This window comes from Furipterus horrens, unplaced genomic scaffold, assembly GCF_987537825.1.
Source record: "Furipterus horrens unplaced genomic scaffold, mFurHor1.1.pri manual_scaffold_2, whole genome shotgun sequence".
Lineage (NCBI taxonomy): Eukaryota > Metazoa > Chordata > Mammalia > Chiroptera > Furipteridae > Furipterus > Furipterus horrens.
The window spans coordinates 7,411,851-7,481,696 of record NW_028327172.1 but is presented as its reverse complement, the minus strand read 5'-3'; the positions used below and the strand labels follow the sequence as shown (position 1 = coordinate 7,481,696).

Genomic DNA, 69,846 nt, shown 5'->3' with positions numbered 1-69,846 from the left:
TTCACATAACTTTCAATTTTTTGCTCTTCCTCTTCTCCTCCTGGCACCCTTATAATTCAGATGCTGGCATGTTTTAAGTTGTCCCAGAGGTTCCTAAGCCTCTCCTCATTTTTTTCAATTCTTGTTTCCTCATTCTGCACTGGTTGACTGTTTTTTTCTTCCTTATGTTCCAAATCATTGATTTGAACCCCAGTTTCCTTCCCTTCACCATTGGTTTTGTGTGGATTTTCCTTTGTTTCATTTAGCATAGCCTTCACTTCTTCCTTTCTGCATTTGCCATACTTCAGAGTATCTGTCAAGTGTTGGAGTGTCTTCATCACCAGTGTTTTGAACTCTATGTCTGTTAGGATGACTATCTCCTTGTCTGTTAGGTTGGCTATCTGCTTGTCACTTAGTTCTCCCACTGGAATCTTGATCCGTTCCCTCTTTTGGGCTATACTTCTCTGTCTCCTCATCTTGACAGTCTCCTGTGTTTGTTTGCCTCTGTGTCTTAGGTAGAGCTGTCGCACCTGTTACATTGTAAGGGGCAGAGCCTTAGGTATTCATCAGTACAGGGCGACCTGTTTCACCATGTTGTGGTGCTGTGTGTGGGGGAGGGGTCTGAGAGGGAACAATGCCACTTGCTCAGCACTTGCCCCTTTTCCAGACACTTCTCCCACTTTTCATATGGGACTGGCGCTCCTCTTAGGTGTTGCCCTGGTCGTCGTTCCCAGAGTGGGTGGGTCTGCGGACATTCTAGGACCTCGGAGGCCCTTTAAACACGCGGACTCTGCTGAGAGACTGGCAGTTTCTTCCTCTGCCCCAACCCTCACTGGTTTTCACAGTCAGAAGCAATGAGGCTTGATTTTCCCCAGCGCTGGAACCATGAGCTGTGCGGTCTGTTCTGGTGCTGGGAATGCTCCCCAGGTGTCCCTCCCTATTTTTTAAATAGTGTGACTGCAGTTTCCGCTGGCCTGCTGCTGCCGCCGCTGCTGCTGCAGCCACACTGCTTCCTCTCCACCCTGGTTCCGCCCCTCCTACCTGTCTGGATGAGTGTTTCTTCTTTATATCTTTGTTTGTTGAACTTCCATGCAGCTCAGTTTTCTGGAACTTCTGGTTGTCTCTAGTTTGGGGTAGTTGTATTCCTTCTAGTTGTGGAGGGAGACACAGCATGTCTATCTAGGCCTCCATCTTGGCCAGAAGCCCAGTTCTCTTTTAGTTTACACATAAATATGTGTTGTAGTAAATTATTCTAGGGACTAATATTTCAGAAAACCAAAATTTAGCATCTGTTAGCCAACATATGCGAGATGATAAAAGACTGTGGTTCTCTGGATCACCTGGAAGTCTGATAAGATAGCTTGTTGGACCCACCCCTGGATTTTCTCATCTGTAGATTAAGTTGAGGTCCAAGAAGTTGCCTTTCAGACCAGTTCCCAGGTGGTGGTGCTGCTGCTGGGGGACTTACTCTGAGAAAAAGGCAACCTGCAGGTCTCCCTAAGAGGTGCCCTGGGAGTCCCAGGATTTGGCCCTATGCCCAAGGCTGGGACTTAGGCTGGGACTTGGGGGATGTGGATGGATTAAAGAAACTGTTCCTCCTTATCACTGTTTTTGAAGCTCAGCAGAGCATTGATCAACATTCCCTTCCCTTCTGAGTGTGTTTTCCTGGCTCAGAAGGAGACCATTTCAGCCAAGACCTGTCATCCTTCCCTTCCAAACAAATGGCTTCCTGTTCATTCCAATTTCATTGATTTTACTAAAATGTATCTGATGTTCACAAGTTCACCTCTTTTCATTTACTTTATCTCTTCTCCATCTGTGTATTGTAAGAACAGCAAGCTTGATATTTTTACCCCTTCCCCTGTTGCCCTGTGCAAACACAGTGCATGTGCTCATGCAGGTGAATGAATAGAATCAGATTGCAGGCTCATTAATTCTGCTGGGAGAGATGGAGAAGAAACAGTTTGTAACTGAAATGGTTCATCTCTCTCTTTCTCTCTCTCTTTCACTTACTATTCAATTTTTTCCCTAGAGAGTAAGAAAAACTGGGGCTCTGATCTCTGCACCTCTTTTCCAGGGAAGGGACAAAAAGAGGAAAAGAATAGGGAATTCGTAAAGACAATTTGTGGTCCCTCTGTAGAGGATTCCCGCAGGTGGGTTCACAGAACCCAGGCCTTGGGCTGCAAGGAGCTGGTCCTGAGAACCCGCAAATAGCAACAGTCAATGTGACATTTGCTTCCTCTGGAGCAGTGGTCACTGAGCTCGGTTGGTGTCTAGAGAAACCTAACACACCTTCTAATGCCCTTGGAAGGCTCTATAAACAGGGATGTCATCTTGAAGGAGTAGATGAGTTTGCATGAATGTCCCCACATCCTTGGTCCTGATGGGATAGGAGATACGGCCACGTGAGCATCCTGCGTTGCTTTCTCTAGATATGATCTAGCAAAACATCAGACGACACTGCTAAAGCACCAGCAGGGTCTGGTCTTGAGGATGCCAGGGCTTCGGGACGTGCTCGTCCTACTTCTAATGCCCAAGCCCACGCTAGACTGAGTGTGAATCATGTCCTCCCTGCTCTGTTTCATGGCCAGAAGCTTGACACTGTTGTTGGGGGTCCAGAACCTTCCAAGAACCATCCCACTGTGGGGAGCTGTCTCTAGCGTTGAAATCAGACACGCCTGGGTCAGAATCCTGATTGTGCCCCTGCCTTGCTCTATGATGCTGGACGAGTCATATAACCACAATGACACGCATTGACCCTTATTTGTTGTGAGGGTCAGTGGAAAAAATAGATCAGAAAACTCACAACACAGTTCATGGACGGGTGACTTGGGAGTTTCTTGGCTTTTTCTCCGCATGTAGACAGCACAGAATGAAGACCATATTAGGCGGTGGTTTTTCTTATATAACAGCAAGCCTTGATTTGTACATCTCTGACCTAGCAAGTATCTTCAGATTGCCCAGGCAAGCCCACTTTCAGATATAGGTGGATTCACTAACAACCTTGCAGTGACATTATGGTATTCACCTACAAGTGGGGTGAGGCTTTAGCCTGAGACCTGATGTTCAGGTGGTGCATGATAATTAACAAGGAGACAATAAAAATCGTCCTGCCCTTTAGGAAAGCACCTGTCTTCCTTACTATAAGGAATGAAGTCCTATCTGAGTTTTCATGCAGTTATTCCTGGGTTCCGGGTGTTGTTATTGCTGGTCTCTCTCCTTACCTCAAAGCCACAACCATCCATGGGTCTCAGCAGAGAGCTGGGGGTATCAGAAGCTCTCCTCTTTTAAGGAAACTGAAGTCAGGCATTTATCCACCAACACTATGAGAAACCAAGGGATCCCTTAGGTTTTTCACTCTTTAGCTGATGATTTTCCTTTTTGTTTTTGTTTTTAATGTCAGTTTTTATTTGGAGCAGCCAATGAGGTTTCAGTGTGCCTCACAAAGAAACCTGATGATAGAGACATGGCACAGAGGTGAGATACAAAACCAGCAAATGTGTGAGAACAGGACAGCCGCAACCTGGTAAAAAATATATACACTTCAATGCACTAAACAGCTGACCTTTCGCATCTTTTTATGTGAGTGGTACAGAGCCTTCTATTAAAATCCAACCATGCAAGTTCCTTAAAGTTACCTTTACCATGTTGGGCAGGCATTTGTGGGGCCGACAGGGTCTCTGGAGAGACCTGTTATTTTTAATATTAGTTACAGTCAACATTTTCTCTTTGTACCTGCCATGCATACTTCCTGATGCAAACGTCTTGGCCATTGGACTACTCAATGGGTAGGTGGCTTACCTCAAGAAATGAGAAAAATGGAGAAACAGCGCATTGGCAAACCAGTCCCCCAAAAGATCAACAGACCAACTTAACTTTTTTACAAACAGTTTTATTGATTGATTGATTTTGAGAGCACAAGAGGAAAAGAGAGACAAAGAGAGAGAGAGGGGGAAACGTTGGTTTCTTGTTGCACTTATCTATGCATTCATTGGTTGATTCTTGTATGTGCCTTGACCGGGTATCAAACCCTCAACCTGAGCTACCCAACCAGGGGCCAACCCAACTTTTAATGAGCGTGGGTGACCAACAGTATATGGGATTGAACAAATTTGGCTACATCCTGCTGCAGAGGAAGCAGGTCTTCTAAGACCCGGTCAAGAGCACACGCAAAAAGGGTGTAGAATCAATGAATCTCTAAGCAGAAAGAAGCCCACACGATTTTACTCATAACGTGTCAGGAAAGGTCTCCCTCCACTTTTAAGCTCTTCACACACATTTGATTCTGCACATCCATCCAGTGGAAATCGCCATCGTTGCCTTTGTCTTCAAAGTGGCTTTCCTCACCTCGTGGGCGTGGCTTCTCAACATCCCTTGTCCCCATCTTCCTGGGACCCCGCAACTGCTCGAGGGGAAACGTGGTGCAGAGTGGTGCATGCACTTCTCTGTAGCTGCCCTCTTCTCTAGGATCTTGGCCCCTCGTGTTGCTCACCAACACTTCAGACACCTGACTTCTGTATTTCACCCAGATTTCCCACTTGTCCTTGGAGGAAGTGGTGGTCTCACACAGGCCCTACGGTCACAGGCAGACGTGGAGGTTTGTAGGGCTTCTTCACCGGGCACTGGAGGTCTCTCATCATTTCGCAATTTTCTCATGGGCCATCACTTCAGATATTTATCACCCCGTTAGTTTCACTTCCTTTGTGGGTCCTCATTACTCCTGCGTTGGACCGCCTAAATTGATGGTGGAGCGAGGAGTGGCACAGGCAGGTCACCCGCGGGGCTGGCCCACAGAAGGGAGGGCCCAGGGAGAGGTTCTGAGACTGAACACAACCGCGAGGCCCGAGCCTGCAGAGGGCACCCTTTCCCCGAGAGTCGGGGGTCTCCCTGGGCACTGGCCGTCCGCCGTCAGCCACCAGGGGGAGCCCTTGGTTTCCGGACGCCACGGCCAACACAGACCGCCCACGGGTTTGTTCTCTGCCCGTCCTGCTCTGAAAGCCACCTCCCACCGAAAACCGCAGATGGACGTTAACTCAAGAAAGAACAGAGCAGTGAGCTCAGCTCTGTGGCGGGAAAGAAGGCGACAACATGTGATTAGCAGTGTTTTTCATGCAGATGAAATCTACTGAGACGTAAATCTGGAGGAAGAGAAGCCCGAGCACGTGCTGGAGAAAACTCCTTCAGAAAGCGCAGGTTTTTGTGCAAAGAAGGAGGGGAGGGTTGGGCAGGGCTGGAGCGATTATTAAAGCTGCGAAGAGGAAAGGATGAGAGTAGGAGCGCGTGAGCGCAGCGGGCGCTTCCTCAGGCCCGTCCCCTGGGCTTGCTCAGGACGCAGTGTTTCACCCTAGAAGACAGAAGTCACAGGTTGTACAACTGACTTCCTTTAGGTGCATGAAGTTGCAGGTCAGCTGATGACGGAAATGACAAAATGACACCGCATCATAAAATATTATATAGAATCAATTACCAAATGAGCCACGGATTAGCGCAGTTCCTGAAGTACTGGTAATGGTGCTGAAGACATGCTTTTGAAGACGTCAAGAGCATTTTCTCAGAGACTGTAAAACACTGGGGCCTCACTGCGTGTGGACACTAATTTCTAACCGGCAGTCACTGTGACCCACAGCCCTGTCCAGGACGGGGCTTCTCTCTTCCCTTGTGGTTCTACAAGTTACACACTTGCATGCATACAATCGTGTTAGCTGTAAGTAGTCTGCCCGGTGTTTATCAGTTTGTGTCCAATGAAGAAAATGAAAAACATTGTCGGTCCATCGAACAGGGAGAATTTCACTCAGGGATTGGTAATAAAAGTGTTTGCAGGGCTGGAGAAGCGAAAAAGAGACCACACAGGATGCCTGTTGACTGCAGGTTGCAGGAAGACAGTTCCCAGAAGCAGAAAAGAGAAGGACAAACGGTGTTGCCCTGACCGTATGGCGGCAGGGGACGCAGAGGCCGCTGTTATTGGGGCTGAGCTGATGGAGCAAGGACCCAGGAGCCCGTCCGTGGAGCGCCCGCTGCGGATTCCGCCTCCCTGCGCCATTGTGGGTGCTACATACACACCGCTCCTGCAGCCCCCGCAGGAGGTGACATCAAAGCTGAGAACCGTCGCACGTGCCTGCCCTCTTCCCAGCTTCTAACTCCCGTCAGTGCCTTCCACGCAGACGCGGACAAGGGGGCAGCTGGAAGGGATCTGGGTCACAGAACTCCCAGGTCCTCAGCTGTAGCAACAGAGAGGGGAGCAGGACAAACAACTCTGGGATGAAGACAGTGAAGACCCCGTGTGGCCCCGTGATTGTGAGCCACAGAGTCTCTTCCTCCTCCTTCTTCTTCTCCTTCTCCCTCTCCTCCTTCTCCTTCTTCCTTTTTCTACTTCTTCTTTTTCCAAACTTTTTATGACTTTGTTTGACTCAAACCTACAATGTATGCAGGCAGGCAATATCACAAAAGCTTCCTCTACAGACTAGTCTTATTTTCAGCCAGTTGAAGACCATTTATCTGATCCTAATAAGAGTTATAGCTGGTAGTTTGTTGCCCAGAACATGATAAACAAACTTAATTAAAAAATAGTATTGAAGATCAGACGCTACATTACTAGTTCAGCAATGTCCCTGTCCCTTAAGAGTTTTCATTTCTCTGGTTTGTGTTTACCAGTTTGAAGACTAACGCCCTAGGGAATTCCTGGGGTGTCATCCTGAGCCGTGAGGAACAGGTGTTCCTGCGCATCCTGCTGAGGACAGGAGCCCAGCACCCCTGAGGGCCTTGGGGTGAGTAACCCCCACCCCCCACATGCCACCCTCTTCTGCCCTTAGTTCCAATATCCAGTATTAGGATTTTAACATCACAATAACTGTGACTTGGATGTGATCACAAAGCTGTAAATGAAGTGATTGAAAAGTAATGATCTTATCTTAACTGATAGAAATCTCGATAGAACCAGAGCCAAATCCAGAAGCACACTCTGCTAGCACTTAGGATAAACAAACATTCCTTGTTGGCAGAGTCAATTGGACTCAATCTGATATTTGACTTTGGGGGTGAGGTGATTTATTCTGTTTGACTTAGCATTTACATTTGTTCCTTTTTTTTTTTTTTTCTAATGTAAGTGTAATAGCTGACCTTTACCCCCAGACACCATACGGCTTTTATCCTATATTAATCCATTTATGCTAACACAAGTCCTTTGAGGTAGGCACTGTGATATCACCCTTATTTTACAGATGAGGAAACCGAGGCTGAGAGGGCCAGCACCTTGTTGAATCCCCCAAGTAGGAAGTTCCAGAGTTGACCTTGAATCCACTAGTCTGGGCCCAAAGTCAGGGTTCTCCCCGCTAATCAAGAAATGCAAATACTCTAATTTTGAGTCATTCAGACAGTACTTTAGAATTCAAAACAGAGTACAAACTATCCTGTTAGGATTCTTGAGGGGGGAGCATTGAATCGGCAGAATTATTTGAAATCATTCACACCCGTAAAATTTTAAATATTTCCCTGCAGAGCAAGGTGTGTGCCTCTGTGAGTCACGTTTCCCTGCTTTCCCTGAAAACGCGGCACATTTCTGCAGGTGGGTTTCTGTGTCATGCTGCTGGTCCTGGTCCTGATGCCACCACCTCGTTGTTCCCATGACGTCACGCGATGGGAGCCGCTGGGTTACAGGAACGGAGCCGACTGAGTGTGTGTTTACCTAACGCTATGAATTCTTACCGGTTCCAGTAGTGTTTTCAGGAGATTATCTTAAATGTTTATTCATCAATTCATTTTTAAATCTAATCTGTTTTGTATTTTTTCCCATTACCATTTAGTCCCTTTTTACCGCCCTCGCCCGAGCAATCACCACACTGTTGCTCATGTCCCTGAGTCCTCACCTGTTTGTTTTTGAAAACTCCTCACTCGAGGACCTGCTTATTGATTTTAGAGAGAGGGGAAGGGAGGGAGAGAGAAAGGGAGAGGGACACTGATGTGAGAGAGTAACATGATATGTGCCCCGAGTGGGGATTGAACCCCCAACCTAGGCATGTGCCCTGACTGGGAATCAAACCTACGACCTTTGGGTTTGTGGGATGACCCTCCAGCCAACTGAGCCACACTGGCTGAGGCTCAAATCATTTTTATATAGAATTTTTTCCTTGTTTGAAGAGAATATCTTCTTTATTTTCCTCCTTTCTTGTTCTCAGAGTGGTTTAAGTTCACAGAGAAATTGAAGGGAAAGTGCAGCGTTCCCACCTCCGTTCGACTCACAAACATGCACAACCTCCCCCAATATCTGCTCCCGCCCCGGAGTGGGACATGTGTGACAACTGACGAACCTGTACTGACACAGCCTTATCATCCCAGGCCCACGGTTAACATTAGGGCTCACACGTGCGTTGTACGTTCTGTGTGTTTTGTGAGGTGTTTGATGATGGGCACCCGGCACTAGAGTGCAGAGCCTTCCTGCCCTGTGTCCTCTGTGCTCCACCTGTCTTCCCGTCCTCTCCCTATCCCGGGACACCACTGACTGATCTGTCAGCGCCTCCACGGCTTTGACTCGTCCCCGATGTCTGCCATTGCACCAGGGATGCTGTGAGCCCTAAGGGCCTGCGAGATGCTGCAGCCACTCAGTGGAAGAGGCCTGGGTCCCCAAGTCACCTCTGAGGTCAGGCTGTGTCATGGACAGGCATCCGGGGACAGGAGGCTCCAGGTCCAGGGACAATTATTTATTTATACTTATGGTTTTTATTTTTTATTGTTGTTCTATTAGAGTTCTCCCGACGGCTCTCCACTCCCCGCCCGACCCTCCCCCGCCCACCTCCCACAGTCACTCCCCACCCCGTTGTCCACGCACTGGTCATTTATACATGTTGCCTCACTAGACCCTTCCCCTTTTCTCCTCCCTTTGCCCCCTCCCCCCTCCGCTCTGGTGACTGTGAGTCTGTTCCTTGTTTCCATGCCTCTGGCTCTATATTGCTTGTTTGTTTGTTTTGTTCATTAGGTTCCTGTTATAGGTGAGATCATATGGTATTTTTCTTGCACTACCTGGTTTATCCAGTTCCATCCATGCCGTCATGAAAAGCAGGAGTTCCTCCTTGCTTTCTGCTGTGTACTATTCCATTGTGTTAAGTGTTTTGATCCACTCGCTTACTGATGGGCACGTAGGCTCTTTCCAGCCCTTGGCCATTGTGAATAGTCCTGCTATGAACATAGGGGTGCAAGGCAACAGTTATTTCACGTGTCCACCCCAGAGGAGTATGTTGTCAGTGATACTGTTTAGAAGCTGGATCATGGTGATAATCAAAAGCACAGGACTGATTCCCATTTTATTATCACATCTCAGTTCTCCACAGGCAGTGCTCCCTTCATCACCCACACCCCCAGGGGCACCACCACTGCCCCCACCCTCGGACCTCAGTGCCTCATGAAGCCTGCCCCCTGCACTGGCCTCTGCTCTGCACCGAGAGGTCACAGTGATGAGCCACTATTTTTTAATCCCCTGGAAGTAAAAAGGTAGAGAGATGAGGACATAACTGTGTTTTGAAGATAAAGGAAGATCGGAGACAGAAAACCTTGCACAACAAAGCCACCACCGCCCCCGCCACACCACGTGGTCTCCGCCCCGGCTCCGCCCCTCCTGCCTGTCTGGATGAGTATTACTGCTTTATAGCTTTGTTGGATTTCCCTGTAGTTCTTTTTCCTGGTAATTCTGGTTGTTTTTAGTTGTGTGGTAGTTGTATTTCTTCTTATGGTTGTGGAGGATGGAGAAGCGTGTCTACCTACATTTCCATCGTGGTTGGAAGGCCAGCAGTTTGTACGTTTTCATCACCTTCTTTCAATTGCCCCTCTCGCACGCATCACCGCTGATACCCACAAGTATATTCCCGTTTTCTGAGTTTTTTTTTAAGATTCTTTCTCTGACTTCTTTCACTCAGCAAAAGGCCTTCAAGACCACGCATTTGACACAAATGGTAAGAGTCCTTCATTTTTAATGGTTACTATATATATATTCTTACGATTTCTTTATCCATCCACCCGGCGACTGACCTTAAGGGCCCCAAGCAGTGGGGGCAGCCGCCTGGGGCAGCCTTGGGTGCTGTCCATGGTGCTGAACTCACTGAGATGCTCATTTAATCTTGGTCTGTGTCTTCTCCTGTTTCTCTGTCTTCAACAAGGGCTTTTCTCAGGCGCCTTCATCTACCATGACCAGCAAGGAGGTGTAAGAAAGCCACACCCTGAGATGTCTGGTATTTGGTGGGGGCCACATTGGGTGCCCTCACCGTCTGCACCACGGCGTTCATCAAGGTCTCGACAGTCTGCATCAGGGACATGGCGCTAAACACCCCAGAGATGATGAGCCCCCACCAAGGTTCTGCACCTCGGTCTTGACTTTGCTGCAGATGTTTAGCTGGTGACGGCAGGGACTAATACACTTCAGGGAGGCCAGCAGGTAGGGCTTCAGGCCGAGCCTAGACCGTGGTCTGCATTAGCACGGCCAAGTTTACCCATCCTGAATTCTGCCTTGGCAATTTTCTTGGCAGCACTAATCACATCCGATGTATTTTTCTGTGGTCCTTTACTGCAGACCAAGTCTGTCATGTTCACCATGGTCATGCTCATCTGCTTGGGCAGCACAAAGGTGCCATTAGGAACTGGAAAAAAATATTTAAAAATTTATATGAAACAATATATGCCTGAAAATGGGCAAGAAGATTAAGAAAGACACTGAGTGGTTATTTGCTGTATCAAATGTTGAAACTTAATTTAAAAAATAACTCTTCTTGCTCCATATTAGTGTTGAATTAGAAATAGGCAACTATAGTGTGGAACATAATAGGGAACTCAGAATGGATCCACACAAACAGGAAACTTAATATATAGTATAAGTGATGTTAGGGCTCAGTAGCTAAAAGATGATTTTCTGGTTAGACATTTATATAACCACCAGGAAGAAAGAAAACAAGACTTCTACCTCTTACAACATTCAAAATTTGAACTGGCTTCGAGACTGACATGTAAGAAGTCAGGAATTTCGGTAAAATGGCTGGGGGGAAGCCGCGTTGCATGCGGACGAAGGGGCATGAAAGGTGAGCAGTGGGACCAGTCGCTGGCACGTGATGCAGTAAACACTGCAGGGCCTTGTGATGTACCCAGGCCTTCTCTGGCACACACTGACTTAACCTCCAGACGCTCGGTTTTATTTTTCATCCCGATGCAGGCCACTTTTCTGACCTACAGAGAAGTGAGTAGCAGGTAAAGGATAATAGCCTACAACATGATACACATGACTTCATCAGCATAATAAACACATCAACTAACCAACACATGAGCTTCATTGATTAATACCTGGGTATCAGGCAATGTTGGGGGAGAAATATTCCTGTTTGATCTTGTGTCTTATGTCTTACACCAAAGAGCAGCAGATCTACCACGAGAGGCATTTAGAGAAGATGCTAAGGCTACGTTATATAAATATTGGATGGTGAGGGATTAATGAGGACCAACATCCACAAGGAACAGAAGACTTTTATTGTGCCCTTCACTACAAAAGTCTGTTCAAGGAGAAAGGTCTTTCTAGTGAGCAGGGTACAAGGTTAAGCAAAGTAAGTAGCCTTCAGGATGCTATAGTGAGTATCAGCTCATCAGTTCCTGGTCCATCTCACGAGCCCTGAGGCATTCTGGCCTCTTTTCCCAGGGGATTCCTCCAGAATACATGGACCAGTTCCTCCAGTCGGCCATGGCTGCCGTAGCCTAACGCCTTTCTTCTCTGGGGTCCTGACATAGAACACCTGCTTCTTTTCATCGGCCTGAGTGGCACCTGTGTGTGCAGAGGACTCAGACTCCCTGTCCGGGAGGTACCTTCGTGGGGTTGTGACTTGCTGTCCTCCAGTGTTCTGATCACAGGTGGGGCTGACTTACACTGAGGAGGATGGACCTCGAGGATGGACCAGCCACCTACCCACTGTGGGGAGCATCAAGCAGAGCTGTGTGAGGAGGTGGCCTTCGTGGCTCTGAGGCAGTTTTTCCTCGGAATGGCTTCATGTAGCATCCTTCCCCCGGTGGAACACACGGCCTGTAACAGAGCCTCTGCTTGGCCTGCTAACCTTGACTCCCACTGAAAAGGAGCTTAGGATGGAAGGAGAGTCCTCAACACTCAAGAGTCTTCTACTGGTGAGGAAGGTCCCTGGGTCCCACCTGGCAGTCTCTGGGGCCCAGGACATGTCATTTCTGCAGAGCCAAAGGGCCTTGCATGGAGCCTGCTTGGCCACTGGGCCACCGAGAGGGCTTTAAGCTACTTTGGGGTTGTTTTTGTGATTTACTCAGTCCTGACTGACAAATGATGCGCATGTCATGTGTCTCAGTACAAGGGAACAAGGATGTTTATGCCAGGGGACGTGGCACATGAGAACCAGTGTCACCAGATGATACATAAATTGTGAAGGTACACGTGGACATCATGCTCCAGAAGTGATGGTGTCTGAAATGATTCCATCCCATGTCCCTGCTCACCAGTCAGACACATGGCTCTGAAGGAGCCCTGGGGTGCCAACCACTGCCAGAGGACACCTGTCACCAGCACATCCTGCTGAGGACTGGAGTCCAGAGACTCTGTGTGTCTTGGGATGAATTGTACCTACCCCACCCACCAGCCTCCTTTACCCTTAGTTCCAAAATTCAGTATTCAGGATTATAACATAACAATAAAAGTCACTTAGATGTGATCATAAAACGAACTTAAGTGACTGAAAAGTAAGGATCTTATTTTAACGAAGAGAAATCCCACTTGAACCGGAGCCATTTCCAGAAGCACACTCAGCATTTAGGATAAATCAGCGTTCCTCCTTGGCAACGTCGCTTAGGTTCAGTCTCATGTTTGCTTTTGGGGATGAGGTGACTTTTTGTGTTGACTTATGACTTATATTTTTTCTTCTCATCACCTAATTGTAACAGCTGACATTTACTGTGCATTACTGTGCTAGGCATTTTTCCTGAATTCGTTTTTTTATCCTCACACAAACTCTTTGGTATCACCCTTATTTTACAGATGAGGACAGTGAGGCTAAGGGGTTCAGCACCTCGCTGAAGACCCCACAAGTGTGAAGTTTCAGAGCTGAGCTTGGACCCAGGCAGTCAGGCCCTAAAATCGGGCTCTTCCGCACGAATGACTAAGAGAATGCATTCTAAATTTGAAAGACCCAAAGCGCACTGCAGAAGTCAGACGATGTGCAAAGCCGCCTGATTAGGACTCCGCGCGGGCGGGATTGACGCTCTGCAGACCTGAGAGCAGCTGGCTCCCCATTTTCTATTATTTCCTCAGGAACAAGCTGTGTGCCTTGGTGTTTTCAGATTCCTTGTTATATCTGCAAGGACATTTTCAGGCTTTTATCCTTCAAGGTTTGCGTGTTGAACCGTGTGGCTTCGGTATACTTCTGTTGCCACCGGAGAACCGGTGGCCTGCGGTGCCACGGCTGCTATCCCGTCACGTGGTGGGACAGGTTGATGGGAAAGGAGTGCCGTTCACGCCACCCCGCATTCAGCTACAGCAGGGACCGTCCTCTGTTCTAATGGTTTCCTCAGTCGATTCTCTTAGATTTCTCTGAGAGTCAGACAGCCACCCATATATTATGCCCAATTCATTGATTTGTTGGGTTTTTTTTTTTAATCTGATTTTCCCCCTTGTTGGAAGAAAATGTTGTCAAGAAGACGTTGGCCTTCCCCTCGGTCAGGATGACACAGCTGGTGGCAACTTGTCCCCATGGCTGCAGTGCTGGGCTGTGGGGTCAGAGTACGTTCAGTTGACAAGAAACTGCCACCCTGTCCTCCAAAGTGGCTGTACTATCGGCAGTCCCACCAGCCATGAAGAGGTGTTGCTGTCGCTCCGCAGAGGGAAGCACTGGGGCGAGGGAGCGGCGTCAGCCTCGTCCTCCCGCTGCCACCAGAGCTGCTGGAGGGCAGTGGGCCCTCGCCTTGGTTGGGCCCAGCCTGTCTCTCCAGTCACAAAGCCGTCCCAGTTCCACTGTGCACTAGCGTTTCGGGGTGACACGTTCCTGTGTTCCCTAGAAGCCACGTGGCTCATGGTGTCTTGTCGTCCCTCGGGCTGTTCCCACGGATCCCTCCTCCTAACACCACTGGGTGTCAACATTCCGTCTCTCCTGAGTGGCTCTCAAGTTCGCTCCTCTGCACCCAGGCTGCTTCCTCTGCCTTTCCTCACAACTGCCGGTGCCCTCGGGCTTCCATAGGGCGTCTGCTCGTGGCTGGGGACAGGCAGAGGACGAGCCCTGTGGGTGCTTCAGCTGCTGGGACCCTGGAGACGCAGCACGTGGGACCCCGGTAACTGACAACGAAACTGAACTGTCAGCCAGGCCAGTTTAGCGCCTGATGTGATTGAGCTCTCGGGTGACCGTGGATGAAACGTCAGATGAGAATCGGGAGGCCGGAGCTGGGAGGGGTCTTCCTCCTGGCCCCGTGTTCCCTGGAGAAGCCAACACCACTGGTGGCTTCACAGCGGTCACCACGCCACCGGCCTTTCTCTTCAGCTGCCCAAAGTGACCCGGCCCCGCAGGCATCATTTTGCACTAAAGATGCGCCGGAACCAAATATTGCAGGAATATCGGACGATCCTCTTCTCAGGGCCTGGCGCTAGGCTGAGACAGATGAGCAAAGCCAGAACGGCCTGCAATTAAGGAGCTAAAATCTAAGGGGGCTCCCATCCACCCGGTGAGTACACGTTTGTAAAACTCCAGCCTCGCTGTTTGCTACAAGAATCACGTGTGTGGTGCCGGCAATGCCTCTCGCTGACCAAGCCCCCGGGGTTGTGGCCCTGATGGATGGCACCAGGCCTCAGGAGGGAGGGAGGGCTGGACGCCAGGCCTTGTGACCTGCCACGTCCTATGTGGGTGGGACCAGGGAGGCTCACTTGGTACAAATAGCCCCGGGCTCCCCTGGCTGCTGAGGCCAGCTGCTACCTGCTCATCGTTGGCTAAAGCTGAACTCAGAGCAAAACCGACCATGAGACTGTCCCTGCCTGTCCTGCTGGTCACTCTGGCCCTTTGCTGCTATGAGGGTGAGTAACCTTCTCAGAACTAGGTAACTTCTTTGGGGAGCGGGGGTGAAGGCATGAGAATCCAGACCTTTCCCGCTGCGTGTGCACTAGCGCCCTGAGAGCTGAGGGCTCGTTGTATCCATTCCCAATACTCTGGAATTTGACAGAAAATCCTTGCAGACGCCTTTACGAGTTTCCCATCTGCAGCCTCTCTCCCCGCCTAGGACCTGTGGGTCAGAAGCAGCACAACGTAATATATTTGGTGGTGAGTCACGGTCCTGCCTCTCAGCAGCGCTGTGACTTGAACAAAATGCTGTCTCCGCGCGTCTCCTCTGATGTTGGTTTGGCAGCTGCCAGCAGGAGCAGCGCTGACGGCGGCGGAGGGAGACAGGCGTGTCCGAGGCCAGCCCTGGTCTCATCAGATGTTGTCCCTCCCAGAGTCTTTGGTGCCAGCCATGCCCACGGCTGTTGAACTCCGACATCGGACTCACAGAATGTTCCAGCAGGAAGGGTTAGGAGCGCTCTCAGTTCAAGAAGAGCCAGTGGGGTCTGACTGTCAATGGTCAGGGGGGGCAGCAGCAGCCCACACATCCTCCCGGGCTGCTCCTTTTCAGGGAGTCCGACCAGGATCGGTGGCCCCAGTGCTATCTTAGGGCCAGACTGGCTGCATTTCTAGGTGATCTCGAGCCAGTGATCCCCAAAACCTCGGCGAGTCCTCACGCCCTGACGCTGGCCTGAGTTCTTCTGACCCTTCATCTGACTTCCTGAACCTTCTTCTCTGCCCTGTGTGCCTCTGACCTGACCCTCTCCACGTCTCTGCAGAGGTGCTGTCTGGTCAGGTCCCATCAGAGCTGGCCGGGCACATCTGAGCAGCAGGTGGTTGCAAAGACATGGGTGTGGGGGGAGGGGCAGAGAACCCAGACCAGGAAACGTGGTGACTGCAGGTCTCAGCACAATCCCAGAGGACTCATAAGCAAACCCCAGTTGCCACCTCCCACCGTCTCTAAGGAATTCCGCACATCAGCGTCCAATAAAAGAGCCCGTCATGATCTGCGATGAGCTTCGGGTGTGTGAAACCTATGCACTCCTACGTTAAGCATTTGGCCCTCTTCACCCAGTGACAAAATTCTGCTGTTTAATTCAGTCTCTCAAGAGCCTCTTCCAACATTTAATAGTTTCCCGGCTCCTCTACAGACTTATTTCCCCCCCTCCGGCCTCTGGTAAGATCTGACTCTACCATTCAGCTTGGAAGACTGATCACTAACACCTCCGCTCCCCGAGTGTGGAAGACAAAAGAAGGTGTCACTCTACTGACAGGCAAACCTGAATTTCTGAAATCTAGGGAAAGCGAGTTTCAGCAGAGCGGGAGAGTCCTGGAAAGTCGGGGCTGTACTTAAAAAGGCTAAACCCTGGACTGGGCCTCGGTCCCCCAGTTTCCCAGCCAGAGCCCTGTGGCTTGTTCTGTCCTTTGAACAAGTGACGGGTTGTGGCAGTTTGCTTTGTCATTGGCGCAATTATGGGAAGAGACCATATATCCCCAGGTGTTCCTGTGTAGTTCTAACAACAGGGCCCCTGGGGAAAAAGGGACGTTCCTCACATCACTTGTATTTCATCTCCTTCTGCTCCAGCAAATGCAAGAGTCTGTCCAGCCCTTTCTTCTGAACTCAGAAGCTTCCTTTTGGATTTGCCTTTCTTCTACAATATCAAGGTTCAGAGATTTGATGCCCCTCCTGAAGCTTTCGCAGCCAACATGCAAGTGAAGCAATGCATAGACCATATAAGCTTCAGCAACAGAGTGAAAATTTACGATTTTGTGGTAAGTTCTTTTTTCTTTCTGCATAAAGGCTTCTGCTCAGCTGCACAGGCAGGAGGGAGGTCAGGGTCTGCTCTGTGGGTACAAGGTGGGGAGGCACCTGCCCCTTCTCTCACCTCTGATACCGTGGCCCGCGGCCACAGGGTGGATGATAACATGACGCCTTCTGAGCCAGACGAAGGCTGCACAGAGCACCTAGCGTGTTCCCCCTTCTCAGGTCACCTTCCGGGGCACCAGGCTCCCATAGTGCCCCGAGGAGGACACCAGGGCCCACGTGGTGATGCTGAAGGGCCAGAGGCTGCCTCCTCCCTGCCTGGGAGCTTTCCGGGGGTCAGAGGGCAAGCTCCCTCACCCAGGGGCACAGTCCCTGGGGACTCTCATGGGCGTGAGAGTGTGGCAGGGCAGACAGCAGGCGGAGGGGTTGACTGGCTGGGGGCTCTGCCAGCTCTCCCAGAGCCGAGGCCCCTCCCTGCACCTTTGCCCCCTTCCCACTCCTCACCGACCACGGCCAGTGGGCAGAGACTTCCATTGTGTGTTTAGGAAGAAACCAGATATTTAAAGGTGTCTCCCAGCCCGACTCCCCCTGGGTTAAGTTGGGCTTTTGTGCAAATTCCCGCAGCAGCTGGCGTATCAGAGTGGGGATGTCTGTGTGCCTTCAGGTTGAGATTCCCCCCTGGTGGCCGCAGAGCTCCCGCAGGCAGAATGTCCCACGTCCCCTCCCGCCCTGTCCCGGTCTCTCAACCCTGCGTCCCCTTTGGGGTGAAAAAGTACCATCCTAAGGCCTGGGACTCAGAGAAAGGAAATCCTGGGATGTTCGGTCCAATGCTTGACCCCCCTCCTGGCCCATCAGAGGCCCGAGTCCTGCTCTTGGGTCATCCGGGGTAGTTTGTCGGGCTGTGGGCACGGCTCTTTCCTGGCTTGCACGGTTTGTCGTGTCTGGACCAGGACTATGGCTTCCCACCCACACGGCCCTCCTGCCTGGTGCCTCCACTTGCTTTTGCTGGGCCCCATTTCCTTCACATGTCTGTGTGAACAGAAGTCCGTGTAAACGTGTCATCTCCAGGAGCATCATGATGACATCCCTTTCTTACTTTTTCTATTTCAGAAAAACCTAGTGTCGCAGTGTAACCAATAGATCTTAAAACCCTTATCAGGAGTGCGTCTGTCGTTCAATGATGGCCTGATCGCCCCCAGAACACGTGAAGGTTTCAACGTCTTGCTTCAATAAATTACTTGCCCTGCACTTCTCTGCCTGTCTTGTTTTTGTCAACAGTCTGTGGCCGGGAGTTGGGATGGCTTTCGTCATGAAGTGGCCATTGGGTGATGTCGAGAGTACATTCCAGAGACGCAGCATCCATGGACCATGGTGGCCCAAGGGCAGGGAACCCAGAGCAAGGCTTGCTGAGGAGCCAACCTGCATCCCTGCACAGACGCCCTGGTCACGTGACAGGGAGAGAAAAGGAGGCTGAGGGGCTGAAGCCCCCCAAATGGCGCTGCTCCTGGGCTTGTGCTCAGAGAACCCGCAGCCCCCCTGGCCAGGCACATGCCTCCCAAGCGGCAGCACCTCTGCTGCCTCGTCCCCATCAGACGCACAGGCACACTCAGCCCGCCTGGTCCTCACCTCCCTGGGTTTCAACGATAGGAGTGTCCAGTGTCACTTGTTTTCTGTCCACTTCTGGCTTTGTAGTGAGTCTCGGGACTCAGCCTTCGGGAAACGCTTTGCTCCCTGCACACCCGCGTGGCTCACCAAAGCTCAGCCACCGCTTCCTACCTCAAACTCCCCCTAAAGCCCAGAAACAAGCACCCAGCGGCCATCGGGGCAAGTCCGTTCTCACAGCCCACACTTACTGCAGAAGGAATGGGTCAGAGAACAGGGTCTGCACCCGGCCTTCTCCTCTGCCCTGAGCGTCCCCCCAGCTGATGGGCCCACCCTCCAGTGAGGCAGCCGACTCAGAAAACGGGCACAGCCTAGACCCTGGGATTACTTCCCAGTGGGTGCTGGAACACACCACCACACACGTGATGGCTTCACGTGAGGTGTTTTCTCCAGGTGCGGAGGCCAAACTTCTAAAATCAGTAACACTCTGCCCAAATCACAGCGTTGCGAGGGCCATGCTGGCTCTGGAGGGTCGAGGGGAAAATCTCTTCCTGGCTTCTCCTCCCTCGAAGGCAGATGGCACTCCTTGTCTGGGAGCCACATCGCTCCCACCTCTGCCCTGCGGGGTGACATTGCCATCTCTTTGTTTGTGTGTTTGCAAATCTCTCTCTGCTTCTTTCATACACAATATGTAGGGTGGCATTTAGGGGATGCCAGGAAATTCAGAAATACCTTCCTGACTAAAATCTGCAGCCATGTCACACCTGCAAAACCCTTTGTGCCGTGGAGGACGAATGGTAGGCCCCAAGTTTAGGGTCTGAATTTGGGGGTCCTTTATGAGGCTACTTCAGCTCATCTGCTTCCTGACACCTGAGAGCCCTCTGAGTCCCGCCCCCTCCATGGCCCGCAGCCCTCGAACGTCTTGTCCTTTCCTTCTGCACAGCCGAGCGTCGTCACCGTCCAGCCCTATCCTTCCCGCTGCGCCCGAGTCTCCTGCACAGTCTCCTGGGGTTGGAGACACCGTCCTGCGAGGTGCCCTGCTCAGGACCCCACAGTGACCCTCCTAAATAAAATGGGATTCCCACCTTACTGCTGCCACTTTCAAATACTAGTGGTTACGTGTTTCTCAATGTTTTAAGTAAGAGAACTTATTATTAGAACTGTATCCACTCTCCCATTATAAAGGGAGTGTTTATACGAACTATGATTCAGAAACTACAAGACAGGCCTTATCTACTGTCATCAGTTATGTCCAATGCTTTCAAACAAATGTGTATTTTTGATCACATCGGGAAACGTACATTTAAATTAGTCTCTATTTTCTGAGACATGTTATATGATATCTTCAGTCTACATAGTATACTTGGTAAACACAAGGATCTGTGAAGCTACTGCAACCACTTGAGTCACACAGACAGGACCACACTGGAAAGACCAACACTCGGCATTGGCACCACACACACGGCTGTGGCGGCCCTGTCCCCGATGCCCCTCTGACCTCATCTCCCTGTCACCCAGGCTCTGTGCTCAGCTGTCCTCCCGAGGTTCATTAGGTCACACCTCCACACAGTAGCTTGTCCTGGTCCCTTTGTCTCTACATTGTCCCCTGCAGGGGACAGCTGACACCTCCTCTGTGAGGCCCCTTTCCCATCACAGTAGACCCCCTCTCTCACAGCCTGAAATGAACCTCATACACAGACACATACTTACACTCAATGACTCAGAGAGTCACATTTTTACACACACAGACACACTTGCAAACATGCACAATCAGACACATAGACACACACTGACATGCAGCGTCATCCCTTTGTTATCACTTTATTTGCTGTGATGTAATATCCATATCACAGTTCTTTTGCGACCATTCTGAATAAATTGACAATAGAAAAGAACAAATATTATCATTGTTATTATTTCTAGAATACATAATGGTTTACCTGAATGGAGCACCCCTATGGGTGGACATTGTATCAGAAGGTTTACAGGTTCGGTCTCACCTGGTCCTGACTAGTCTCCAGGACGGTGTACGGCTATTACCATCACTGCATGTGGGGACAAAGACCGTCCTACCCACTGCCCCTCAAGACTGGCCCTGTGTCTTCTCAGAATCAACTTCATAAGCCAGTGAGGCCCCGGGCCCACTCCAGGACAATGTGTAGGTATGTCTGGGGGAGAACCCATGTCATCCCCATTCCTCACCTCCACTGCCTACAGGTGCAGCACACGGTGACTTTGGACACCAAGCCACCCAGTGAACAGGGGGAGGACAGCAAGACTGTGCAGGACAGTCAGAGCTCCCAGCATCACCGGAGTGTCACCTGGAGGCCTTCCTGTGGCCATTTCTCCAGCCCTGCAAGCCTGGCCCCAGCAGGCCATCTGTCGTTTTCCTGCTGTCACGCTAATAGACTCAGGGCCTTGTGCAGGAACATTTCCCTCCAGGAGCCACTGGCCGTGTGGGAGGTGAGGGTATGCGAGGCTGCAAGACCAGGGCGGAGGAGAGACATGGGAGAGTGATTGTCTCAGAGATAGAGTTTCTGACCAGATGAGTCTGAAAGCAGAGAGTGGTAAAATAAATGACTGTGAGTGTAGCCAATACCAGTGAATTGTACACTTAAACAAGGATGAAGTGGTCACTTTTTATGGGGGACCACTCCTTTTGGTTTAGGGAATTGTAGCCCAAGCCATGAGCCAGGCCCTCCCTGCCCCACCCCCCGGGAAGCACTTAAGTCTCAACAGAAAACCAGAAGGCTGTGAGGCAGACAGGACTGAAGGCAACTGAGGGAGTCCCCATGGGAATTGGATTTAAAGAATGCATATTATGCTTTAGAGCATGCTCTGCTTTTCTTATCTCTTAGTTAGCTATATACAATCTGTAGCTAAAAATGTATGAATTCTTGCACCTGATGTCAGCACGGCATTGGGATGTTTGGCAGACCCTGACACAGACTGGTCACTGTGTTCTCTATATTGATATCTGTAATCGGTAACTGTCAACTGTAACCAAGTGTCTCAAAGCTTGTTGATGATTCATAAGTCTTGACCTTGTATCTCCCAAATCTTCTCCTCAATAAAAGGCACAGGACACAGGAATTTCGTGCTTTTGTTCACTAGAGCGATTAGCCACCTCCCAGCCCTCCAGACAAAATACAGTGTCCTGGATAAATTTGTTCTGCCGTGGTCAGGAAACCTCTGAGGGACAGGGAGTTTCTGACCGAGCGGGACATTGGAGGCAGGACAGCCTTATCTGGTGCCCAAACAGGGACACTCAAGACAAGTAGCTCCTGAAATGGCTGCAGAGACAAGAGCCTGACCATGGACAACCACACTGATGGACAGTAATTTCGGCGCCTCTGCCCAGGGCAAGGGATAGCAGTCCCCAGGCTCTTTCTGGAAAAGGCTGCCTGTGCTGAGCCGGGGCATTGGAGGAGGACTGGCCTCAACTTTTAGGTTTGCGTATTTTATCAAACACACAGAAGAAGGTCCCACCGACGGTAGCTGTCTGAGAGGCAGCAGAGAGATAAGTGTAAATAGGAACAGGGCTCATATTTCAATCCCCTGGAACACTGTCCCGTGTTGCTGACCCCTCATATCCAAGCATGTCTGTGTCAACTCTCCGTCTGATGTGCCTCCTGGGTTTTCCTTTGTTGAAGAGCATGGGTTTGAGAAAATCTGGTTCAAACCCACACCCTGAGTTCCACTGGGTATAAAGCATGGACTTCTGCAGAGTCTCTCACCTTGATGTCTGAGGCTTCTAACCCTTCCCTGGTCACATGTTATCCTCTCGGCCTTGACTCTGTTCCTCAGATATCCCCTCTCTGCATCTGTCCTACACTCTGTGACAAGGACAATCATCTGAATCCAAAGCACTGCCTTGTTGGAAGCTTACTTGAAGCAAACGTTCAAAGGCTCTCCATTCTGATGACATGAAACTCAATGTCTCCACTCAGAAATGTATGTGTTCAGGCCTGTATGGTCATTGAACTTCACCTTGTGTCCAGATGAACAGTTCTCTTTTCTTTCTCTCCTTTATTTCTGCCTTTTCTCTCCCAGATGTTAACCTGGCAGTTTGAGGACATAAATATGGGTAGAGACAAGAAGATAAGAAAGAACTTTTCCAAACTTTACTAAAGATAAAGAAATGATGTTAAATCTCTAGAACATAGTTAATTTTCTGGAATACTTTCCTTGAAAGTGTGATGTCTGATTACCAAACACATACCAGGGTATACATGGTTCCCAATTGTGCTGGGTGGGTCAGAGGCTGGAATCCTAACATGGTCATCTTCCAGCATTCCCCAGGCTGCGGTCTGTCTTTGGGTTGGCAACAATGGCCTAAACAGCTACTACAGCTTCATTGATTTCCGCCTGCAGCTCCCTAGCTCTTGTCTACGCAGCAATCGCAGAATTCAAGCAGCTCCATTAAGATCTGCATCTTCTGTGCCAAAGCAAGACAACACTTGTCTAAAGCAATGGGCAATCAATCCCTCTTTTGTTTGGTTTGCTTTAGCAACCACAGCCTGTGTCAGGTGCCCTGGATCAAACCTCACACTGCCTCCAGCATTGCCAAGTGATCATGATGCCTCAGAATCTGAGGAAGGTCAGCCAAGGTCATTACACCAGCCTTAAAGTCACAATTATCTGCCTCCAAGCTGATCTGTGGTTTCACATATTTTGCTGCACTCTGGCCTTTTGGCATAATTAGATACCGAATCCTTTTATTTTTCAGGATTATCTCCATATTCAAGACTAACAGCTAAACCAAGAAGTCAGTCAATTGCTTCTTGTCAATCTTGGATCTTGACAAAACAGTTAACACCTGTGAGATACTATATTTTTTCCTTTTTTTCCCCCTATTTTTAAAGTATATTTTATTGATTATGTTGTTATAGTGGTCTCAATTTTTTTCCCTTGTTCCCCACTGCCTAGTACTCTCCTTCCCTCAAGCAATCCCACCCCCCTTAGTTCATGTCCGTGGGTTGTGTATATCACTTCTTTGGCTACACCCTTTCCTGTATTATTCTTAACTCACCCCTGTCAATATTGTACCAACTAATTATGCCTCTTAATCTCTGCACCATCTCCCCATTTCTTCCCCTTCCCCATCCCAGCTGTTAACCCTCCAAATGATCCCCATACCTATGATTCTGTTGCTATTCTGGTTTGCTTAGTTGGGTTTTGTTTTTATTCTTTTTTGATTCAGTTGTTGATACTTGTGAGTTTGTTGTCCATTCAGTGTTTGTAGTTTTGACCTTCTTTTTCTTAAATAAGTCCCTTTAACATTTCATATAATAGTGGCTTAGTGATGATGAACGCCTTTAGCTTTACCTTGTCTGGGAAGCACTTTATCTGCCCTTCCATTCTAAATGATAGCTTTGCTGGTTAGAGTAGTCTTGGTTGTAGGTCCTTGCTTTTCATCACCTTGAATACTTCTTGCCAGTCCCTTCTTGCCTGCAAAGTTTCTCTTGAGAAGTCAGCTCATAGTCTTACAGGCATCCCTTTGTAGGTACCTCTTTGCTTTTATCTTGCTGCTTTTAAAATTCTCTCTTTATCTTAAATTTTGGCATTTTAATTATGATGAGTCTTAGTGCGGTCCTCCTTGGGTCTAGCTTATTTGGGACTCTGTGATTCGTGGACTTTTATGTCTATTTCCTTTGCCAAATTAGGGACGTTTTCCTTCATTATTTTTTCACATAAGCTTTTGATTTCTTGGTCTTTCTCTTCTTTTTCTGGATTCCCATATGATTCGGATGTTGGCACATTTAAAGTTGTCCCAGAGGTTCTTAAGCCTCTTCTCATATTTTTCAATTCTTGTTTCTTTATTCTGTACTGGTTGACTGTTTTTTTTTACCTTGTGTTTCAAATAATTAATTTGAACCCCGGTTTCCTTCCCTTCACCATTGGTTTCGTGTTGCTGTTTTTTTGTTTCATTTAGCATAGCCTTCACTTCTTCCATTATACATCCTGTGAGGATCTTTATCACTAGTGTTTTGAATGCTGTGTCTATTAGGTTGGCTATTTCCTTGTTGCTTAGTTCTCCCACTGGAACATGATCTGCTCTTTCTTTTGGCCACACTTCTCTGTCTCCTCTTCTTGACAGGCTCTTGTATTTGTCTGCCTCTGTGTCTTAAGCAGAGCTGTCACATCTGTTAAATTGTAAGGGGTGGAGCCTTAGGGATTCATAGGTAAAGAATGACCCGTTTCACCACATTGTGGCACTGTATGTGAGGGAGGAGTATTAGAGGGAACAGTGCTGCTCGCTCAGTACTTGTTTGTCCCTTTTTTAGGCACTTCTCCCACTTCCTATATGGGACTGGTGACCCTGCAGCTGTTACCCTGGCCATGGTTCCCAGAGTAGGTGCGCTTGCTTGTTTAAAGGGCCATAGGGGTCCTTTAAACAAGCAGACTCTGCTGAGAGACCATCAGTTTCTTCCTCTGCCCCAACTCCCACTGGTTTTCACAGTCAGAAGCAATGAGGCTCGATTTTCCCCAGCACTGGAACCATGAGCTGTGCAGTCTCATCTGGTGCTGGAAGCGCTCCCCAGGTGGTCCTCCCTTCTTTTTAAAATGTGTGGCTGCGCTTTCTGCCGGCCTGCCACTGCCCGCGGTGCTGCCGCCACCACACCACCCTCCTACCTGTCTGGTTGAGTCTTTCTTTTTTATATCTTTGTTTTTTGAACTTCTATGCAGCTCGGTTTCCTGGAACTTCTGTTTGTCTCTAGTTTTGAAGTAGTTGTATCCCTCTGGGTTCTGGAGGGAGACACAGAATGTCTGTCTAGGCCTCCTTCTTGACCAGAAAGCCTGTGAGATAATTTTCAAAGAACTTGGGCCAGTCATTGCTGTGGAAGTTTCTTAAATTACCTATGATTTCCAATCTTGTAGTGTCTGATTTTCTGGTCTGCAAGCCAAACAATAAAGCTTCTCAATTCTGTTTCATCTTTGCAGTTGAAGCTGGCAGGGTTGTGATAGTCGCGGGCCATCAACTTGCATCAGAACCTGTCCAGCCTCTTACTCTTGCCCGAGGCTTCAGCCAAGAGAGGTGAGGCAAGGACAAGAAAGCCAAGCAAGATCTTAATCAACACTTACCCCTTAACTGTGTTCCCAGTTCTATGGTCCAGACAGGTCTTCCTCTTGTGGGTCTTCAGAAATCTCATATTACAAAGATCTGTTCTTGTCTCATGGTTAATAACATTTAAAGTAAAACAAAGAGTTCTAGAGAAATTAAAAATATGACAGCTGGGAAAAACTCATAATGGATTTGGAAGACAAAGCAAAAGTATATATGAGTATATGTATAAAACAACAGAAATATAATGGTAAAGAAAAGCATGTCTGGATAAAAAATTCTGAAATGAGAGAGATTGTAGTGGGAGGAAATCCTCAAATAAATATATTGAGAAATTTTCCCTGTAGTAACAAATATGATATGGAGTAGCTCACTCATTCCTCACATCAAAACACACTTTTTGTGCCTTTTGGGAACATCACCGTAAAGAAAAATGATTATTCTTTCAAAAAGAAATGTCACTGGTTTTCTGGCCAAGATGGAAGCGTGGACAGACATGCTGCATCTCCCTCCAAAACTAAGAAGGAATACAACTACCTCAAAACTAGAAACAACCAGAAGTGCCAGAAAAATCAAACTACATGGAATTCCAGGAAACAAAGATATAAAGAAGAAATATTCATCCAGACAGTTAGGAGTGGCAGAGCTTGGGTTGAAGGATGCGGGGTGGTGGCGGCAGCAGTGGCGGCAACAGCAGGCTGGCATAAAGCGCAGTCACATGTTACAAAAAGTTGGGAGGCACACCTGGGGAGTGTTCCCAGCTCCTCACTGGACCTGGAAGCCCATGGTCCCAGCACCGGGGAAAATCAAGCCTCATTGCTTCTGACTGTGCCAACCAGTGGGGGTTGGGTTGGAGGCAGAAACTGCCAGTCTCTCAGCAGAGTCCCCTTGATTAAAGGGCTCCCATGGTCCTAGAATATCCGAAGACACACCCACTCTGGGAACAACGGCCACGGCAGCAGCTAGAGGGGTGCCAGTCCAATGCAGAAGTGGGAGAGGTGCCTGGAAAGGGGACGAGTGCTGGGCTAGCTGCATTGTTCCCTCTTGGACCCATCCCCCACAAACAGCGCAATAACCTAATAAAACAGGTCGCCCTGCACTGACGAATCCTTAGGGCTCCGCCCCTTACAACGTAACTGGAGCGACAGCTCTACCTGGGACACGGAGGCGAAGAAACATAGGAGCCTGTCCGAATGAGGAGACATAGAAGTATGGCCCAAAGGGCAAAATGGATCAAGGTCTAGTGGGAGAACTAAGCGAAGAGGAGATAGACAACCTAACAGATGAGGAGACAGACAACCTAACATATGCAGAAATCAAAACACTGGCGATAAAGATGCTCACAGGCTCACAGGTGAGAGACGGTTTTGTGTATTTGTTTCCTACAGCTGACGAAACACACTGCCATGAGCTAGGGGGCTCCAGACAACAGAAATCAATTTCCTCATGGGTTTGGGGGCTAGAAGTCCAAAATCAAGATATTGACAAGGCTGTACTTCCTCTGAAGGCTCTAACTACGAATTTTCCTCGCATCTTCCCAGCCTCTGCTGGCTGCTAGCCATCCTTGGTACTTTCGGGCTTGTGACAGCATCATCTCAGGCTCCGCCTCCATCTTCCCGTGGCCTTCTTTCTTCTTAATGGCTTTCTGGAGGCCTCCACGATTATTACTAAATGACAAGACCTAAGGCAGGGAAGTGAAGAAAGATATGAGATTTATGACTAGAATCAGATTCTAACACAGAAATTAAAGGCCTAGAAACATTCAGACAAGAACAAAGCCTTTATGCGCCTGCATCCTCCAAGGAGGCGAGAACTGAGTTGGGTCTTGAGGAACAAAGTCAGTGAGGGTGACAGAAAGCAGAAAGTGAGGACCATCCTGGCCATCATGAGCTGGAAGATGAGCGCCATGCCCTGGACATCACACGTGCCCACACCCCAACCGGCACCGGTGGGCACTGCGGCACCACTCACTGTCCACTGAGTCTCAGGCACCCCCGCCCTCCTCGTCTTTCACCACAAGGGCCCCAGAGGTTTCTCCGTCCCTGGGAGTCTCCACCATGGCTTTAGTGCCGTTGGAGCTGAAGAGCCTCTTTGACTGGATGCCCTGAGCATCACAGGTTGCTTAGCAGCAAACCTGGTCTCACTCACTTGATGCCAATGGCACACCACCCAGCCTGTGGGGACAGAATGTTATCTCTGGACACAGACAAATGACCACAGGGGTGGGTGCAAGGAGGGAGAAGGTCAGCCCCAGCAGAGAATCGCCATTCTAGCAGTGGGAAACATATCAGATCTCCCATGTTTTTCATGTCAGTGCCCTCGAAGGCCAGAAGTACACACTCTGCAGGCCTGTTTAGGAAGAAAAATGGGCATGAGCTGCGGGGGAAATGAGTAACTGAATAGGGAAGATCTGGTGTAGAAATCTAACGAACCCTATGAAATGTCATGTGTGTGTGGATTATTTAACCACACATTTTGTAGAAACATTAAGTTGTGCAAAGTTCAGGGTTTTAGTTCAGGAGCCAAGGAGAATTAGTTGGAGGTGATGCCTAATCCTGACTCAGCTTCCAATTCCGGCTCCTTGTCCCAAGTCATTAGATGGATCCGGGTTAAATTGGATCAAGAGTATGTTTACTTCTTGGGAACAGAAGGCCTGGGGTGGCCCTGTCTCTGGATGTGAGGGCTCCAACTTCTTCCTCTCCTCACCTGGCCCTGCCTATGATGGCTGACTGCACAGTTCTCTACAGAAACAAGTAACGTGGTGTTAGCACCAGGATGTCAGGCTGGTGGCTATGGTTAGAGCTGGTATGAGCCTTGCCTTCATTAGAGTGTCTATTTTAAATGAACTTCTCTTTCTAAATATACGCAATAATAGAGCATTGATGTCATTAGAAAATTCTTCCTCAATTTTATAAGTTAATTGCTGGCAGCTGACATGTAGGGAGCAGCTACTCTGTGCCCAACCCTGTTCTGAGGACTTACACACTGTAACTCACTCCAGCCTCACTATTCCCATTGTACAAAGTGACCCAGTGATGACAACTCCACAGCAGGCCTGGCCCAAGGTATGGAAGGTACCTGGACTAGGAATGGCCTGGGCACCGTGATCAAGAAACAGGGCCAGTCCTGAAGTTTCTGGCCTGAAAAGTACTACCCCACCGAACTTCTAGATGTTGGCGTGATCAGAAGGTTGAAGAGGTTCACATCCAAAGACCATCCCGGAGGTTAATGTCAACCGTGGAAGTAAGAGACAAAACCAGTTTTATAGAATCATTGAAAAAGAAAAATATAAAGTATCTTGTGCCTAAATACTGTGGGGCTGATTTCTAGGACTAACGTACAATGCAAAAAAAGTCAGATATCATCAAATCTTCAGAACCCTTTTATAGGCTTGGTGCCAATGTGTGAATCGCTGAGCAAAAATAGCTCTCCCTGCGTGTTATTACTTTTATTCAGCATGCGGGTACATGTCAGCTCTTCTTTGAGCCTGCGGACGGGCCCAACATAATGCTCTCTTACCACACATATATCTCCCACCCACGATTCAAGCTCTTCAGGACAAAAACTGAAGAGTTCACCTGTACAGCATGCTTAGTCATAGCCAACATGGAAACCAAATGTCATCCCAACATGGAAACCAGAGACCACTTCACTCCTCTGGCTTCTGATTCTAATTTGGGAAGCTGACTCAAAGTACCTTTGGGTGGAAGAAACGTCAGGCCAGCCAACACCGGCATTCACACCGTTTGGTGTCTACTACCTGTGCTTAAGAACGCTTGCTCTTAAATGAGCCCTTTGTGAGTGGAATTATAGTCCTTTGATACACCAGGGAATGGTCATCATGGGCTATGGAGAAGACATGGAGTAAAGAAACACACATTTATTGTACAAGAGGTGGGATTGCTTTTGCCCAGCAGGCAGCAATGCGGGTCCGTAACCACCGGGGCACCAGGCAAAGCCCTCACCGAGGTCTGGTGCAGGAGACAGTCCCCTGTTTCATTACGAAAGTCTTTCCCTTGCCTTTGGAATGCCGATCGCCAACACGGTCAACGGTGAGAAAGTGCACACGTCAGAACGGAACCTGCTTTCCATTTCTGGCTTCTTCCTAAATCAATGTTGTTCTTGGCAACTTAGGGTCAGGTGAATGATGGAATGAAATGAGGTTCCAAGGATCTAGACAGAGAATAATGCATTCACAGGTAATTAACCGTTGGCACGTCTCAGGCTCTCTCATCCATTTCTCTTTGCTTAGTCCCAGCCAACTTTGTTTCTCTTGTTCCTCATACCATCCCTGCTTAGGCTGATGTGGTTCTTCTGTCCTATGAGTCTGTCCTGCCCCTCTCTGGCACCGAGAGGCACAAGTTGCCTGCAATCCTTACCTCGCCTAGTGCCATCTGCTCTCAGGCCTGTGTCCTTGCTGTTCCCTCTGCCTAGAAAACTCTTCCCCAGAAGGTCCCCTGGGTTTCCCCATTCACTCAAGGAAGCTGAGAAGTCCTGGTCTGATAGCCTGCCTGGACCTCCTTGCAGGATGCTGTCCTGGTGGTGGTTTTGTTGTTCTTGAGACAATCACTTTCTCTTTATCTGCTGTTCCATTGCAGGCTTCTTTGCTACTTCCGGTTACAGGGAAGCTGCACACGTGCAAGGTCCTGCTCGACTTGTCCCGACAACAGAACCTGTGACCCGTAAGCACAGGGTCCGTCATAGGGGATTCACGGTTGTTAGGAGCGTGGGTGGGTAGATGAATGGGTGGACGCATGGGTAAGTGACAAGATGGATGGATGATGGATGGATAGATGGGTGAATGGATGGACGAATAGAAAGATGAAACCTCCAGCTTAGTCATAGTTACTCTGATTTAAGCCCTTTGATAGGCTCTTGACATAGATTGTCAGTCATCCTAGAAAACCTGGCATTGTATCATTTATGCCCATTTTAGAAACGAGGAACAGAAGCTCAGACAACCAGCACTGTAACTTGCCCAAGAGCATTTCATGATTAGGGGTGGACTCCAAGGTTCAGACCCACACCTGCACGAGCCCAGATGTAACCATCTTACCATCCAGCACTGCCCACCGCCCAGTCCCACCAGCATCTGTAATTCTACTTCTACCTCATCCTTTGAATCAGTGGAACAAAAATCCTAACGTACCTACAAAAAGTAAACAAAACTTAATTCTAAATTTATAGTTAATTTTAGGACGCTGACTTACCAAAGTGAGATAGTCTTTGTAAAAACAACGTTCAAAGTAGGTGAGAAATGATTTCTACATCTCAACCTAAAGCGCCTGACTTACTCCAGGGGCCAGGAAAGCCTGCCCCCCAGAGGCGGGCTGTGGTATTGCCCCCAGCCCGGGTGTTCGGCGAATCAGGAGGAACAGAAACTGGATGTGAAGTTGTTCTTCTTCTGGTTAGTCAGTGTTGCTGTAGTTTTTTGTTTGTTTGTTTGTACGTTGACGAGTTAGAAGACAAAACAGAGGAGTAACAGCGGTGCGGGGAGAAGAGGAGAGGAGGGTGGCGGAGGGGGAGAAGAGCTGAAGGTGAAGGAGGTGGAGGAGGGGGAGCGCAGGAAGACGTGGGGAAGGAGGAGGAGACACCGAGGACCACACTAATAATAAAACAGCAAGACGGGCAACACAGGCTCACAGGTGGTCATTCGCATTATTACTTAGCAAGCACTTCAGCATTAATTTCACCCAATGTCCTTACCTTCGTTGCAGTTCCACAATGTGTGAGGGTTTGGGAAGCGCTGTCCCCTGGGGTTCTACACACAGGCCCCAGCTGGCTGGTCTGGTGGAGTCCCGCTGTCCTTCCCTGGCCCAGTGCCAGGTTATCCTGTGACTCACTCTGTCTTGGGAGGGATTAAGGTGGCCCCCGGGAGAATAAAAGGAGGAGTTCTGGGCGCTCACCTCCAACGCGAGTTCCTTCTTCCCTGTCACATCGGAGCGCCCAGCCAACAGCCGCTGCCTGAACCATGAAGCTGGTGACAGTCCTCATGCTGGCTGCCCTCCCCCTTTTGTGCTACGCAGGTGAGTGCTGCCAGGTGCAGACTTTGGACGAGGGTTGCCGTCAGGGCCCCTGTGGAAGACCTCCTGCTCCCCAAGACCCGGGACAGAGCATCTCATTTCTCTAGTCTCTGCTGTGTGTGTGTGTGACCGCGGGTGGGGTAGGGGGTGAGGACAGGAGCCAGATGTTTTAGAGCTAAAAGAAAATCCCAGACCCTGAGTGGACTCTCCTAGAATTGAGGATTCAGGCCATTTCCTGAAGCCGTTCTGCAGGTACACCTCTGCGGGGATGTTAAAAAATGACAGCATCCTAGTCACACCCCACCCGGAATTCATGCCTCTGTAACGGACCCTCGCTTGTATGCATTTATCCCAGGATCTGGCTGCAACCTGTTACAGGATGTGATCGATCAGGCAATTGATCCCAATGTGACCACGACTGAGTACACTGACCATCTTCAAAAATATATACCAGGTGAAACCACTGAAATGGCCGTAAAAAAGCTGAAGGAGTGCTTTCTCCAGCAGAGTGAGGAAACTCTGAAGAATGTCCAAGAGTTGATGGTAATTCCAGTTTCTCTTTAACGGCTTTTAAGCCACTGGACAGGGACACGCAGGCTCTAAGTTTGTTTCTGTATTTTTGAAGCACGTGCTGGTCACGCTGGCAGCTCAGTGAATGCAGCTGCTGGTGAGTGTGATTCCTTGGGCATCAGAGAGCCATCGCGGTGCCGGTGCGGGTTCGCCGGCTCCTCAGGGAGACGTCCGTGGGAAAGGCAAAGAGGGCAGAGGGCGCTGGGCAAAGGCCTACCTCCCCCTCAGCTGAAAAGCACCGGGTTCTCGAGCGGGCCCCCGCTTGTGAGAGGGAGCGGGAGAATAATTCCTCTTGTTCATCAAACAAGTAGTGAGACGTTTTAAAGAACTTTCAAGAGTCCAGAACATTTACATCGCAGGGAGATTCCTTACATCTGATTGACACAATCCGCAATGCACTGTCAAGCAACCGAAGTTCGCTGGGATGAAAGTGATGGGACTTCTTGACCCTTAACGAAAGCCCCTGGGTGACCAGTGGAAACCAGGGCTATGCATCCGCCACAGGGGATGCGCAGTTGAAAACCAAACTCAGTAGTTTAACATGAGACAGTTTTTCCATTTATAACAGATATTGTTCCATCTCGTGGTCATCCCCTACCCTTATATACCATTGGAAACATCCAGGGTAGCAACTTGGGAATCTTGCCACGGCACAAAGATGAGGGGACGTCAATCACTAAGACATTCCCGACACAGGGCAGGGCATGGATGACCCTTGAGGAACTGTGATACAAGGACACAAGCCACTCACTAAAAGACACATTTCACATTTTGTACAGTAGCCAGGCTCTTAGAGGTGAATACAGTAGTCCCTCCCTATATCGCGGTTCACTTATCGAGGATTTTTTAAAATATTATTTAATTATTTATCACAGATTTTTCGCTATATCATGGGATTTTGCGGTCGGTACTCTATACGCATGTTGTTAAAGTAACGTAGGTTTCAGAGTGTAGAATAAATGTAAGGTCCTACTTCATGGGGGGGTCTGGAACGTAATACCCGCGATAAGTGACTGTAATGGTTTCCAGGGTGGGGGGTGGGGAAGGGGGCCAGCGGGGAGGGTCTGGAGCTGCACGTCAGCGAGATGGGAAGGCCCTGGAGACTGGCTGCCCTGCAGAGTGAACGTTCTTCATGTGACTAAACTGTGCCTTTAAAATGGTGGAAGTGGTAATATTGATGTTATATGTATTTATCGTAATTAAAACTTTTTAAAAATTATCAGCCCCTTTAATTTAAGATAATGGGAGTTTTTCTTTAAACCCTCAGCTAGACGAACCTTGAGGAGCGCACACCTCCAAAGTTCTGTCTGCCAGAGGCTAAGGGGAGGCAGGGGCGGCGGGCAGGGCCAAGGGGGGGAGCTCAGAAGCTCACACTCCCTCCTATTAGGACCGAGGTGTTGAAAACTGACAACGTAGTACACTGGCTGAGTTATCTCAAAGGAGAGGACACATGTAGATAATATCATCAAAGGGATCCCAGGTCAGAACAAGATCCGGAAGCCCAGCACCCTTGGGCCTCTGGAAACGTCTCCCAAGCGATAGAACGAGTGCGATAATTCTGACTTTTCTTCCAGCACCAGCCTCCTGTCAAGTGGGTGTGGGCACATCCAGCAAAGCCATGAGAAGGCATGTTTGTGTTTCGGGATTTCCCTTTGTAAGAACACTAGAAATGTAAGCGCTGTCCCTGTTTCTGTTTTGCAGGATGACATATACAACAGCAGGCAGTGTTCTCACTATTAACCTTCCCCAGGACTACAGAGAATGGCCAGAAAGCAACTACACATGGATAGAAACCACAACGTGGCTTTTTTCTTCATCTTTTGACCTACAAACTGCAAGACAATTGTTGAAACCTCACATACATTTTCACTTCATTAAAGCATCTGCAAACCTAAACTTGTTTTTGGTTATTGATTACAATGGAGGCTTCAGCGAGACTCGCGTCATGCGTGCGTTGCTTGCACACACGCGTATGCACACACACTGGTACACGGTGATTTGCTACAGAACTCATGGTGATGTGTTGAGAATCTGAACGGCACACTGTCCCTTTCCACCTGTGTCTGGCATGTGATTGTCCCCCCTCAGTCCCTGCCCCAGGGACCATCAGGCAGCGTCAGGGTCTCAGGTCCTGCTGGCAGCGGCCTGCTCAGGTTCCTGGGGCCACGGCCAGCCTCACGTCCATGCTGTGCCCTGCCCACCATGCCTGACTCCTCTCTGGGTGTTCTCTGTCCCAGACCCAAGGCTCCGGGAGGGGACCCAAGCCAGTGAGAGAGGTGACTCAGGCATTGCAGGGCTGAATCCTGGCGGAGTCCTGAAAGTTGATTTGGGACATTTATTTGGATTTTAACAGTGTTCCACTAGAATGTTATTACTGAGATTATTGGTGCCCCCTTACATTGTGTGACTGTCCCTTCTAGTGGCAATGTGGCCCATCCTCCCGTTCCCACGATGACCTACAAGCAGTGAGGTTTGAGGGACTTGTGTGAGTTTCATGGGAATAAAGCAAAGCCAGAGATGTTTACATTAGACCTCAGCTCCCCTGACCTTGGCCAGTGCCCACGGTCCTGTCACCAGGGGTGAGTTATAACCACCCTCCTGCCCCTACCACTGTGGGGCCCTCTCCTTCCTGAGCTATCCTCTCACCCAGAAAGACCCCTGACCCTTTCTTGGGACAATTCAGCTCCCTCCAGGGCTGGCCTTTCCACCAAGTAAAACCCAAACAGGAAATTAGGCAATCAATACTTTTAGGTTCCACAAAAGTGTTATAATTTCTTCAAAAATATTAACTCTAAGCGACTAGAGTACTAATGAATACGTACCAGTGAATCTCGTGGGGTCCATTTCTCTCCATATCAATGCATAAAGAAGAGACTGAATGTATGTTGGTTGAGTGTTTGTGGGAAGAGATGCTGAGATTAAGTCCAGCAAGCAGGATGTGTGGCCAGCTATGAACGGAGTGCTGTAACTCTCTCTGGTAATCAGCGATTGTTCACAGCCCTTCCATTCCTTTTATTGGGTTGCAGAAAAGATTTTTTTTTTTAAGTAAAACTTAAACAGAAACTAAAAAGGCTTACATAGTAACAAACATTCTTTCCACTAAAAGGGATATACATTAACCCACAGAGCTACAGAACTAACAAGCTCACGTGATCCCACTAAGAGGGACAAACATTAACCTATAGGGCTACAGAGCAAAGCGGTAAATCACAAAAAGTCCAAGGGTCTGTCCCAAATCCAATATAGTTGCTATGGGAGAGAGGAGACACTAATTTTCAAGCTTCTTTGTTCTTAGAGACTTGTAAACCGGTCTCCAAGAACTGTGTGCAGGTAAGGGTCCAAGGGTCTGCACCACATCCGATGTTATCACGATGGGAAGGAGGCTTAGGTCTTCAGCCCGCTTTGTTCCCTGGCTTTCGTGACTCAGTTACCAGGAGCCGCGTGTAGCTGCTGGCGTCAGCAAGACTCTCTTGCAAGTTCTTGCAGGCTGAGATCACAGGACACCTGGGTAGGGGGGCCTACTTGCAGGCCCTCCGGCAGAGGGCTTGTGACTTTCGCCTACAAATGTACCTAAGACTCAGTAAATCATAATAAGCAACTTCCTTCCACTTCTCCAAAGCCCCTCCGGGTTGGTGACAGCATTAGTCCCAGTAAAAGGACACTTTTCCCAGACTCACACCTCACATTTTAACGTTTTATTTATTACAACCACACACACACACACACACACACACACTCCCTTCTTTATTAAGAACTCACGGGCCCTGCTCAGTCTTGGTGCTTCTGACGCACGTGCAGAAGTGGGCCTTTGCTCAGTGACCGACCATGGCCCCTCTGAGTGGGCAGCTGCAGTGGGCGCTGGGAGGGAGCAACCGAAGGCCCTGTGTGGGGGAGTCAGGAGGAGACACATGACTGTAGTCACTGAAATTGCCCTCTCCCGTCAGACTGGTCACGGGCTTGGAAGGGAGGAGAGGCCTCAGGACCCTGAGCAGCCGCAGCCAGAAGGAGGCTCCAGTGCAGGAGCGCAGTCAGAGGCCAGCTCCTGATGGGGCAGCCCGGGAAGGCCCCCCGCCTCCTCAGAGCCATCTCTCTGACCATGTTGGCCCCACCTGCCTCAGGACACGCCGAGCTGCCCCAGTGAGCGAGGGCACCGTTACGTGCTCACGTGTTTCCCGGGTGCCCCTCTCCTCTCAGGATATAGATGGAGAGTGTGGGTCAGAAAAGCATCCGGGAACCGTGTGGAGGTGCCAACAGCACCAGTGACCACGGAGGGCCAGGCCGAGCACAGCGCCGGAAGGACGGTTGGAGAGGGGGGCAGGGAAGCGCCAGCTCAGCTCCGGGGAGCCCATGCCAAGGGGCAGGCGTGTGAGGGACCTGGGGTGGGTGGTGGCTCCTGAGAAGGAGCCAAGGCAACTATGTCAGATCCACGCAGGTGAAACGCACCAGGCCACCAGGGAGCAAAGCAGCTGAAAGCTCCCGAAGCGAAGCGCGGAGCGAACATTTCCGTGAAAGGCTCAGAGTGAAGTGAAGCTGGTGAGAAGGTGGGAAGAGGGTCTTTGAGGCAAAGCCACCCAGCCCGGCCCCCGCCTGACGTCCCCCAGGAGGCTCACACTGACCAGAAAGTGCCGGCCCAGTGGGGGACACACACTCCAAGGTGGCAAATGTGGGCAAACAGATGGGACACCAGTTGGCTTAGAAGGGCCATCACAGATGCCTGACATTCCCAGGAGGAAAGCCCAGTGTTCTCAGGACTCAAGGGCAGAAAAGTGAGCGTTCCGGTGTTCGGTGCCTTGTCCAGTGGAGGAGAGGGCTCTGCCCACTGTTTGGGGAAAGTTGATCCCATCGGGGTTCCCCAGTGGGGCGAAAATTTTCTTTCAGGGTTGCAGCTTGATGTTGAGACTCTTCATCTGCATTGGGTGTTGGTTGCAAGCGGGTTGATGGTGAGGGTCTTCGTCAGCGCTGGGAGGGGTTTGCATGCGGATTGATGTGCAGGGTCTTCGTCAGCAGTGAGAGGGGCTTGCATGCGGATTGATGCTCAGGGTCTTCGTCAGCGCTGGGGGATGCAGCATGTGTTCAGGCAGAAATCCATCATTCTAGCTGCACGTTTCACAGGATACATGAACGGGATGGCAATTGCCTGCGCATGGGCATGATAATAAACCTTTGTGGATGACAGGAATAGAAATGTTATACAGTGTTTTCCTACAAGGATCAGCCATGTCTAAAGGAGTTCTTCCATGAATAACCTTCTAGTAACTAAAGCTTCCTCTACGATTTCTTTTCTGTGTGAGTGTTGAGAATTCACAGTAAATGCAGATGGAAGAAAGAAGAAACTCCTACTTCTGCGACAACATGGATTGAACTGGAGAGTATTATGCCTAGTGAAGAATTAACAGTAAAAATTGTAAGAAGGGTTGTTAGTATTATTTAAATAATGCACCGAGTTACAGGCGCTTATACACTGGTAATTATGATAGGCCAATAGTTCTCAAAAAAGAAATCCTTGGAAATGTAAAAATAATTAAGATCATAAACAGCTTTAGCTGAAGTAGCTTCTAAATATCAACCTTTGCTCATTGAATTTATAATGGAGAAATTGTGAAATATGTGTTCATTCATGTAATCATAAAAATTTAAAACAACATAGATGTCTTCATAAAAATGATTATACTTTCTAACAGGGTAGAAAAAAATGTGTTTTGTTAGAATTTTCATTGCTTAGATTTTTACCAGCCTCTTTAGTACCCGACCAGTATTTTCTTGGCATTAAATATGTTGCTGTGCTCCAGGGCATGTAGCCTCCAACAACCTCTACAGTAGACTTCTGAGAAAATATGAGTGATTAGGAAAATGTTAGTATTATTATTAAAATAGTTTTGATCTCTCGGTACCCTCTGAAAGAAGCTCAGAGTCTTACCATGATCCATGGATCATGCTTTGAGAACTACAATATTATGTCATCGCACTTATGTGAATATATAAAATTCCTTCTCTAAAATTAAGACTTAGGTTCCTTAAAATCCAGGATAAAAAAAAAGTGCTTGTTATAAGCAGCACTCGTATGACATTTCCTCAAAAAATTAAGAATACAGTTACCATATGTCCCAATAATCCCTCTTTTGGTTATCTACCCAAAAACCTCAAAAACTTTTTCTGCAAAGGAATATGCACCCCTATGTTCATTGCAGCATTATTCACAGTGGCCAAGACATGGAGACAACCAAACTGCCCTTCGATAGAGGACTAGAGAAAGATACATAAACGCTATGGAATAGTACTCAGCCATAAGAAAAGATAAAATACTGCTGTTTGCAACAGCGTGAGAATATTGCGCTAAGAGAAATAAGAGATTCAGAAAAAGCTAAGAACTGTGATTTCACTCATATGTGGGATATCAAACTGAAACTCACAGACACAGACAGCAGTGTGGTGGTTACCAGAAGGGAGGGTAAGGGGGGCCAAACATATGGTGATGGACGATGATCTGACTTTGGGTGGTGAGCACACAGTGTAATGTACAGCTCCTGTATCACAGAAATGGGCACTTGATCCCTGTATGATCTTGTTAACCTATGTTGCCCCAATAAATTTTATTAAAAAATATACCTGTTATGTGCAGTATTTGTTAACACTGCCTTGTGTCACCCCCCCCCCACCAAAGTGGCAATGAAAACAAGACAATGAACCAATTCTAAATAGTGCCATAGATGAGAGAGTGTGCATTCATCCCCAAGAATGGTTGTTTTACCTGGAAACCTGAGATATGTTCGGGAAGTACCATGAGTACCACAGGAATTATTAAGATAATAAGACGGTTAGACACATCAACAATGTACAAAAACACAATCACTTTTATGTGCGCCATGTGACACATAGCGGAAGTTAGAGATAGAATAGGTTGTCACCAGAGTAGTATCAGCAAGATGGTGGAATACAAAGTCCCAGCTTCCATTACTTCACAGAAACACAGTTGTTTTTTCTCGTACGCTCCCTAACCAGGGATCCAATCCACAACCTGGGTATGTTCCCTGACCGGGAATCAAACCCATGGCCTTTGGGTCTATGATATGACACTCCAACCAACCAGGTCACACTGGTCAGGACAAAAACACAGTTTTAACAATAATATACTGACCAAAATACCTCTAGGAAAGGTCAAGGTTCAAGTTAAAAAGTCGCAGTACTCCAGATGACCACAATAGTGAGAACAGCTGCATTGAAATGAGTAAGCAAATCTACTTTACCTATTGCAGCTCCTCTCCAAGGCAGCAAAGCTCAGCACCAAGAGATCACCTCAGCCCAGGGCTTCTCCCTTGGGAAAAACAATTAGAGAGTGTAGCATGCATCTAACATCCCCATCATTTCTGTGCATCGCCTGACGGATTGATTTCTCTCTCAGAGAATGTGGAGTGTCGACATCACCCTCAGAGTTTGGTGCCTGGGGACAACTGAGAACAAAAGAAGAGAAGGGACCTTTTCTGTGGGCAGAAGGGCTCTGAGATTGCAAAAACAGTGCTGAATCTCATCTACTCATCACGAGGGAGTGAGAGCAATTGGGTGTGCATGCAACACCCTGAGCTTTTGGTTCACTACCCAGGAGAATGACTCCTTCATCTCACCTGAGTGCTGATGGAACCAGCACATGTGGACACATTGAGAGGAACTAAGGAAAAGGAAAAGGGCAGATGTCCTGTGGCAGCAGGCACTGCTCTGCAATTGGTAGAGTCCTTGAGACCCTTCCTCCAATAGGGAGAGAGAGCATATCTCCAAACTCCTAGCCTGTGTGACAGCATCAGACACCAGAGGGAGCAAGAGATCATGGACTGCTTGCTACAAGATAAAGATAGCAGGAGGGACTTCTGGGCAACATGGAGGCCTAGACAGACACACTACATCTCCCTCCACAACTAAAATGGAATACAACTACCTTAAAACTAGAGACAACCAAAGGTTCTGGAAAATTGAGCTGCATGGAAGTTGAGCAAACAAAGAAATAAAAAAGAAATACTCATCCAGACAGGTAGGAGGGATGAAGCTGGCGCAAAAAGGATGCGGTGTGGTGGCAGTATCAGCGGAAGCAGTGGCAGGCCAGCGGAAGGCGCAGTCACAGGTTTTAAAAACTAGGGAGGGACACCAGGGGAGCTCTACGAGCAGCAGACCAGACCACACAGCTCAAGGTTCCAGCACCGGGAAAAATAAAGCCTCATTGACTCTGATTGTGCAAACCAGAGGAGGCTGGGGCGGAGGAAGAAATTCCCGGTCTCTCAGCAGAGTCCGCTTGTGTAAAGAAGCCCCACAGTCCTAAAATGTTCGCAGACCCACCAACTCTGGAACGATGGCCAGGGCCACAACTAGAGAGGCACCATCCCATATAGAAGTGGGAGAAATGCCTGGAAAAGGGGCAAGTGCTGAGCAAGTGGCATTCTTCCCTCCCAGAACCCTGTTCCACACACAGCACCACAACGTGATGAAACAGGTCGCCCTGTACTGACGAATCCCTAAGGCTCCGCCCCTTACAATGTCTACCTAAGACACAGAGGCAAACAAACATAGGAGCCTGTCAAGATGAGGAAACAGAGCAATACAGCCCAAAAGAAGGGAGAGATCAAAGTTCCAGTGGGAGAACTAAGCGACCAGGAGATAGCCAACCTAACAGACACAGAGCTCAAAACACTGGTAATAAAGATGCTCACAGGATTGACCAATATGTTTAAGTACCGCAGATGCATAAGGGAAGACGTGAAGGCCTTGCTAAATGAAAGAAAGGAAATCCACAAAAAAACCAATGGTGAAGGGAAGTAAACTGGGGTTCAAATCAATGATTTGGAACATAAGGAAGAAAAAAACAGTCAACCAGTACAGAATGAGAAAACAAGAGTTGAAAAAATGAGGAGAGGCTTAGGAACCTTAGGGACATCTTTAAATGTGCCAACATTTGAATCATAGGGGTGCCAGAAGGAGAAGATAAAGAGCAAAAAATTGAAAGCTTATGTGAAAGATAATGAAGGAAAACTTCCCTGGATTGGCAAAGAAAATGAACATACAAGTCCAGGGAGCACAGAGAGTCACAAACAAGCTAGACCCAAAGAGGACCACACCAAGACACATAATAATTAAAATGCCAAAGGTTCAAGATAAAGAAAGAATCTTCAAAGCAGCAAAATAAAAGCAGGGTTAACTACAAATAGGTGCCTATAAGACTATCAGCTGATTTCTGAAAAGAAACTTTGCAGGCAAGAAGTATTCAAGGTGATGAAAAGCAAGGACCTACAACCAAGATTACTCTATCCAGCAAAGCTATCATTTGGAATGGAAGGGCAAATGAAGTGCTTCCTGGACAAGGTAAAGCTAAAAAAGTTCATCATCACCAAGCCATTATTATATGAAATGTCAAAGGGACTTACTTAAGAAAAATATCAAAATTATGAACATTAAAATGACCACAAACTCACAACTATCAACAACAGGATCTAAAAAATAAAAACAAAATTAAACTAAACAAACCAGGATAGGAACAGAATCATAGGTATGGAGATCATTTGGAGGGTTATCAGCTGAGAGGGGGAGCGGGAGAAATGGGGAAATGGTGCAGGGACTAAGAAGCATAATTGGTTGGTACAAAATAGACAGGGGGACGTTAAGAATAATATAGGAAAGGGTGAAGCCAAAGAACTGATATGCACAGCCCATGGACATGAATTTGGGGGGTGTGGGATAGCTGAAGAGAAAGGGGTTACTGGGCAGAGGGGAGCAAAGGAAAACAAATTGGGACAACTGTAACAATATAATCAATAAAATATACTTAAAAAATAGTCTTGAACATGAGATGGTACATTATTAGCTCAGCAAAGTCCCTCTCCTTTAGAAGTTTTCACTCCCCTGGTGTGTGTTTAGCAGTTTGAAGACTAAAGCCCTAGGGAATTCCTGGGGTGTCATCCTGAGCCGTGAGGAACACCTGTTCCTGCGCATCCTGCTGAGGACAGGAGTTCAGAGCCCCTGTGAGCCTTGGGGTGAGTAACCCCCACACCCCACATGCCACCCTATTCTGCTCTTAGTTCCAATATCCAGTATTAGGATTTTAACATCACAATAACTGTGACTGGGATGTGATCACAAAACTGTTAATGAAGTGATTGAGAAGTAATGATCTTATCTTAACTGATAGAAATCTCGATAGAACCAGAGCCAAATCCAGAAGCACACTCTGCTAGCACTTAGGATAAACAAACATTCCTTGTTGGCAGAGTCAATTGGACTCAATCTGGTATTTGACTTTGGGGATGAGGTGATTTATTCTGTTTGAATTAGCATTTACATTTGTTCCTTTTTTTTTTCTAATGTAAGTGTAATAGCTGACCTTTACCCCCAGACACCATACGGCTTTTATCCTATATTAATCCATTTATGCTAACACACGTCCTTTGAGGAAGGCACTGTGATATCACCCTTATTTTACAGATGAGGAAACCGAGGCTGAGAGGGTCAGCACCTCGCTGAAGACCCCACAAGTAAAAAGTTCCAGAGCTGACCTCGAATCCACTAGTCTGGGCCCAAAGTCAGGGTTCTCCCTGCTAATCAAGAAGTGCAAATACTCTAATTTTGAGTCATTCAGACAATACTTCAGAATTCAAAACAGACAATCCTGCTAGGATTCTGGTGGAGGGAGCATTGACCTGCAGAACTACTTGTGAATCATTCACACGTGTAAAATTTTAAATATTTCCCTGCAGAGCAAGGTGTGTGCCTCTGTGAGTCACGTTTCCCTGCTTTCCCTGAAAACGCGGCACATCTCTGCAGGTGGGTTTCTGTGTCATGCTGCTGGTCCTGGTCCTGATGCCACCACCTCGTTGTTCCCATGACGTCACGCGATGGGAGCCGCTGGGTTACAGGAACGGAGCCGACTGAGTGTGTGTTTACCTAACGCTATGAATTCTTACCGGTTCCAGTAGTGTTTTCAGGAGATTGTCTTAAATGTTTATTCATCAATTCATTTTTAAACCTAATATGTTTTGTATTTTTTCCCAGTACCATTTAGTCCCTTTTTACCTCCCTCGCCCGAGCAATCACCACACTGTTGCTCATGTCCCTGAGTCCTCATCTGTTTGTTTTTGAAAACTCCTCACTCGAGGACATACCTATTGATTTTAGAGAGAGGGGAAGGGAGGGAGAGAGAAAGGGAGAGGAACACTGATGTGAGAGAGTAACATGATATGTGCCCCGAGTGGGGATTGAACCCCCAACCTAGGCATGTGCCCTGACTGGGAATCGAGCCTATGACCTTCGGGTTTATGGGATGACCCTCCAGTCAACTGAGCCACACTGGCTGAGGCTCAAATCATTTTTATATAGAATTTTTTCCTTGTTTGAAGAGAATATCTTCTTTATTTTCCTCCTTTCTTGTTCTCAGAGTGGTTTAAGTTCACAGAGAAATTGAAGGGAAAGTGCAGGGTTCCCACATCCGTTCGACTCACAAACACGCACAACCTCCCCCATCTGCACCCGCACCGGAGTGGGACATGTGTGACAACTGACGAACCTGTACTGACACAGCCTTATCATCCCAGGCCCATGGTTAACATTAGGGCTCACATGTGCGTTGTACGTTCTGTGTGTTTTGTGAGGTGTTTGATGATGGGCACCCGGCACTAGAGTGCAGCGCCTTCCTGCCCTGTGTCCTCTGTGCTCTGCCTGTCTTCCCGTCCTCTCCCCACCCCGGGACACCACTGACTGATCTGTCAGCGCCTCCACGGCTTTGACTCGTCCCCGATGTCTGCCATTGCACCAGGGATGCTGTGAGCCCTAAGGGCCTGCGAGATGCTGCAGCCACTCAGTGGAAGAGGCCTGGGTACCCAAGTCGCCCTTGAGGTCAGGCTGTGTCGTGGACAGGTATTCGGGGGCAGGAGGCTCCAGGTCCAGGCACAATTATTTATTTATACTTATGGTTTTTATTTTTTATTGTTGTTCTATTACAGTTGTCCCAACGGCTCTCCACTCCCCGCCCGATCCTCCCCCGCCCACCTCCCACAGTCACTCCCCACCCCATTGTCCACGCACTCGTCATTTATACATGTTGCCTCACTAGACCCTTCCCCTTTTCTCCTCCCTTTGCCCCCTCTCCCCTCCGGTCTGGTGACTGTGAGTCTGTTCCTTGTTTCCATGCCTCTGGCTCTATATTGCTTGTTTGTTTGTTTTGTTCATTAGGTTCCTGTTATAGGTGAGATCATATGGGATTTTTCTTGCACTACCTGGTTTATCCAGTTCCATCCATGCCGTTGTGAAAAGCAGGAGTTCCTCCTTTCTTTCTGCTGTGTAGTATTCCATTGTGTAACTGTTCCTCCGTTTTTTGATCCACTCACTTACTGATGGGCACGTAGGCTCTTTCCAGCCCTTGGCCATTGTGAATAGTCCTGCTATGAACATAGGGGTGCAAGGCAACAGTTATTTCGCGTGTCCACCCCAGAGGAGTATGTTATCAGTGATACTGTTTAGAAGCTGGATCATGGTGATAATCAAAAGCACGCGACTGATTCCCATTTTATTATCACATCTCAGTTCTCCACAGGCAGTGCCCCCTTCATCACCCACACCCCCAGGGGCACCACCACTGCCCCCACCCTCGGACCTCAGCGCCTCATGGAGCCTGCCCCCTGCACTGGCCTCTGCCCTGCACCGAGAGGTCACAGTGATGAGCCACTATTTTTTAATCCCCTGGAAGTAAAAAGGTAGAGAGATGAGGACATAACTGTGTTTTGGAGGAAAAGGAAGATCGGAGACAGAAGAACTTGCACAACAAAGCCGCCACCGCCCCCGCCACACCACGTGGTCTCCGCCCCGGCTCCGCCCCTCCTGCCTGTCTGGATGAGTATTACTGCTTTATAGCTTTGTTGGATTTCCCTGTAGTTCTTTTTTCTGGTAGCTCTGGTTGTTTTTAGTTGTATGGTAGTTGTATTTCTTCTTATGGTTGTGGAGGATGGAGAAGCGTGTCTACCTACATTTCCATCGTGGTTGGAAGGCCAGCAGTTTGTACGTTTTCATCACCTTCTTTCAATTGCCCCTCTCGCACGCATCACCGCTGATACCCACACGTATATTCCCGTTTTCTGAGTTTTTTTTTAAGATTCTTTCTCTGACTTCTTTCACTCAGCATAAGGCCTTCAAGGCCACGCAATTGACACAAATGGTAAGAGTCCTTCATTTTTAATGGTTACTATATACATATTCTTACGATTTCTTTATCCATCCACCCGTGACTGACCTTAAGGGCCCCAAGCAGTGGGGGCAGCTGCCTAGGGCATCCTTTGATGCTGTCCATGGTGCTGAACTCACTAATGCATTGCAGGGAGGCTAGGCGGTTCCGCTTGCAGGCCGAGTCTAGACCGTGGTCTGCATTGGCACTGCCAAGTTTATCCAACCTGAATCTAGCCTTGGCAATTTTTTTGGCAGCACTAATCACATCTGATGTATTTTTGTGTGGTCCTTTACCGCAGACCAAGTCTGTCATGTTCACCATGGTCATGCTCATCTGCTTGGGCAGCACAAAGGTGCCATTAGGAACTGGAAAAAAATATTTAAAAATTTATATTAAAACAATATATGCCTGAAAATGGGCAAGAAGATTAAGAAAGACACTGAGTGGTTACTTGCTGTATCAAATGTTGAAACTTAATTTAAAAAATAACTCTTCTTGCTCCATATTAGTGTTGAATTAGAAATAGGCAACTATAGTGTGGAACATAATAGGGAACTCAAAATGGATCCACACAAACAGGAAACTTAATATATAGTATCAGTGATGTTAGGGCTCAGTACTTAAAAGATTATTTTTTGGTTAGACATTTATACTAACCACCAGGAAGAAAGAAAATAAGACTTCTACCTCTTACAACATTCAAAATTTGAACTGGCTTCGAGATTGACATGTAAGAAGTCAGGAATTTTGGTAAAATGGCTGGGGGGAAGCCGCGTTGCATGTGGACGAAGGAGCATGAAAGGTGAGCAGTGGGACCAGTCGCTGGCACGTGATGCAGTAAACACTGCAGGGCCTTGTGATGTACCCAGGCCTTCTCTGGCACACGCTGACTTAACCTCCAGATGCTCGGTTTTATTTTTCATCCCAATGCAGGCCACTTTTCTGACCTACAGAGAAGTGAGTAGCAGGTAAAGGATAATAGCCTACAACATGATACACATGACTTAATCAGCATAATAAACACATCAACTAACCAACACATGAGCTTCATTGATTAATACCTGGGTATCAGGCAATGTTGGGGGAGAAATATTCCTGTGTGATCTTGTGTCTTATGTCTTACATCAAAGAGTGGCAGATCTACCACGAGAGGCATTTAGAGAAGATGCTAAGGCTACGTTACATAAATATTAGATGGTGAGGGATTAATGAGGACCAACATCCACAAGGAACAGAAGACTTTTATTGTGCCCTTCACTACAAAAGTCTGTTCAAGGAGAAAGGTCTTTCTAGTGAGCAGGGTACAAGGTTAAGCAAAGTAAGTAGCCTTCAGGATGCTATAGTGAGAGTCAGCTCATCAATTCCTGGTCCATCTCACGAGCCCTGAGGCATTCTGGCCTCTTTTCCCAGGGGATTCCTCCAGAATACATGGACCAGTTCCTCCAGCTGGCCATCGCTGCCGCAGCCTAACGCCTTTCTTCTCTGGGGTCCTGACATAGAGCACCTGCTTCTTTTCATCGGCCTGAGTGGCACCTGTGTGTGCAGAGGACTCAGACTCCCTGTCCGGGAGGTACCTTCGTGGGGTTGTGACTTGCTGTCCTCCAGTGTTCAGATCACAGGTGGGGCTGACTTACACTGAGGAGGATGGACCTCAAGGATGGACCAGCCACCTACCCACTGTGGGGAGCGTCAAGCAGAGCTGTGTGAGGAGGTGGCCTTCGTGGCTCTGAGGCAGTTTTTCCTCGGAATGGCTTCATGTAGCATCCTTCCCCCGGGGGAACACATGGCCTGTAACAGAGCCTCTGCTTGGCCTGCTAACCTTGACTCCCACTGAAAAGGAGCTTAGGATGGAAGGAGAGTCCTCAACACTCAAGAGTCTTCTGTTGGTGAAGAAGATCCCTGGGTCCCACCTGGCAGTCTGGGGCCCTGGACATGTCATCTCTGCAGAGCCAAAGGGCCTTGCATGGAGCCTGCTTGGCCACTGGGCCACCGAGAGGGCTTTAAGCTGCTTTGGGGTTGTTTTTGTGATTTACTCAGTTCTTAACTTGCCACTGGATTTGTGTGTGACCTTTGCAGAGGTCTGGGATTGGGGTGGGATCTGTGGCTGTCATTTGTAAGACTTTGTGTATCTGTTGGAGAATTTGTCTTCTCAATTGAGATTCTTGGTTTTAGTACTTTTTTACTAGAATACCCCAAAGAGACCACCCACTAGAGTGAGAGGAGAAACACGCCAACAACAGGTGCATCGGGATAAATGGGGACACGTGTTTTCCTAACTTAGAGATCATTGCAACATTTCTGTAAATTTGATGTTGTTTTTCAAGTTCAAAGTTAAAAAAATTGTATTCCTGAGGCAAAATGTATTGTGGTGAACACGCTCCTGCCTTCCTGGGAAGAAGGGTCAGACATCCAGGGAGAGTCCCTGACAGAGCTGGGTGATGGGAGCACCCTGTTGATGGGTGACAGTGTATGAAGTCAACGTACCCTCAGATGAAGGGTCTCCAAACTCCAGGCTGTGTCTGCGATGGCACCTGCAATGGATTCCCAGCCTCATGAAATGCACAAGTGAGGCACTGCACACAGTGAGAAACCAGTGAGAAATTCTGCAGCAAACCACACAGTTCTTTTTTTTAAGTATATTTCATTGATTATGTTGTTACAATATTAAGTACTTCTGAATTTTCCCTTATTATATACATTTTTTACGTGTGTCCAAAACAGGAAAGAGATGTAGCTGTCCCAGGGCAATTGTGTTATGGGAAGAGTTGTGAGCAAAAGGAAGGGAACAGTCCCCAAGGCCCCATGGTCCTTTCCTGGTCGTGGGTCTCCCGTGGCAGCTCACCGCTTGTGACAAGCGGTCAGCGTGTCATTAGAGGAATGAGGGCTACAGGTAGGTGGCCAGTGGGAGCAGGAAAGAGGGGTGCAGCGTCTCACACGTGCCCCCGAAGCCTTGGGCGTACATCTCGGGGGTCATCAGTGGACAGTGAGGGACACAGGAAGAAACAATGACGTGCCCCGTGGAGTGTGTGAGATGAGGGACGTTGGTGATGGGGGCTCCATCAGAGATCCCGGCAGCCCTGGGTAGAGACCAAACATATACCTTACAGTTTTGATACTCTTAGCAAAGTAAAATGATATTGATAAATACATTCCTTGATGAGTTGAATGAGGCCTGCTTTTGATTTTATATACCCATGGATAATAGCATTTATTGGTAAAAATGAGGTTACTTTAGTCATGGTGCTCATCCTTAGAGGTCTTAACGCTGAAAATACCTGTCACTTGATTGTGCAGCTGCTGAAAGAATAAGTGTGTGGTACCGATGCCCCTCGACTCCATGTGTTCATTTGGAGATTGGGCCAAAAATGACAGTGGGATCTACCACTCAAAATTATTTATAATGATTTATATGCCACAGCTAAGTTAGGTCCTTCTCTGATTTTATTCAAAGTCAGGACACAGAAACTACTCTCTATAGAGATACATCGTGTACTACAAACTATCACTTACAATTAGGTTTTTGGAATCTGGGGTTGTGCACACAGAGTTAGTGCCAGATAGGACTGACAGATGATGTGCATGCCATGTGTCTAAGTACAAGGGAAAAAGGATGTTTATGCCAGGGGACGTGGCACATGAGAACCAGTGTCACCAGATGATACATAAATTACAAAAGTACACGTGGACATATGCTCCAGAAGTGATGGTGTCTGAAATGATTCCATCCCATGTCCCTGCTCACCAGTCAAACACATGGCTCTGAAGGAGCCCTGGGATGCCAACCACTGCCAGAGGACACCTGTCACCAGCACATCCTGCTGAGGACTGGAGTCCAAAGACTCTGTGTGTCTTGGGATGAATTGTACCTACCCCACCCACCAGCCTCCTTTACCCTTAGTTCCAATATTCAGTATTTAGGCTTATAATATAACAGTAAAAGTCACTTAGATGTCATCATGAAACAGGAACTTAAGTGACTGAAAAATAATGATCTTGTTTTAACGAAGAGAAATCCCACTTGAACCGGAACCAGTTCCAGAGCACACTCAGTTAGCATTTAGGATAAATCAACATTCTTCCTTGGCAACGTCGCTTAGGTTCAGTCTCATATTTGCTTTTGGGGATGAGGTGACTTTTTGTGTTGACTTATGACTTATGACTTACATTTTCTTCTCTTCACCTAATTGTAACGCTGACATTTATGTGCACTACTGTGCTAAGCATTTTTCCTGAATTCGTTTTTTTATCCTCACACAAACTCTTTGGTATCACCCTTATTTTACAGATGAGGACACTGAGGCTAAGGGGGTCAGCACCTCGCTGAAGACCCCACAAGTGTGAAGTTTCAGAGCTGAGCTTGGACCCAGGCAGTCAGGCCCTAAAATCGGGCTCCTCCGCACGAAGGAATAAGAGAATGCATTCTAAATGTGAAAGACCCAAAGCGCACCGCAGAAGTCAGACGATGTGCAAAGCCGCCGGATTAGGACTCCGCGCGGGCGGGATTGACGCTCTGCAGACCTGAGAGCAGCTGGCTCCCCATTTTCTATTATTTCCTCAGGAACAAGCTGTGTGCCTTGGTGTTTTCAGATTCCTTGTTAGATCTGCAAGGATATTTTCAGGCTTTTATCCTTCAAGGTTTGCGTGTTGAACCGTGTGGCTTCGGTATACTTCTGTTGCCGCCGGAGCACCGGTGGCCCGCGGTGCCACGGCTGCTGTCCCGTCACGTGGTGGGACAGGTTGATGGGAAAGGAGTGCCGTTCATGCCACCCTGCATTCAGCTACAGCAGGGACCATCCTCTGTTCTAATGGTTTCCTCAGTCGATTCTCTTAGATTTCTCTGAGAGTCAGACAGCCACCCATATATTATGCCCAATTCATTGATTTTTTTTTTTATCTAATTTTCCCCCTTGTTGGAAGAAAATGTTGTCAAGAAGACGTTGGCCTTCCCCTCGGTCAGGATGACACAGCTGGTGGCAACTTGTCCGCATGGCTGCAGTGCTGGGCTGTGGGGTCAGAGTACGTTCAGTTGACAAGAAACTGCCACCCTGTCCTCCAAAGTGGCTGTACTATCGGCAGTCCCACCAGCCATGAAGAGGTGTTGCTGTCGCTCCGCAGAGGGAAGCACTGGGGCGAGGGAGCGGCGTCAGCCTCGTCCTCCCGCTGCCACCAGAGCTGCTGGAGGGCAGTGGGCCCTCGCCTTGGTTGGGCCCAGCCTGTCTCTCCCGTCACAAAGCCGTCCCAGTTCCACTGTGCACTAGCGTTTTGGGGCGACACGTTCCTGTGTTCCCTATAAGACACGTGGCTCATGGTGTCTTGTCGTCCCTCGTGCTGTTCCCACGGATCCCTCCTCCTAACACCACTGGGTGTCAACATTCCGTCTCTCCTGAGTGGCTCTCAAGTTCGCTCCTCTGCACCCAGACTGCTTCCTCTGCCTTTCCTCACAACTGTCGGTGCCCTCGGGCTTCCATAGCGTGTCTGCTCGTGGCTGGGGACAGGCAGAGGACGAGCCCTGTGGGTGCTTCAGCTGCTGGGACCCTGGGGACGCAGCACGTGGGACCCCGGTAACTGACAACGAAACTGAACTGTCAGCCAGGCCAGTTTAGCGCCTGATGTGATTGAGCTCTCGGGTGACCATGGATGAAACGTCAGATGAGAGTCGGGAGGCCGGAGCTGGGAGGGGTCTTCCTCCTGGCCCCGTGTTCCCTGGAGAAGCGAACACCACTGGTGGCTTCACAGCGGTCACCACGCCACCGGCCTTTCTCTTCAGCTGCCCAAAGTGACCCGGCCCCGCAGGCATCATTTTGCACTAAAGATGCGCCGGAACCAAATATTGCAGGAATATCGGACGATCCTCTTCTCAGGGCCTGGCGCTAGGCTGAGACAGATGAGCAAAGCCAGAACGGCCTGCAATTAAGGAGCTAAAATCTAAGGGGGCTCCCATCCACCCGCTGAGTACACGTTTGTAAAACTCCAGCCTCGCTGTTTGCTACAAGAATCACGTGTGTGGTGCCGGCAATGCCTCTCGCTGACCAAGTCCCCGGGGTTGTGACCCTGATGGATGGCACCAGGCCTCAGGAGGGAGGGAGGGCTGGACGCCAGGCCTTGTGACCTGCCATGTCCTATGTGGGCGGGACCAGGGAGGCTCACTTGGTACAAATAGCCCCGGGCTCCCCTGGCTGCTGAGGCCAGCTGCTACCTGCTCATTGTTGGCTAAAGCTGAACTCAGAGCAAAACGACCATGAGACTGTCCTTGCCTGTCCTGCTGGTCACTCTGGCCCTTTGCTGCTATGAGGGTGAGTAACCTTCTCAGAACTAGGTAACTTCTTTGGGGAGCGGGGGTGAAGGCATGAGAATCCAGACCTTTCCCGCTGCGTGTGCACTAGCGCCCTGAGAGCCGAGGGCTCGTTGTATCCATTCCCAATACTCTGGAATTTGACAGAAAATCCTTGCAGGCGCCTTTACGAGTTTCCCATCTGCAGCCTCTCTCCCCGCCTAGGACCTGTGGGTCAGAAGCAGCACAACGTAATATATTTGGTGGTGAGTCACGGTCCCGCATCTCAGCAGCGCTGTGACTTGAACAAAATGCTGTCTCCGCGCGTCTCCTCTGATGTTGGTTTGGCAGCTGCCAGCAGGAGCAGCGCTGACGGCGGAGGGAGATGGGCGTGTCCGAGGCCAGCCCTGGTCTCATCAGGGGTTGTCCCTCCCAGAGTCTTTGGTGCCAGCCACGCCCACGGCTGTTGAACTCCGACATCGGACTCACAGAATGTTCCAGCAGGAAGGGTTAGGAGAGCTCTCAGTTCAAGAAGAGCCAGTGGGGTCTGACTGTTAATGGTCAGCGGGGAGCAGCAGCAGCCCACACATCCTCCCGTGCCGCTCCTTTTCGGGGAGTCCGACCAGGATCGGTGGCCCCAGTGCAATCTCAGGGCCGCACTGGCTGCATTTCTAGGTGACCTTGAGCCATTCACCCAGCAAAACCTCAGCGAGTCCTCACGCCCTGACGCTGGCCTGAGTTCTTCTGACCCTTCATCTGACTTCCTGAACCACCTTCTCTGCCCCGTGTGCCTCTGACCTGACCCTCTCCACGTCTCTGCGTAGGTGCTGTCTGGTCAGGTCCCATCAGAGCTGGCCGGGCACATCTGTGCAGCAGGTGGTTGCAAAGACATGGGTGTGGGGGGAGGGGCAGAGAACCCAGACCAGGAAACGTGGTGACTGCAGGTCTCAGCACAATCCCAGGGGACTCATAAGCAAACCCCAGTTGCCACACCTCCCACCGCCTCTAATGAATTCCGCGCATCAGCGTCCATAAAAGAGCCCGTCATGATCTGCGCATGAGCCTCAGGTCTGTGAAACCTATGCGCTCCTACGTTAAGCATTTGGCCCTCTTCACCCAGTGACAAAATTCTGCTGTTTAATTCAGTCTCTCAAGAGCCTCTTCCAACATTTAATAGATTCCCGGCTCCTCTCCAGACTTATGTCTCCCCCTCTGGACTCTGGTAAGATCTGACTCTACCATTCAGCTTGGAAGACTGATCACTAACACCTCCGCTCCCCGAGTGTGGAAGACAAAAGAAGGTGTCACTCTACTGACAGGCAAACCTGAATTTCTGAAATCTAGGGAAAGCGAGTTTCAGCAAAGCTGGAGAGTCCTGGAAAGTCGGGGCTGTACTTAAAAAGGCTAAACCCTGGACTGGGCCTCGGTCCCCCAGTTTCCCAGCCAGAGCCCTGTGGCTTGTTCTGTCCTTTGAACAAGTGACGGGTTGTGGTCTTTTGCTTTGTCATTGGTGCAATTATGGGACAGACCATATATCCCCAGGGGTCCCTGTGTAGTTCTAACAACAGGGCCCCTGGGGAAAAAGGGACGTTCCTCACATCACTTGTATTTCATCTCCTTCTGCTGCAGCAAATGCAAGAGTCTGTCCAGCCCTTGTTTCTGAAGTTAGAAGCTTCCTGATGGATATGTCTTCTGTCTACCATATGAACCTTCAGAGATTTCATGCCCCTCCTGAAGCTGTCGAAGCCAAGATGGAAGTGAAGCAATGCATAGACCATATACCCTTATATAAGAGAAAAAAAATTCAAAATGTTGTGGTAAGTTCTTTTTGCTTTCTGCATAAAGGCTTCTGCTCAGCTGCACAGGCAGGAGGGAGGTCAGGGTCTGCTCTGTGGGCACAAGGTGGGGAGGCACCTGCCCCTTCTCTCACCTCTAATACCGTGGCCCGCGGCCACAGGGTGGATGATAACATGACGCCTTCTGAGCCAGACGAAGGCTGCACAGAGCATCTAGCGTGTTCCCCCTTCTCAGGTCACCTCCCGGGGCACCAGGCTCCCATAGTGCCCCGAGGAGGACACCAGGGCCCACGTGGTGATGCTGAAGGGCCAGAGGCTGCCTCCTCCCTGCCTGGGAGCTTTCTGGGGGTCAGAGGGCAAGCTCCCTCACCCAGGGGCACAGTCCCTGGGGACTCTCATGGGCGTGGGAGTGTGGCAGGGGAGACAGCAGGCAGGGGGTTGGCTGGCTGGGGGCTCTGCCAGCTCTCCCAGAGCCGAGGCACCTCCCTGCACCTTTGCCCCCTTCCCACTCCTCACCGACCACGGCCAGTGGGCAGAGACTTCCATTGTGTGTTTAGGAAGTAACCAGATATTTAAAGGTGTCTCCCAGCCCGACTCCCCCTGGGTTAAGTTGGGCTTTTGTGCAAATTCCCGCAGCAGCTGGCATCTCAGAGTGGGGACGTCCGTGTGCCTTCAGGTTGAGATTCCCTCCTGGAGGCCGGAGAGCTCCCGCAGGCAGAACGTCCCACGTCCCCTCCCGCCCTGTCCCGGTCTCTCAACCCTGCGTCCACTTTGGGGTGAAAAAGTACCATCCTCAGGCCTGGGACTCAGAGAAAGGAAATCCTGGGATGTTCGGTCCAATGCTTGACCCTTCTCCTGGCCCATCAGAGGCCCGAGTCCTGCTCTTGGGTCATCCGGGGTAGTTTGTCGGGCTGTGGGCACGGCTCTTTCCTGGCTTGCACGGTTTGTCGTGTCTGGACCAGGACTATGGCTTCCCACCCGCACGGCCCTCCTGCCTGGTGCCTCCACGTGCGTTTGCTGGGCCCCAAATCCTTCTCATGTCTGTGTGAACAGAAGTCCGTGTGAACGTGTCATCTTCAGGAGCAGCATGATTGACGTCCCCTTCTTTCTTTTTCTATTTCAGATGAAAATAATATCACCATGTAAACAATTCAGATCTTAAAACCCTTATCAGGAGTGCCTCTGTCGTTCAATGATGGCCTGATCGCCCCCGGAACATGTGAAGGTTTCAACGTCTTGCTTTAATAAATTACTTGCCCCGCACTTCTCTGCCCGTCTTGTTTTTGTCAACAGTCTGTGGCCGGGAGTTGGGGTGGCTTTCGTCATGAAGTGGCCATTGGGTGGTGTCGAGAGTACATTCCAGAGACGCAGCATCCATGGACCATGGTGGCCCGAGGGTAGGGAGCCCAGAGCAAGGCTTGCTGAGGAGCCAACCTGCATCCCTGCACAGACGCCCCGGTCACATGACCGGGAGAGAAAAGGAGGCTGAGGGGCTGAAGCCCCCCAAATGGCACTGCTCCTGGGCTTGTGCTGAGAGAACCCGCAGCCCCCCTGGCCAGGCACATGCCTCCCAAGCGGCAGCACCTCTGCTGCCTCGTCCCCATCAGACGCACAGGCACACTCAGCCCGCCTGGTCCTCACCTCCCTGGGCTTCAACGATAGGAGTGTCCAGTGTCACTTGTTTTCTGTCCACTTCTCGCTTTGTAGTGAGTCTCGGGACTCAGCCTTCGGGAAACGCTTTGCTCCGTGCACACCCGCATGGCTCACCAAAGCTCGGCCACCGCTTCCTCCCTCAAACTCCCCCTAAAGCCCAGAAAAAAGCACCCAGCGGCCATCGGGGCAAGTCCGTTCTCACAGCCCACACTTACTGCAGAAGGAACGGGCCAGAGAACTGGGTCTGCGCCCGGCCTTCTCCTCTGCCCTGAGTGCCCCCCCGGCTGATGGGCCCACCCTCCAGTGAGGCAGCCGACTCAGAAAACGGGCACAGCCTAGGCCCTGGGATTACTTCCCAGTGGGTGCTGGAACACACCACCACACACGTGATGGCTTCACGTAAGGTGTTTTCTCCAGGTGCGGAGGCCAAACTTCTAAAATCAGTAACGCTCTGCCGAAATCACAGCGTTGGGAGGGCCATGCTGGCTCTGGAGGGTCGAGGGGAAAATCTCTTCCTGGCTGCTCCTCCCTCGAAGGCAGGTGGCACTCTTTGTCTGGGACCCACATCGCTCCCGCCTCTGCCCCGCTTGGTGACATTGCCATCTCCTTGTCTGTGTGTTTGCAAAACCCTCTCTGCTTCCTTCATACACAATATGTAGGGTGGCATTTAGAGGACGCCAGGAAATTCAGAAATACCTTCCTAACTAAAATCTGCAGCCATGTCACACCTGCAAAACCCTTTGTGCCTTGGAGGATGAATGGTAGGCCCCAAGTTTAGGGTCTGGATTTGGGGGACCTTTATGAGGCTACTTCAGCTCATCTGCTTCCTGACACCTGAGAGCCCTCTAAGTTCCGCCCCCTCCGTGGCCCGCAGCCCTCGAACGTCTTATCCTTTCCTTCTGCACAGCCGAGCGTCGTCACCGTCCAGCCCTATCCTTCCCGCTGCGCCCGAGTCTCCTGCACAGTCTCCTGGGGTTGGAGACACCGTCCTGCGAGGTGCCCTGCTCAGGACCCCGCAGTGACCCTCCTAAATAAAATGGGATTCCCACCTTACTGCTGCCACTTTCAAATACTAGTGGTTACGTGTTTCTGGATTTTTAAGTAAGAGAACTTATTATTAGAACTGCATCCACTCCCCCATTAAAAAGGGAGTGTTTATACGAACTATGATTCAGAAACTAGAAGACAGGCCTTATCTACTGTCATCAGTTATGTCCAACGCTTTCAAATAAATGTGTATTTTTGATCACATCAGGAAACGTACACTTAAATTAGTCTATTTTCTGAGACATGTTATATGATGTATTCAGTCCACATACTCTGCTGGGTACACACAAGGATTTGTGAAGCTCCACACGGGAGCTTGTTGTGGTCCTTTTGCCTCTACGTTGTCCCCTGCAGGGGACAGCTGACACCTCCATTGTGAGGCCCCTTTCCCATCACAGCAGAGCCCCCTGTCTCACAGCCTGAAATGAACTTCATGCACAGACACATACTTACACTCAACAACTTACGGAGATTCACATTTTTACATGCACACATACTTGCAAACATGCACAATCAGACACACAGACACACACTGACATGCAGAGTCATCCCTCTGTTATCACTTTATTTGCTGTGATGTAATATCCATATCACAAAGTTCTTTTGCGACCATTCTGAATAAATTGATAATAGAAAAGATCAAATATAATCAATTATTATTTCTAAAATATATAAGGGTTTACCTGCATGGACCAACCCTATGGGTGGACATTGTACCAGAAGTTTACAGGTTCGGTCTCACCTGGTCCTGACTAGTCTCCAGGACGGTGTACGGCTATTACCATCACTGCATGGGGGACAAAGACTGTCCTACCCACTGCCTCTCAAGACTGTTCCTGTGTCTTCTCAGAATCAACTTCATAAGCCAGCGAGGCCCAGGGCTCACTCCAGGACAATGTGTGGGTGTGTCTGGGAGAGAACCCATGTCATCCCCATTCCTCATGTCCACTGCCTACAGGTGCAGCACCCAGTGACTTTGAAGACCAGGCCACCCAGTCAATTAGGGAGGACAGTAAGACTGTGCAGGACAGTCAGAGCTCCCAGCCTCACCAGGGGGTCACCTAGAGGCCTTTCCATGGCCATTTCTCCAGCCCTGCGAGCCTAGCCCTGGCAGGTCATTGGTCGTTTCCCCATTGTCACGCTAATAGACTCAGGGCCTTGTGCACGAACATTTCCCTCCAGGAGCCATTGGCCGTGTGGGAGGTGAGGGTATGCGAGGCTGCAAGACTAGGGCGGAGGAGAGACATGGGAGAGTGATTGTCTCACAGATAGAGTTTCTGACCAGATGAGTCTGAAAACAGTGGTAAAATTAATGACTGTGAGTGTAGCCAATACCAGTGAATTGTACACTTAAACAAGGATGAAGTGGTCACTTTTTATGGGGGACCACTCCTTGTGGTTTCGGGAATTGTAGCCCAAGCCATGAGCCAGGCCCTCCCTGCCCCGCCCCCCGGGAAACCCTTAAGTCTCAACAGAAAACCAGAAGACTGTGAGGCAGACTGGACTGAAGGCCACTCAGGGGGTCCCCATGGGAATTGGATTTAAAGAATGCATATTATGCTTTAGAGCTTGCTCCGCTTTTCTTATCTCTTAGTTAGCTATATACAATCTGTAGCTAAAAATGTATGAAGCCTTGTGCCTGATGTCAGCATGGCGTTGGGATGTTTGGCAGACCCTGACACAGACTGGTCACTGTGTTCTCTATATTGATATCTGTAATCAGTAACTGTCAACTGTAACCAAGTGTCTCAAAGCTTGTTGGTGATTCATAAGTTTTGACCTTGTATCTCCCAAATCTTCTCCTCAATAAAAGGCACAGGACACAGGAATTCCATGCTTCTCTTCACTAGAGAGATTAGCCACCTCCCAGCCCTCCAGACAAAATACAGTGTCCTGGATAAATTTGTTCTGCCGTGGTCAGGAAACCTGAGGGACAGGGAGTTTCTGACTGAGCAGGACATTGGAGGCAGGACAGCCTTATCTGGTGCCCAAACAGGGACACTCAAGACAAGTAGCACCTGAAACAGCTGCAGAGACAAGAGCCTGACCATGGACAACCACACTGATGGACGGTAATTTCGACGCCTCTGCCCAGGGCAAGGGATAGCAGTCCCCAGGCTCTTTCTGAAAAAGGCTGCCTGTGCTGAGCCGGGGCATTGGAGGAGGACCGGCCTCAACTTTTAGGTTTGCGTATTTTATCAAACACACAGAAGAAGGTCCCACCGACGGTAGCTGTCTGAGAGGCAGCAGAGAGATAAGTGTAGATAGGAACAGGGCTCATATTTCAATCCCCTGGAACACTGTCCCGTGTTGCTGACCCCTCGTATCCAAGCAAGTCTGTGTCAACTCTCCGTTTGATTTGCCTCCTGGGTTTTCCTTTGTTGAAGAGCATGGGTTTGAGAAAATCTGGTTCAAACCCACACCCTGAGTTCCACTGGGTATAAAGCATGGACTTCTGCAGAGTCTCTCGCCTTGATGTCTGAGGCTTCTAACCCTTCCCTGGTCACATGTTATCCTCTCGGCCTTGACTCTGTTCCTCAGATATCCCCTCTCTGCATCTGTCCTACACTCTGTGACAAGGACAATCATCTGAATCCAAAGCACTGCCTTGTTGGAAGCTTACTTGAAGCAAACGTTCAAACGCTCTCCATTCTGATGACATGAAATTCAATGTCTCCACTCAGAAATGTATGTGTTCAGGCCTGTATGGTCACTGAACTTCACCTTGTGTCCAGATGAACAGTTCTCCTTTCTTTCTTTCCTTTATTTCTGCCTTTTCTCTCCTAGATGTTAACCTGCCAGTTTGAGGACATAAATATGGGTAGAGACAAGAGGATAAGAAAGAACTTTTCCAAACTTTACTAAAGATAAAGCAATGATGTTAAATCTCTAGAACATAGTTAATTTCCTGGAATACTTTCCTTGAAAGTGTGATGTCTGATTACCAAACACATACCAGGGTATACATGGTTCCCAATTGTGCTGGGTGGGTCAGAGGCTGGAATCCTAACATGGTCATCTTCCAGCATTCCCCAGGCTGCGGTCTGTCATTGGGTTGGCAACAATGGCCTAAACAGCTACTACAGCTTCATTGATTTCCGCTTGCAGCTCCCTAGCTCTTGTCTACGCAGCAATCGCAGAATTCAAGCAGCTCCATTAAGATCTCCATCTCCTGTGTCAAAGCAAGACAATGCTTGTCTAAAGCAACGGGCAATCAATCCCTCTTTTGTTTGGTTTGCTTTAGCAACCACAGCCTGCGTCAGGTGCCCTGGATCAAACCTCACACTGCCTCCAGCATTGCCAAGTGATCGTGATGCCTCAGAATCTGAAGAAGGTCAGCCAAGGTCATTACACCAGCCTTAAAGTCACAATTATCTGCCTCCAAGCTGATCTGTGGTTCCACATGTTTTGCTACACTCTGGCCTTTTGGCATAATTAAATACCTAATCCATTTATTTTTCAGCATTATCTCCATATTCAAGACTAACAGCTAAACCAAGAAGTCAGTCAATTGCTTCTTGTCGATCTTGGATCTTGAAAGGACAGTTAACACCTGTGAGATACTATCCTTTTTTTCCCCTATTTTTAAAGTATATTTTATTGATTATGTTGTTAAAGTAGTCTCAATTTTTTTCCCTTGCTCCCCACTGCCCAGTACTCTCCTTCCCTGAAGCAATCCCGCCTCACTTAGTTCATGCCCATGGGTTGTGTACATCAGTTCTTTGGCTACACCATTTCCTATATTATTCTTAACTTCCCCCTATCAATTTTGTACCAACCAATTATGTTTCTTAATCCCTGCACCATATCCCCATTTCTTCCCCTGCCCCCTCCCAGCTGTTAACCCTCCAAAAGATTCCCATACCTATGATTCTGTTGCTATTCTGGTTTGCTTAGTTGGGTTTTGTTTTTATTCTTTTTTAGATTCAGTTGTTGATACTTGTGAGTTTGTTGTTCATTCAGTGTTTGTAGTTTTGACCTTCTTTTGTTTAAATAAGTCCCTTTGACATTTCATATAATAATGGCTTAGTGATGATGAACTCCTTTAGCTTTACCTTGTCTGGGAAGCACTTCATCTGCCCTTCCATTCTAAAGATAGCTTTGCTGGATAGAATAATCTTGGTTGTAGGTCCTTGCTTTTCATCACCTTGAATACTTCTTGCCAGTCCCTTCTTGCCCGCAAAGTTTCTCTTGAGAAGCCATCTCATAGACTTATAGGCACACCTTTGTACGAAACTCTCTGCTTCTCTCTTGCTATTTTTAAAATTCTCTTTTTATGTTGAACCTTTGGCGTTTTAATTATGATATGTCTTGGTGTGGTCCTCCTTGGGTCTAGCTTGTTTGGGACTCTGTGATTTCTGGACTTGTATGTCTATTTCCTTTGCCAATTAGGGAAGTTTTCCTTCATTATTTTTTCACATAAGCTTTCAATTTCTTGCTCTTCCTCTTCTCCTTCTGTCACCCCTGTGATTCGGATGTTGGCACATTTAAAGTTGTCCCAGAGGTTCCTAAGCCTCTTCTCATATTTTTCAATTCTTGTTTCTTTATTCTGTACTGGTTGACTGTTTTTTTCTTCCTTGTGTTTCAAATCACCAATTTGAACCCCAGTTTCCTTCCCTTCACCATTGGTTTTGTGTTGATTTTTTTGTTTGTTTGTTTCATTTACCATGGCCTTCACTTCTTCCCTTACGCATCTGCAGTACTTAAGCATATTGATCAATCCTGCGAGCATCTTTATCACCAGTGTTTTGAATGCTACATCTATTAGGTTGGCTATCTCCTTGTTGCTTAGTTCTCCCAATGGAACACTGATCTCCTTCTTTAGGGCACACTTCTCTGTCTCTTCTTCTTGACAGGCTCTTGTATTTGTCTGCCTCTGTGTCTTAAGCAGAGCTGTCACATCTGTTACATTGTAAGTGTTAGGGCCATAGGGATTCGTAGGTAAAGAATGACCCGTTTCACCACGTTGTGGCACTGTATGTGGTGGAGGGGTTTGAGAGGGAACAGTGCTGCTTGCTCAGCACTTGCCCGTTTACTAGGCACTCTTCTCCCACTTCCTGTATGGGACTGGTGACTCTCTAGTTGTTTCCTTGGCCGTGGTTCCCAGAGTGGGTGTGCCTGCTTGTTTAAAGGACCATAGGGGCCCTTTAAACGAGCAGACTCTACTGAGAGACCATCAGTTTCTTCCTCTGCCCCAACTCCCACTGGTTTTCACAGTCAGAAGCAATGAGGCTCAATTTTCCCCAGCACTGGAACCGTGAGCTGTGCAGTCTCATCTGGTGCTGGAAGCGCTCCCCAGGTGGTCCTCCCTTCTTTTTAAAATGTGTGGCTGTGCTTTCTGCCGGCCTGCCACTGCCCGCAGTGCTGCCGCCACCACACCACCTTCCTACCTGTCTGGTTGAGTCGTTTTTTTTTTTATATCTTGGTTTTTCGAACTTCTATGCAGCTCGGTTTCCTGAAACTTCTGTTTGTCTCTAGTTTTGAGGTAGTTGTATCACTCTGGGTTGTGGAGGGACACACAGTATGTCTGTCTAGGCCTCCTTGTTGACCGGAAAGCCTGTGAGATAATTTTCAAAGAACTTGGGCCAGTCATTGCTGTGGATATTGCTTAAATTACCTATGATTTCCATCTGTAGTGTCTGATTTTCTGGTCTCAAGCCAAACAATAAAGCTTCTCAATTCTGTTTCATCTTTGCAGTTGAAGCTGGCAGGGTTGTGGTAGTCGAGGGCCATCAACTTGCATCAGAACCTGTCCCGGCTCTTACTCTTGCCCGAGGCTTCAGCCAAGAGAGGTGAGGCAAGGACAAGGGAGCCAAGCAAGATCTTAATCAACACTTATCCTTAACTGTGTTCCCAGTTCTCTGGTCCAGACAGGACTTCCCCTTGTGGGTCTTCAGAAAGTTCATATTAAAATGATCTGTTCTTGTCTCATGGTTAATAACATTTAAAGTAAAACAAAGAGTTCTAGAGAAATTAAAACTATGACAGCTAGGAAAAACTCAATGGATTTGGAAGACAAAGCAAAAGTATATATGAGTATATGTATAAAACAACAGAAATATGATGGTAAAGAAAAGCATGTCTGGATAAAACATTCTGAAATGAGAGAGACTGTGGTGGGAGAAAATACTCAAATAAATATATTGAGAAATTTTCCCTGTAGTGACAAATACGATATGGAGTAGCTCACTCATTCCTCACATAAAAACACATTTTTTGTGGCTTTTGGGAACATCACCCTAAAGAAAAGTGATTATTCTTTCAAAAAGAAATGTCACTGGACTTCTGGCCAAGATGGAGGCATGGACAGACACGCTGCGTCTCCCTCCACAACTAAGAAGGAACACAATTACCTCAAAACTAGAAACAACCAGAAGTGCCAGAAAATCAAACTACATGGAATTCGAGGAAACAAAGATATAAAGAAGAAATACTCATCCAGACAGGTAGGAGGGGCGGAGCCGGGTGGTAGGATGCCAGGTGGTGGCGACGGCAGTGGCGGCAATAGCAGGCTGGCAGAAAGCACAGTCACACGTTTCAAGAAGTTGGGAGGCACACCTGGGGAGCATTCCCAGCTCCTCACTGGACCTCAAAGCTCACGGTCCCAGCACCAAGGAAAATCAAGCCTCATTGCTTCTGACTGTGCCAACCAGTGGGGGTTGGGACAGAGGCAGAAACTGCTGGTCTCTTGGCAGAGTCCCCTTGATTAAAGGGCTCCCATGGTCCTAGAATATCCGAAGACACACCCACTCTGGGAACAACGGCCAGGGCAGCAGCTAGAGAGGTGCCAGTCCTATGCGGAAGTGGGAGGTGCCTGGAAAGGAAGCAAGTGCTGGGCTAGCTGCATTGTTCCCTCTCGGACCCCTCTCCCACAAACAGCGCCACAACATGATAAAACAGGTCGCCCTGCACTGACGAATCCCTAAGTCTATGCCCCTTACAACATAACAGGAGCAACAGCTCTACCTGGGACACAGAAGCAAAGAAACACAGGAGCCTGTCAGAATTAGGAGACAGAGAAGTATGGCCCAAAAGGCAAAATGGATCAAGGTTCCAGTGAGAGAACTAAGCTAAGAGAAGATAGCCAACCTAACAGATGCAGAAATCAAAACACTAGCGATAAAGATGCTCACAAGCTTGACAGATATGCTTGAGTACGGCAAACACATAAGAGAAGAAGTAAAGGCTATGTTAAGTGAAACGAAGGAACATCCACACAAAACTGGAGTTCAAATCAATGATTTGGAACATAAGGAAGAAAAAAAGAGTCATCAAGTACAGAATGAGGAAGCAAGAATTGAAAAAAATGAGGAAAACTTCCTAAATTTTGCGAAGGAGATAGACATACAGGTCTGGGAAGCATAGAGGGTCCTGGGTGACCTGGACCCAGAGGGGACCACACCAGGGCGCATCATGATTGAGATGCCAAAGGTGAAAGATAAAGACAGAGTCCTGGGGGCAGCAAGAGAGAGGTGAAGAGTAGCCTGCAGGGGGTGCCTATAGGACTATCAGCTGACTTCTCAGAGGACACTTTGCAGGCAGGAAGGGACTGGCAAGCAGTGTTCAATGTGATGAAAGGCAACCTGCAAACAGGATTAATCTATCCCAGAAGCTATCATTTGGAATAGAAGGGTGGATAAAGAGCTTCCCAGATAAGTTGAAGCTAAAGGAGTTCATCATCACCAAGCCATTATTATATGAAATACCAAAGGGACTCACTTAAGAAAAAGAGGATCAAAACTATGAACATTATAATGACAACAAACTTACAATTATCAACAACTGAATCTAAAAAATAAAAACAAAATCCAACTAAGTAAACCAGAATAGGAACAGAATCATAGTTACGTGGAACTTTTGGAGGATTATCAGCTGGAACGGGGGACAGGGAAAAATGTGGATATGGTGCAGGGATTAAGAAGCATAATCGTTGGTACAAAATAGACAGGGGGAAGTTAAGAATAATATAGGAAAGGGTAAAGCCAAAGAATTTATATGCATGATTCATGGACATGAACTAAGGGGAGTGAGATAGCTGGAAGGAAGGGGGCTACTGGGAAGAGGGGAGCAAAGGGGGAAAGAAATTGGGACTAGTTTAACAACATAATCAATAAAATATACTTAAAAAAGAAAAGTCACTGAATAGTATCAAGAGGCTCTGCTGCATGCCACTATCCTCTAGGTAAAAATCTGGAGGTAGAGGTTTGGTGAGAAAAGGAAAGAGGTCATTTATTCAAAAGGTACACAATTTTGGAAGCATGGCATCCTTCCATCTCAGAGCTTATTTGTTGTGGACTCTGGTCAGCAGAGTGGATGTGACAAACAAAATCACAAGGACTACACGAATCCTGTGGAGCAAAGGGACAGAATGGCCACTCTCTAAGGGAGAGAGCACCCCGACCCAGTCCGGGACAGGCTTTTATTCCTTTCAGAGTAGATTTCCTTAAAGAAAGCCATAACTCATTATGCTAAATGCAAAGTTGCTTTAGATGATTATGCCTCACAGAAAAGAATGTCAGGCATACAAGGAAGTGATAAGGATGGGTGGCTTAGCGATATCCTGTCCTTGAAACAGCTCAGAAAGCATTTTAAAATTGTACACTAAACATTTGTTGTTTCCCACTCAGGGTGAAGGAGTTTTCGCAAAAGCAAGCTTCAAAGCAGCCTAGACACAACGCAGGCCTGACTCCCGTGGGCGAGCCGGTCTGCGGGCCCGGCTCCTGGGTGCCGCCTCGCGCCTGTCAGTTTTCCGAACCAGGGCTGAGCTGCGTTCGCCATTGCCACGCGGACCAGGTCCTTATACCTATTCCCTCTAGGACACCCACAGAAAATCCCTGCCATCCTCTGCAGACTGATACAAGGCTGTGCCTGGAGTTCCTCTCCCACTGAAAAATACCGTCCTCCGGGAAACTGCAGGTGGCCCTACAGGATCACCAGGCCACTAGCCTCTTTCCCCGTCACTGCCGGGTGTCAGGCTTCTCCCTTGAGCCTGGGTGTAGTCAGCACCCTACACACTGTGCGCTGCCCTGTCTTCTGCTCACTGCCTGGTGGCCCAGCACCGGTGCCCCATCCCTCTGGCCGTCACTCACCGGTGAGCCTGCGCCACCAGCAGAGCAGGACCAGGCAGCACCAGTTGCTCACACCGCCATGGCTTCCTTGGGCAGGGGGGTGGAGGGGCTGGGGCCTGTCCCCTTGCCATGTGGCTTCCAGTGCCTGCCAGTGCGTAAGCACTTTGGCCACCTGACAGTGAGCAAGGGTGAGAACACCCACATGTTTCTCCCTACGCTCTGTTTTAAATCTCCTGGCCCATAACCCTCCAGGAGGGTTCTGCTTCCCCAGACAATCCCATTCTCTTCCCAAGTTAGGCTGGCAGGTCATTACCACCCCATGGCACCATGCTCTGGAAAGGAGTAGAAGGGTCTTCTCTCCATCAATCACCATGGCCGGCCTGCACAGGTGCTGGGCAAGGTTCCCTCTCACCGTGTCTCAGTCCAGGGGTAGAGAAATCTGTCACGTGCCACACTAGCAGCTTCAATGTTGCGGCCTCCACTGTTTCCTGAAAGCCCTCCCTCACTCAGCCCCTCCTTGCCCCGCAGTCTAGCCAGGCCCGATACAGATCTATCTGTAACAGAAACACTAAGTCCCATGCAGTGGCGGGCAATAAAAATGGAATCAACACAAGACTGAAAACCACAAAGGAACACTGAAAATTCAGATTCAGAGGCTCTGACCTATAATTGTGTACAACTATTATATAATTCTATGTATAGTAAGCTAGTGTTTAAGCATGAAGATAAATATGTTTCAGAAGTACAGATCTTCAAAAGTTTTATCTTCATTGCACTTTTTCTGAGAAAGTAGGAGAGAACATGCTCTACAAAAAGGACTAGATGAAGAACGACAAGGCATGCAATCTGGGAAACACAGGAAAGAACATGTGTTCATAAATTCATCCACAGAGAGGAGTGAAAAGAGCTTTTTCCACATGTCAATTCCAAGAGACGCAGGGAGAGAGGCTGGAGGCAGACCTGAATGCCATGGTGTGGATAATATTGGAGAGGGGTCTTGTGCTTCTCACTGAAGTTATTTTCAATATTTACTTTTTGAAACAATGCTCCTATATCATTACTTTTAAGATAAAAATGTTGAAAATTACAGAAGTAAAATTTCTGAGAATAAAACTTGGCAAAAAACAGGTTGAGATGCTCCAAATCATCACAGGTCAACTCAGAATCTACGTTGCACAAAAGTTGATGTATTTTGTCGAGAGAATTAATGACTTTTTAATTTGTTTTTCTTTTTTTATGATTGCCTGGAGCACGATAGTGATAAGGAATATACTAGGAAAAGAATGCTACTTAACTCACTAATTAATTCAGTTATGGATCTGTACTGTGTGTTGGGTACTGTGCCAGGCACTGGAAATGCAGGAGTGGATAAAACAGACCCAGTGACAATTCCCTGGGATCTGCAAGCAAGGAGGGCGAGGGGGAAGCAGACAGCAGGGCTGTCAAACAATTCAGAGGACGAGGCACTTCTCACAGTGACAATTGCTATGAAGAAAATGACACAGAATGAGGTGATGCGAAGGGAGGTTGGGGTGAGAGACGGTTTTGTGTGTTTGTTTCCTACAGCTGTCGAAACACACTACCACGAGCTAGGGGGCTCCAGATGACACAAATCAATTTCCTCACGGGTTTGGGGACTAGAAGTCCAAAATCAAGATATCGACAGGGCTGGACTTCCTCTGAAGGCTCTAACTACGAATTTTTCCTCACATCTTCCCAGCCTCTGCTGGCTGCTAGCCATCCTTGGTACTTCCGGGCTTGTGACAGCATCATCTCAGGCTCCGCCTCCATCTTCCCGTGGCCTTCTTTCTTCTTAATGGCTTTCTGGAGGCCTCCACGATTATTACTAAATGACAAGACCTAAGGCAAGGAAGTGAAGAAAGATATGAGGTTTATCACTAGAATCAGATTCTAACACAGAAATTAAAGGTCTATGGACATTCAGACAAGAAAAAAGCCTTTATGCGCCTGCATCCTCCAAGGAGGTGAGGACTGAGTTGGGTCTTGAGGAACAAAATCAGTGAGGGTGACAGAAAGCAGAAAGTGAGGACCATCCTGGCCGTCACGAGCTTGAAGATGAGCGCCATGCCCTGGACATCACACGTGCCCACACCCCAACCGGCACCGGTGGGCACTGCGGCGCCACTCACTGTCCACTGAGTCTCAGGCACCCCCACCCTCCTCGTCTTTCACCACAAGGGCCCCAGAGGTTTCTCCGTCCCTGGGAGTCTCCACCATGGCTTTAGTGCCTTTGGAGCTGAAGAGCCTCTTTGACTGGATGCCCTGAGCGTCACAGGTTGCTTAGCAGCAAACCTGGTCTCACTCACTTGATGCCAATGGCACACCACCCAGCCTATGGGTCAGAAAGCTACCTCTGGACACAGACAAATGACCACAGGGGTGGGTGCAAGGAGGGAGAAGATCAGCCCCAGCAGAGAATCGCCATTCTAGCAGTGGGAAATATATTAGATCTCCCATGTTTTTCATGTCAATGCCCTCGAAGGACAGAGGTGCACACTCTGGAGGCCTATGTGTAGGAAGAAAAATGGGCATGAGCTGCAGGGGAAATGAGTAACTGAATAGGGAAGATCTGGTGTAGATATCTAACGAACCCTATGAAATGTCATGTGTGTGTGGATTATTTAACCACACATTTTGTAGAAACATTAAGTTGTGCAAAGTTCAGGGTTTTAGTTCAGGAGCCAAGGAGAATTAGTTGGAGGTGACGCCTAATCCTGACTCAGCTTCCAACTCCGGCTCCTTGTCCCAAGTCATTAGATGGATCCGGGTTAAATTGGATCAAGAGTATGTTTACTTCTTGGGAACAGAAGGCCTGAGGTGGCCCTGTCTCTGGATGTGAGGGCTCCAGCTTCTTCTTCTCCTCATCTGACCCTGCCTATGATGGCTGACTGCACAGTTCTCTACAGAAACAAGTAACGTGGTGTTAGCACCAGGATGTCAGGCTGGTGGCTAGGGTTAGAGCTGGTATGAGCCTTCCCTTCATTAGAGTGTCTATTTTAAATGAACTTCTCTTCCTAAATATATGCAATAATAGAGCATTGATGTGATTAGAAAATTCTTCCTCAATTTTATAAGTTAATTGCTGGCAGCTGACATGTGGGGAGCAGCTACTCTGTGCCCAACCCTGTTCTGAGGACTTACACACTGTAACTCACTCCGGCCTCACTATTCCCATTGTACAAAGTGACCTAGTGATGACAACTCCACAGCAGGCCTGGCCCAAGGTATGGAAGGTACCTGGACTAGGAATGGCCTGGGCACCGTGATCAAGAAAGTGGGCCAGTCCTGAAGTTTCTGGCCTAAAAAGTACTACCCCACCGAACTTCTAGACGTTGGCGTGATCAAAGAAGTTAGAAGAGGTTCACGTCCAAAGACTATCCTGGAGGTTAATGTCAACCCTGAAAGTAAGAGACAAAACCAGTTTTACAAAATCATTGAAAAAGAAAGGTATAAAGTATCTTGTGCCTAAATACTGTGGGGCTGATTTCTAGGACTAATGTACAATACAGAAAAAGTCAGATATCATCTAATCTTTGGAACTCTTCTATAGGCTTGGTGCCAATGCGTGAATCGCTGAGCAAAAATTGCTCTCACTGCGTGTTATTACTTTTATTCAGCATGCGGGTACATGTCAGCTCTTCTTTGAGCCTGCGGACAGGCCCAACATAATGCTCTCTTACCGCACATGTATCTCCCACCCACCATTCAAGCTCTTCAGGGCAAAATCTGAAGAGTTCACCTGTACAGCATGCTTAGTCATAGCCAACATGGAAACCAAATGTCATCCCAACATGGAAACCAGAGGCCACTTCACTCCACTGGCTTCTGATTCTAATTTGGGAAGCTGACTCAAAGTACCTTTGGGTGGAGGAAACGTCAGGCCAGCAACACCAGCATTCACACCGTTTGGTGTCTACTACCTGTGCTTAAGAACACTTGCTCTTAAATGAGCCCTTTGTGAGTGGAATTATAGTCCTTTGATACACCAGGGAATGGTCATCATGGGCTATGGAGGAGACATGGAGTGAGAAACACACATTTATTGTACAAGAGGTGGGATTGCTTTTGCTGAGGACAAAACCTGTGCAGGGTCCGGTGTCCCAGCAGACAGCAAGGCGGATCCGTAAGCGCCGGGGCACCAGGCAGAGCCCTCACCAGACCTGGTGGAGGAGACAGTCCCCTGTTTCATTACGAAAGTCTTTCCCTTGCCTTTGGAATGCCAATCGCCAACACGGTCAACGGTGAGAAAGTGCACACGTCAGAACGGAACCTGCTTTCCATTTCTGGCTTCTTCCTAAATCAATGTTGTTCTTGGCAACTTAAGGTCAGGTGAATGATGGAATGAAATGAGGTTCCAAGGATCCAGACAGAGAATAATGCATTCACAGGTAATTAACCGTTGGCACGTCTCAGGCTCTCTCATCCATTTCTCTTTGCTTAGTCCCAGCCAACTTTGTTTCTCTTGCTCCTCATACCATCCCTGCTTAGGCTGATGTGGTTCTTCTGTCCTATGAGTCTGTCCTGCCCCTCTCTGGCACCGAGAGGCACAAGTTGCCTGCAATCCTTACCTTGCCAAGTGCCATCTGCTCCCAGGCCTGTGTCCTTGCTATTCCCTCTGCCTAGAAAACTCTTCCTCAGAAGGTCCCCTGGGTTTCCCCATTCACTCAAGGAAGCTGAGAAGTCCTGGTCTGATAGCCTGCCTGGACCTCCTTGCAGGATGCTGCCCTGGTGGTGGTTTTGTTG

The 69,846-nt window shown here is 48.6% G+C and overlaps 3 protein-coding genes and 2 pseudogenes across 3 annotated transcripts; 3 read left to right on the top strand and 2 right to left on the bottom strand.

Moving 5' to 3' along the window:
• Window positions 1-14,856: 14,856 nt before the first annotated feature.
• On the top strand, window positions 14,857-17,049 carry LOC150017658 (secretoglobin family 1D member 4-like). Its single transcript, XM_090267230.1, has 3 exons — window positions 14,857-15,010; window positions 16,618-16,805; window positions 17,020-17,049. The coding sequence occupies exons 1-3, from the start codon at window positions 14,956-14,958 to the stop codon at window positions 17,047-17,049; spliced, it is 273 nt and encodes a 90-aa protein (XP_090123356.1). The 5' UTR covers window positions 14,857-14,955.
• Window positions 17,050-22,680: 5,631 nt separating this feature from the next.
• LOC150017657 (tRNA-splicing ligase complex subunit RTRAF-like) lies at window positions 22,681-25,379 on the bottom strand (annotated as a pseudogene).
• Window positions 25,380-31,436: 6,057 nt separating this feature from the next.
• On the top strand, window positions 31,437-46,717 carry LOC150017656 (mammaglobin-A-like). Its single transcript, XM_090267229.1, has 4 exons — window positions 31,437-31,491; window positions 31,844-32,031; window positions 45,546-45,599; window positions 46,658-46,717. Exons 1-4 carry the CDS (start codon window positions 31,437-31,439, stop codon window positions 46,715-46,717), a joined length of 357 nt encoding a protein of 118 aa, XP_090123355.1.
• Window positions 46,718-51,398: 4,681 nt separating this feature from the next.
• On the top strand, window positions 51,399-54,541 carry LOC150017655 (secretoglobin family 1D member 2-like). Its single transcript, XM_090267468.1, has 3 exons — window positions 51,399-51,540; window positions 53,148-53,335; window positions 54,438-54,541. The coding sequence occupies exons 1-3, from the start codon at window positions 51,486-51,488 to the stop codon at window positions 54,474-54,476; spliced, it is 282 nt and encodes a 93-aa protein (XP_090123594.1). The 5' UTR covers window positions 51,399-51,485; the 3' UTR covers window positions 54,477-54,541.
• A 4,488-nt stretch (window positions 54,542-59,029) lies between these two features.
• On the bottom strand, window positions 59,030-61,747 carry LOC150017654 (tRNA-splicing ligase complex subunit RTRAF-like; annotated as a pseudogene).
• Between the last annotated feature and the right edge of the window lie 8,099 nt (window positions 61,748-69,846).

What these genes read in the sequence shown, in the direction of transcription:
- LOC150017658 (XM_090267230.1), top strand. Translation starts at nt 14,956, where the DNA reads ATGAGACTGTCCCTGCCTGTCCTGCTGGTCACTCTGGCCCTTTGCTGC. An exon ending in GGCCCTTTGCTGCTATGAGG is followed by an intron (nt 15,011 to 16,617) that starts GTGAGTAACCTT and finishes CTTCTGCTCCAG; the next exon opens with CAAATGCAAGAGTCTGTCCA. An exon ending in TGAAAATTTACGATTTTGTG is followed by an intron (nt 16,806 to 17,019) that starts GTAAGTTCTTTT and finishes CCCCCTTCTCAG; the next exon opens with GTCACCTTCCGGGGCACCAG.
- LOC150017656 (XM_090267229.1), top strand. Translation starts at nt 31,437, where the DNA reads ATGAAGCTGGTGACAGTCCTCATGCTGGCTGCCCTCCCCCTTTTGTGC. An exon ending in CCCCCTTTTGTGCTACGCAG is followed by an intron (nt 31,492 to 31,843) that starts GTGAGTGCTGCC and finishes CATTTATCCCAG; the next exon opens with GATCTGGCTGCAACCTGTTA. An exon ending in TCTGCTTGGGCAGCACAAAG is followed by an intron (nt 45,600 to 46,657) that starts GTGCCATTAGGA and finishes CTCTTTTCCCAG; the next exon opens with GGGATTCCTCCAGAATACAT.
- LOC150017655 (XM_090267468.1), top strand. Translation starts at nt 51,486, where the DNA reads ATGAGACTGTCCTTGCCTGTCCTGCTGGTCACTCTGGCCCTTTGCTGC. An exon ending in GGCCCTTTGCTGCTATGAGG is followed by an intron (nt 51,541 to 53,147) that starts GTGAGTAACCTT and finishes CTTCTGCTGCAG; the next exon opens with CAAATGCAAGAGTCTGTCCA. An exon ending in AAAAAATTCAAAATGTTGTG is followed by an intron (nt 53,336 to 54,437) that starts GTAAGTTCTTTT and finishes TTTCTATTTCAG; the next exon opens with ATGAAAATAATATCACCATG.